The 72,089-nt window shown below is 41.6% G+C and overlaps 1 protein-coding gene across 1 annotated transcript; it reads left to right on the top strand.

The window, feature by feature from the left end:
- The first annotated feature begins 26,312 nt into the window (after positions 1–26,312).
- TMEM65 (transmembrane protein 65) lies at positions 26,313–57,897 on the top strand. The gene is made up of 7 exons (XM_075085764.1): positions 26,313–26,854; positions 49,492–49,536; positions 51,630–51,697; positions 52,680–52,734; positions 53,962–54,004; positions 54,957–55,062; positions 56,614–57,897. Exons 1-7 carry the CDS (start codon positions 26,503–26,505, stop codon positions 56,707–56,709), a joined length of 765 nt encoding a protein of 254 aa, XP_074941865.1. The 5' UTR covers positions 26,313–26,502; the 3' UTR covers positions 56,710–57,897.
- Positions 57,898–72,089: the final 14,192 nt, after the last annotated feature.

The raw sequence follows: 72,089 nt of genomic DNA, 5'->3' as shown, positions 1-72,089 counted from the left end.
AAGAAGCGTGACTTTCTGGACCAAGGACCTTTACTGTAATTGTAAGATACTCCACTTTACTAGAGAGCTGAACTGCTGGCAGCAATTTTCATTTGTAGGCTTGAGCTGATCTTTCAGATATCCTGGGCACAGGTCACTGGTTTCCTCAAATGCCGGGACAGGGGTCTTGACCCTCATTACATTTTGTAATGGAAACTGGCATAGGGAGCAGAGGACAGGGCTGCGAAGAGATGGGGTAATATTATATAGGTATTTGTCAAAAGTTTTAAAGCCAGACACGTCGTATTGCTGTAATCTGGCTGAGATGGCATAGATATGTGAATAACTGAAGCCAAGTCATCATCCTCCAGGACAGAATGAGCCTCCCGTGTCACTGGAGGCCATAACAATAATGCTGAGGTAGCTACGTGAGAAGTTACTACTCGTGAGGAATCTAAGAGTTGTAAATTAAGAATCTGATAAATTCCGGATGTGCGTTTTCAACAGGAGATTCAAAGGCTCAAAATGTTTCCCATTGCCATGGCCTTTTTTGGGGGACAGCGTTGAGGGCTTCAGTCTACATTTCAGTTACTACCTGTGCACACTAAGCCACGATGGGGACTGTACGCCACAGCACAGAAGTGCGCGACCCGAGTGTTACTAACGCTTGCATTGGAATCATCAGACCAGGTCACCCAGGGGCTACATTCACTTACGGACCAGAGAGAGAATGGATCCCCTGCAGAAGGTTCAGTTTTCTGTCATTGCTCAGGGTGGGCTGAAACACTAAAGCTGTCCAAAAACTCAGTCTATACAATCACTTTCCTTGCAGTGGAGCTAAAGAACGGGGAAGGATTTTTGGGAAAGAAGGCTGATACAAACAAAATAGAGCATACCACAAAGAGGGGAAAGGGTTTTTCTTTCCATGCATTTTCATTATGGCTAAGACTTCTGCTAACCTGATTTCTGTATGCATACTCTGAGCAACTAGCTCAGAAAGGGTACAGAGTGATAGATTTCTTCTGCTTATTTGAAAATACTGCAGCCTCACAAGAAGTTTCAAACATTCCTGCAAAGCATGGTGTTACACATGAGGTTGAGGAAGAAGGCATAACCCCCTCATCCCCATTACTTCATGTAAGAAAAGTAAAAAGCAAAAAGCATTGCAGCCTTCAAACCAAAACATATCCATATACCAATTGATTTTTTGAGGAAAAAATGTCTAGTGGTGATCACATTTTCTGCATTATCTTTGAGGGCAGGAAAGAAAGAGGATGACATAATATGCAGTAAAGGATTATTCAGTTAGGTATTACAGAAAGCTTTCCAAATCCAATGGCAGCACAGCACAGAGATGACCTTCCTAGTGAGTTGTGGAAATTCTGCCATTGATGGGTTTTATAACAGCAGGGTAGAGAAATAGCTGAAAGGAATATTCTTGATGCTTTTTACCCTAGTATGGCAAGAGTATGGACAGTCATTATTAATTTCAAACAATTTAGCACACTGATATTTCTGAAACTAGCAGATGGTGGTGAATGGAATAAAAATTACTATGAATACTTATTGTAATAACTTGCATCAGTGTATTGACTGAACATTCATCGTTAATATCTACATAGAATATGATGGAGTGTTTCTAACATTTGTATTATGCCACTATGATGTGTTCTGTCCTGTCCTATCCTATCCTATCCTATCCTGCTACACAGCATAGTTTCATGGTACATTGAACTGGAAAAGGCAACCTGCTGGGAAAAAAATCAGGAAGGAAAAAATGTTACTCGTGTACTGGCTGGGCAGTTCCTCAGTCCCTCTCAGTGTTCCCACACAAGCCGTGTGCCAGGACAGCTTTTGAAGAAACGTTCCTGGAGTTGCAGCCTCAGTTTTCCCCAGATAAATAAACTCTGCAGATACTGACTATGGAAAATATATTTGTCTGGCATGACAGTTCTTACAAAAGGATCTTTAGTTGCACTGCCAGCAAAAAAATATGCCATGTTCTCCTTTCTGAGAGCCAAATTCTTGATCCCTACCCAGAGTATGATTAAACAGGATTCCCTCTGTGCTGCCCAGTGCTGTGAGAAACCTTTTCAAAGTTGCGATGGATGATTCCAGGAGCAGCTCTGGCTCTCGAATGCCCCCTCTGACTATTCCCAGGTTTCTCACCAGGGTGTCTGTAGCGCTGCTATATGAGTCATGCTCACTCTGGTCAATCATCTCTGGAATCCTTCCAAACAGATGATGTGGAGTGCTTGCGCTGGCTTTAGCAGGATTTGGATCAGGCCATCTGGGTGCACTTTCTTGATCGGTTTGAACTGATGGACTTTTGCGCTGCTGGTGAAATGGGTAGCCCCTCCTTTTATCTCGTGCAACATGGCTCAGTGGCCTCCCTTTATCCCAGCGCGGAGCTCACGTGGCTGTACAATGAACCAGACTATGGACTGAGCATCTGTTTTTTCACCTAGATTAGTTCTCTGATTTGGATTATCACTTAAACACATGACTGCAGCTGCTGGCCTGAGGAAGAGGATGGGATCGTGCACAGGAAGAAAAGGTAAGGACAGATCCACCTCATCAAGCAGTCATGGACATCCTTTGAAAAGTTGATTACACTGCTTTTCATCATCAATGTCCCAAAAACCTGTAGTTCATATACGGTAAAGATTGTTACTATCAATTCTCACAGCTCCAATAACCTCCCCATTATCTTTTTTTTTTTCCTTCCTGGCAACACATACATAGTGTGAGTTGAAAAAAAAACATAAAATAGTCATAAAAGGAAGAAGACTATGTGGATTTTGTATAGTTTAGTTATTTATAATAAACAAAATAATCTGCATCAGCAGCTGAAACAGTAAAAGCTAAAGCATTTCAACAAAAAAAAAAAAACAGAAGGAATATTTCTTGGAGTCAGAATTCGACTTTTTTACAAAAGCAAAATATTGAAATAAAAAAAACCAACCCTGAAGAACCCCTCTAATACCTTTTGGTTAGGCTCTTCATGGGAAAAAAATTTTAAAAGGTGTTGTGTGGTCTGACTGGCTCATAGTCTTACCCACACATGCTTTGGTGATTGTGGGAGGAGAGGAAGAAAGCATGGGAAAAGCTTGGCTGCATTAGACCTCACAGTAATGCATCTATCAAGGACTGAGTGACCCATCCCATTATTATTCTCCCTCTTTGCTGCCTATTTTTGTAGCACTTTGTTTGCTTTTTTCCCCCTCCAGAATCCAGTTTAAAAATAGAAACTGTCATGACCGTCTTCTTGTGTTGGAAGATAACATCTGTAAGAATTATAACTGTGCCACTGAAAAATGATTCACAGGTATGTGTGTGTGCAAATTGCATATTCCAAAGCCAAATTAATCTCTAGAAAGTACAAAATGATTGTAGCCATTGCCCAAAATCTGTTCTACAGGGACCACCTATAGCGTTGGTATTGTTTCATCCTTGTTCAGCATTCTTTGAGCCATTCTGAATCACCCTTTATTGTTCCCGCCATGTTGCTACATGCTACATTCCATTTCTGTCAAGATTATTCTCTCAGCAAGTGGCATAATATGCTAAGTTTTTATCTTTTCGTGTTTCACATTTTGTGTATTGGAATAACATTCAGATTTCATATAATGGAATAACATTTGGCCATAGGCTAAATTACCAGTTGTTGTCATACTGTTGAGCTCAGTGGAATTAAAGAAACTGATTTAAACTAGCTGAGGCCATGAAAAATGGGGAAAGTTTCTACAGAATTGGCATTATTTCTGTTTAATGACACAAAGTCAAGCAGAGGTGTCTAAATCTAAATGCTTTTCTTCACCTCTCAAGAGAAAATAATAAGAACAACTGCCATTTAGCTTGGTTTCTTCCACTGTAATAGCAAGCATTTAATTTAATTAATAACAGTCATTTGTGTCAAATTCCTGCCCTAGCAATACTGTGGCACGCACCGCACGCTCTGCAAACAATGCCTGTTCAGTTCACTTCAGATGGAAGTGACCAGTGGGTGATTTCACCTTAGTGGGAGTTTAGCCACTGACTGAACTGAGGGGTAGATTTACAGCTCTTGTATTTGAAATGAAGTCTGAGAGGACTTTATGCCTCTGATCACAGTGACTTAAACATTATAGTGGCAGGTGCCAAGTATTACTTAAGTGAGACATAAATATTTGCCTAAGAGAAGCTGATTTTCTTACCTGTGGTAGTTCTGAGCCTTCAGTGCTCATGCTGTCTGATGGAACATCACAGCTTTCAATAGATTCCTTGGCTTTCTGATAAATCTCCTACTACAAGCCCTCCTCTTGCATTCTTCAGTCTGTAGTCCATCACTGACCTCCATCCTGGTCATCACTCCAGTCACTATCAAATCTTAGCAGCTTTTTTCAAAAGAAAGGATCAAAAATATATTATTCCTGTATAAGATAATCAGATTTGAAAGTGTTTTCTTTTGTAGCTTCCGTATTGTTCTTTGCTCTCCTTTCTCAATTACACTTAATAGAACTATATGTTTTAAATATATATTGCATATGGTGCATCTTTTTGTAAAACCAAAGATGCATGTTGCAAGCTATCTGACAGTTGTAACAGTCAGTGGAGTAGGGAAATTCAGCTCCTATAAACCTGGCCTGGATAAAAGTGTTAACCAATAACATGTAGAGAATGTTCCTGGGTTGGACTAGGGGGATTAAACATGAGCTGATTATGCTAATTTTCTTAATCTCTTAATGTCTTTGGATTACTTAACTGAAGTTGAAAGAAAAAATCCCAGTGATTTATGTGGAGAGATATTTCACCCTGCATTTCCCAGAAAGGTGTCTGCTTTGTATGGTAAGTATGGCAAGAAGCTTCACCGGGTAAGTATGGATTTGTTCTCTTTTCAGCCAAACGCTGCATGCGAGAATTCAGAATACAACAGTAAATGCTGGGTTGCACAGAGCTGGTTTTGCCTCTATCCAACTACTACTACAAAGTTTAATACACTGTTACTTTCTAGCACCAAATACCTGGCAGCTTTTCACTAATATGTTACCGAACCAGTGTCATTTGCTCTCCTGGCCTCTGCACAGTTTCTCATTCAGGCTGTTTCCAAACTCATCTAGCTTTCACATTACTTAAGCAATTAGCCATACAAAACCTCTTGTTCTCACTTCTCTGTCCCTGAAAAGTCATATTCCAGCAGGTGAGTCCATTAAGGTCCAGTTCTGGGACACATTATCACCTCTGCTGCCATGCACATGGAGAGGTGGTTGGAACAAGGACCATTTTGCTGTTTCCTAAATGTCCTCCACTCCCATGTGTGCTTAGACATCACTAGAGATTATAAATAACATAATCAAATAAGCTGAACTGTAACCAGGAAGAGAAAGAGAAAGAGAAAACCTCCTTCCTTAGCTGTTAACTGCTTTTTACCATCCTCTTTAATCTTCAATTACGTGAAGCAGGAAGATTAGGTTAAGCAAGCAGTTACAGCATGAGGTGGGAGCCCACAGATTTTTAGGATACATTTCTTTCACAATGGGTTATTGGAAGTGATTGCTGGGCCTCTCCTAATAATTTTAAGAAGACTCACTCCCGTAGCTGAGTGAAAGGTATAAAATCTTGGTCCCTTGAAGTAATGAGAATTTTGCAACTGAACTCACTGTGGCAGAATTTTGTGTTAATGTCTTGTTCCATTCCTACCACGCATTTTGTCTGCTGGAGCCAGCTCCAGGCTGGCATATACTTTGTGGCAAGGTGGTTCTCCTCCGGGAGGATGAGAGAGTTGATACTTCCTGGTGTGGTGTGGCTTCCATGTCACTTGACGGACGTGAGCCTTCGGAGCCCTCCTCCCCTTCTCCAGTCCAGCATAACAGATCTGAATAATGCCTCTCATCCATCGTCTTCGTTAACTCATCAGGTGTTCCAAAAACTGTGATGGCTGTCGATTATTGACATGAGAGGAAACCAAACTCCTACTGAGGCTTTACTTGCTTTTAAAACACAACAAAGGCAGAGGAATGTGCACAGTGGCTCCCAAGCGGCTGGACTCTGAGGCTGCAAGCCGATGCCAACGGATGCAGGTATAGGCACGGTGCTCTGCAGCTGCACAGACTGTTTGTGCTTTGCAGGCTGAGGATACAAAACCATCTGAGAGGTGTGTATTTACCTGTCTACACTCAGCTGTTAGATGGCTTTTGAAGGGTGGAGTGACCTGTCTGTGCTGGTCAGCTTTAGATATGCCCCACACAAGGTCCTGGATCTTTTTAGTCCTTGCCCGGCCCCTTTGTCTACTACTGTAGGCTTTGACTGGGGTCCAAAAGACATCAGGCTGTAATCCTGCCTTCTCCTGGTTCTCCACTGCCCACCCCGGGGTCAGGCCAGAAGTAAATGTATGCAACAGCCTCAGCCTCCTGAGATGACTGAACGGAGTAGGTGGGTCCTTCTCCATTGTAACACATGGCTAACTTTAACTCACTGTGGATAAAACTATTGCAGAGTATCACCTGTAGGCTCCACCTGTACCACAGATATCATCCTGTCTAATGTAACATACTCAATTTCCTCTGTTGCTTTACCAGAAATAAGTAGAAAATCGCTTTAAATAGAAAGAATAAATTTGCATAAAATTTTCAGATTGCTTTTAAACCATTTGGGCTGCTAATAGGATACCAGTGACTTGGACACTGGAGCTTCATGGCAGATAATAGAAGAAGAGATTTTGAGTGAACTTATGTAGTATGGGATATTTCTGCCAGTAAACAATCAGGAGCACATTCCACCAATTTAGAATCTGTAAAACTGAATGTCCACAGCCAAGAAAAATCTTTTTTCCCCACAGGGGTATCTTAAAACCAAAGACGAAATACGGTAAAACTAACAGCCTCATTTTCACATACAACCAAAATTCCTCTTCTGGGTTTGAATTTAGCTGAGGTGCTAATGAAACCTTCTGTAACACCAAAAACTAAGTCTGAACAACTGCATTTTAATGGGATCTTTCTGATTCTGATGAGAGTCCACAAAAGAATTTGGCAGTGACAGTTGAACATTAGAATATATTCCAGGGCAAGGAAATTTAGAGAACAGCAGGTTTGAATCCACCACACAGTACAAAAATAAGTTTTTGAGTTTCATAATAATTAATTAAATCTGCCCACTGTGCACAGTAAAGTGATTATCTCAAAATTAAGAGTGTTTGAAGACAGTTAATGGTAAAGATGCCACGAACCTTCACAGGAAAAATATTGCCAGTAGGTTTCACTCCCCCTCACCATCTTCCCTCCTCCAGAACTAGCAAAAATAACATGAAATGTCAAGCACAATGTCAAAATAAATCAAGGGTGATTTGCTGTTCCTAAAATATTTGGAGCCACATAAAACATGAATTCCTATATTACTGCCCGCACATGTGTCTGGCTGGCCATGCATGCAAGCCAGAAGATATTTCTAAACCCAGCTGTTTCTCTTGATGCTGCAGGCCAGAAGTCTGAGTGGAGCGGGTCATCTGAGATAGGCCCTGGTGCGCTGGTGGAGTTTATTCTTTAAGATTCAATACTGAGACATGAAAAGACACAGAAGAATTGGGATAGTTAGTGAATGCAGGAAGAAGAGAAAAAGGAAGCTAATGGGGCATCCTGCAGGGCTGTGAAACTGAGAGTGAGAAATTTTATATTCATGAAGATGATGATGAAAAGGAAGTGCTCCAACAAAGGAATAAACAAATGACACCCAGTTTAGAAAGTGTGGGTGGCAGGAAGAACAGTGACACCATTAGTCACAGATAAAAGAAGTGAGGGGACAGGTATGTTAAGAAAGATGCTGAGTTCAATCACTGCTGCGCTGCATCTATGCAGTTGCGTAAAACCAGTCAGCAGAAGAATCTTATTGTATGTCAAGGAGAGAAAATTGTCTTCATTTGTGGAATTCAGAGGCTTTCAAAAAAAGTTTCCCTATTGTTTACACAGGCACAATAGAGTTATATGGCAGGAACAGATGAAATTTGTATAAGGTCAAAGAAAAGCGAGTATTGGTAAAAATGTTACATTGTATTAGTGTATTTTTGCTGCTGGATGACACTGAATGAAACAGCTCAGCCAAAAAGAGCTAAATGTTTATGTGGATGAGGATTTGGATATCAATATGAATATGGAAAATAGACACGAACCTTTACGTTTCAGGAGACGAGGAAACCATTAATGGTGCATGTTTAGGAAGACATTTATCCTTTTCATGTTGTTGCCTAATATCTTTCTTACTGATGACAATCAGACACTGGACAAGATAATCAGCCAGTATAGCCTAACTTGGTATGATGGACCCAGAAACAAGTTTTTTATTTCATTTAACGGATTTTTCATTTAAATGACTTTTTTCAAGTTTATTGAGTAATGAAAACTTTCAAGTTTTCTATTTTGATTGATTGCATGAAGAGCTAGGTGTTTTAGTGGTCAAATGTAGCTTTAATTTGAAATTAAAGAGAAACACAGAAACCAGCCAGTTTGGAAATGAAATTTTACAGAGACTTCATTGTATCTGAGCTTGTCATTCTTTAGCTGTAGTGAAATGGCAACAACAGCATGCAGAAGCATTTGCTCCCTGTAAAATAATGTAAATTTCTCCAACATCTGTGGAGGAAATGATCTTCAGAGCTTTGTGGTCTACAAATCACCATCACATGACTGTACAAAAATAACCCAGTGGAAAATCTCTATTAAGACTGAAAAGCACATATTCCTCTCTGAAATCTCCCTCATTTTTATCACAGGCATAACAAATGTAAGATAAAGAAGAGGGTTTGTTTGGTTTTTTTTTTAAGTAAATGGAGAAAAGACGAGGGGGATTTACAAACTTTCTTTCAGCAAAAGGCCTGGCTGGAGTGTTACTGTATGGCATGCTGTACCCGTTTATTTGTGTAGACTGTAAATAAGTGTTTTCTTTGGAGAGGGTTGACAGTTTTTAACATTGAGATTCCCCCCTACTGAAGAACACTTAAAGAAGCTGCTCCTCCTTTGCCTGTGTCTGTCACAAGGTTATATGGGATTGATTTCATACACTCCACAATGGAAACCATAACAAGCCTAAAAATGAATGAAACTCTTTTAACGCATTCCTGTGTGTCACCCTTTCTCCCAAAGCTCTGCTTTTTCTTGCTAGGCTCTGCCTGTGAGAGCTACCCTTAATCACCCCTGTCAGAAGCTGTGCTTTAACCTTGCCACAGTTTTGAGGAAAGCCCTACTGAGTTTAGTTGGATGGCTGCCTGGAGACAGGCTTTAGATCTAAATTTGCTACAGGATTCTGAGTAACCAGCTGAGAGGGGGTATTTCAGCAAAGAGGTAGAGTTCACATTGCTAACGAGACCATATTTAGTGTGCACAGAGAACTTCTGCACGCTGGAGCAAATCTGGCCCTCTCTGAGGTTGGTAGAGAAGACTTTATGTTACTTGATCATTAGTATGTATTTTAATAGGTAAATAAATAAATAAATAAAAGATGTGCATAGTGCATCAATATTAACTACTAATCTAAATCGCTGATATTGAAACATAGTTTCAAGCACACTTAAATAAATGGGAATATTTTTAAGTCTACCCAAAACATGGTACAGTATGTTTCTTCTTAACATCTCTGTTTGTTGCTACGGAGAGGTAGTGGCCTCTAGCGGACTTTATATAGGACAAAGCTGAGGCTTCAAGGTAGATGTAATTGCTCCTATCAGTTTTAAAAACCTACTGCACACAGGGAAGACACCTTCTCAGTCTTAAACTCTGTTGTGGCTATTGTGGAGACAAAGCCTTATGTGGCCTGGATTTTTTTACTGAATTTTTAAAAAGCCATTTTTAGAAGGCTTTAAAGCCAAATTCAGGCTGCTTGGAACATGAAGTACAACAGGACTTCAATGGATTTAAAAGCAGGATTAGCTGAAATACTTTTGAACCTAGCTTGAATTTTTCATATTATGGTAGTTTTTCCAAGTGAGGTACATCTCACTGTTCTTCCCATCCTGTGTGGGAGTCCCCGGTGTTTGGTCATGTAACGGGACAAGTGACTGCACACCCATGGCAGGGCTGTCCATCTGCCCACCAGGCCCGAGCCTGGGCTGTACGCCCATGTGTCAGATCACCCAACAAGGTAAGCCTGCATCATAAATCGTGATGCAAATCTCCAGCTCAGGGCTTTGGCTTCTGGAAGGTCTCCCTGGCATCAGGAACGGCTGGGTAACAACCCACAGCTGCAGATCAGAGCAGCTTGCCTGCCCCTGCACAGAAGCTGCAGCTGATAAAGAGATCTAAGGCGCAGCTGGCACACAAATCACAGCACCTAGCTTGTGAGAGAGGAGAGCGCTGATGTGGCTGTACAGCAGCACCTGACCTAAAGTGCCACCGCAGAGGATGATGAAGAGGGAATCAAATGATTAAGTCTCACATGCAGTGCGTGACACTGGGCGGGCCTTACATCAGTGACTCGCTATTAGTGTTTTCACTGCTTGTAAAATACAGTGGAAGCACCTCCTTATAGTGAGAATTAACTCACTGATATTTATCTACCTCTTTAAAAGTATAAAGTGCTATATAAATGTGTTATCAGAACAGCAAGAGGAAAATTTACCTGTGAATCCTTGGTTGCTGTATATTTTTGTCACTAGCATTTCATAATGGTTTCAGTATCAAGGTCATTGATAGGATAGTCAGTGCCAGACTTCTCTGGCACAAAGCTCTGCGAGTCAGGGCCTTACTCCCTCACAACATTTGCAGCAGCTGCAGCAATAAAAAATAGTGCTCGTAATTTAATCCTTACAGATGACTATGTATTACATCCTGATCAATATGTATAGTCTCACATACTTCTACCCACAGAATTTTACCTATGTGATATCAATTCTATACTTGTATGTAATGGGATCCTTATAGAATATCTTCCTATACCCTGAGCCAAGTTTCTTTCTTTAATTTTATGATTATAAAGGAATCCTACACAAGCTGTAATTGTTCTTTGGTTGTTAAATCTGCTATTGAGCAATTCCCTTCCTGATGATTTGCTGAGAATGGTATGGAAAAAAGAGAAGTTTCAGCCAGATCTTTCAAAACAAGAGGGAACACGCCCAGAGGTAAAGTGCATATGCAAGTAGACTTCAAAACAAGTTCTGTGACATATTTTATAGGTAATTTCATATTTTATATGAGAATATGCAAACTTCTACGTGATCCTGGCTGAGTGTGTTACAGTTGCATAGAGCTGTCTTAGGAGCTTATGAAGATTTTATTTTTTTCTCAATTAGATCCTTGGCCCTTAAATTTTCTTTTTCAACAGGATGCTTTTATTGCACAATAGCAGAGTAATAGGCCTTTTAAAGGGTGTAGACTTCGTTTCCCTGAATTGTACGGGTGCTCTACATTGTCAAAGTGGTTTAAAGGGCCTTATCATAATAGAAAACCTAAACCTTTGAGCTTGTTTTTGCCAAACATGAGCAATATGTGTGGTAGAAGGTTAATTTCAGTTAAGTCTTAGATCTGTATTTGGGATTGAATGCACTCAGAAATCCATTAACATGGAAAGTTTAATTATCTAGATAGTTTGGAAATTTGGCGTAGTTTGTTCAAAAGACTTCTAGAAACCTTAATTTACTCATTTGATTGTAAACACTATTTACAAACAGAGTTGTAAAGTGAAAATTGGCACATGAGCTGCCACTTTACTCTCTAAATACCCCTGACCTTCAAATTAGAGTACCCATAACCCTAACCTCCTGGTGTCTCAGTTGCTATCTGATCTTCAGATGCGTAGAGGATCCCCCTAATGTCATTTGAAGCTGGTGAGGCTGGTAACACTAAGCAAACCTGAAAGTTGTGTGCAAGCAGTTTCAAGGTCTCTCTACCATACAGTAAAACCCTGGTCTGGGCAAACCCTAACAGTTCTATTATGATTCTCATGACACAGTAGAGTAGGGGTTTGAGAGCTCAAGTCTAAAGTTTACACAACAGTCTCTATTTTTAGATTTTTATGTAAATTTCTAGTCATTGTGATTATGGTAAAAGGCTTGAAAATATTAACAGAATGTACTTTATAAGCCCCGAACTCCCAAAGAATAATAAAAAAAGAACATAACCTAAAAGCTGTTTTGTAAAGAAGCAGCAGCACAACTTTCTAAGAAAATCTCTGATTTAGGTGCAGACTGTAGGCTCATTTTGAAGTGTCCAGTATCTTCCATATATGGAACCTAAGCAAGAGCTGTAGGTAAGTGGGAAATGGCTGGCAGAGACTGGGTCAGAATACTACAGAAGTATTTTGATGCTCTTTCTCTGAAGCTGTTCCCAGTTTATAGATGCATTAACAATTTGCTTTTCTTGTGTTCTAGCCCTAAGGTCTCTTTGGCCAGCCATGCTTTGGTAATGGAATGACCCAGCCATGGAAGCAAGAACTGCAACTTTCTCTGCTGTGGAAAACCAAAGGCAATTTCTACCACTGTGAATCTGCTACTCTCCTGTTCTGAAACTCTTCATGTGCATTTTGTGGTGTCTGATGTACACTGCCAACTTACTGAAAAAAGGTCCTTGTTTATTACTAGACTTTAGATGGCTTATTCTGAAAAATTTCATCTCATGTCCTGATTTTATGGGTTATGTGCCACATGTTAAACAACAAAGTCTCAAATCTCAAGTTATTGGTATCTGTGCCTTGAAGTACTTTTTTAAGAGAAAAATGTAAGCTTATAGAATTGCAGAAATGAAGAGGCAATATGCACAATGAACACAAGTGAACACAGTGCATTTTTTGTCATACATATTGAAGAGTTGCTTCATTCTCCTTAAATAATCACAAAATTTGCTTTCATATGGGAGAGGCAGAAATCTGGAAAAATTGTGTTGCAATGACTGGTACTACCACTGCTATCTTACTGATCATTTATTTTGCTTATAGCAACACCAAGAGCAAAACTTCTGCTTATGATTGCACTTGTATTTCTCAGTGGCGCTGCAAGCTCCAGTTCGGAGGCTGCTTCTCTGGAGGCCACCATATACCTAATATGTCTACAGATGAATGTTTGCATTGGGTCATCAGCATCGCATCTGCATTACCACCTATTTTTGTCAAGTGCAATGTGCTTTCAAACCCTCTGTAGGAATAATTTTGTAAACCATTTAAAAATCCCATTTGTTAGTGGCAATACAGCAGAAAAGAACAATGCTTGGTTTCAACAAATAGCTCCTATGGTGCCTCATGACTAGCAACTTCTAGAAAAGTAGTTGTTTCTCCCTCAGTTACAGTTCATACACAAAGACCTATTAATTTTTTTTCTGGCCAAGATATGTAGTTTTCAGAAGAAATATTTGTTGTTCTTCAGATAATAATTTGTGCTGACAAGACAATTTTATATTCTGGATTAATTTGAGAGTGAAGAGTATAAAAGAACATGATAAATATGGACGAAGTTAGTCTGGATTGTGGGATTTACCTTCTGCCATGTGCCCAGTACAGGATGCAGGATCCCCTGTTCTGCACAAATCAGTAGACCAGCTGAAATCCCATGCACTGAGCCTGTGCCCTCTTGTCCTCTGTGTTTATTCCCTGCTGGATAGCAAGCACTCTGCTGAGCAGGTTTCAAATCCTACCCAGGGACTGCAGTAGAAAAAGCAGAGTTACGTAAAAGTAAAGTAGAATCTGAGGAAAAGGTAGTGTACCCATGCTTTAAAGGTGGTTTTGAGTAAGTATCATCCGCTAAGGCTTACGCATCTGGAAGTTAGGCATTCAAGTCATAGACCCTCCCAGTTCCCTTCTTACAGTTCTTGCTGATAACCAGGCACGAGGAGAGGGTGGTAAAGCTCATCATCAGACAGGCCTCTAAGGTAAGACAAGTGATTTGCCCTCTGGAGGTGTCTGTGCCCCTTCCTGTCTATATTAGGAGCCCAGACACTTCACAGAGACACCTACGCTGTGGATGTCACCATTGATATCTAAAAAGTTAGATGTCTAAATCTGATCTGGTCACTCTAGTCTCTGTAGTCCATGGAAATCTGAAGTCCAGGCAGTAAAGCCATGGGGGGGAACTACAGGTCAGCCAGGCTAAGGAGACTGACAGAAAGTCTACAAGGGTAACACAGAGTCAAAATTGTAAAAGTTTATGTTGCTGACCCAGATCATGTAGGCTTCAGGGAGCAAGAGGCGAACTTCCAAGAGGCAACACAAAGCTGAAATGCAAGAAACAGATGACCCAGCTGCCTGGCAGAGATCACTGAGGTCTGGGCAATACAGAAGCACAGTAATAAAACAAAATCGATAGCTTCTTGGATTACAGAGTTGTAAAGAAATCAGGCAGGACAGACTCCAGCTGTCCTTGCTATGGGCAAGCAGTCTTAAATGCTGAAGAGCATTGTTGGGGGCAAAGGGGTTTTTAACATAAGATCTTTATCTCTTGTAGATGCGCAAGCATATAAAAAGTCAGTGGAATAAACCAAACAAAAATAGAAATATAAACTTGTGCTTCTTTTTCCTGTTAAAGCAACACTATAAACTGAATGGTTATAGAATATTATGTTGGGTGATAGAAGTGTCATAGCTCTGCTGAGCCTATTTACTGTCAGGCACCGAAGAGTTTGGCTCAAGCCCTCTGCTTGTTTACGAAATACAAGAATCTATGTAACACATAAATTCCTATAAAGGTGATTTATTCCCTCCCCATCTGTTATTTCTTTTCACAGAAAAAAATTCCTGAAAAGAATTCCTGTATGGCATTAGAGTACCTGAGGAAAACAGGTCAATAGTCAACAAACATGGTTTCAGATGTTGCAGCGCCCTTTATGCTCACATGCATATTCTGTATATTTATTCAACCCATATTTGAAAAGAAATTAATTCAAAGAGTCTTTGCTGTAGACTGAGAGCTAGAGAGAAAAATGAGTACAATAATGGCCTATTGCATTGGTAATGAATAGACTCAAGGCTGATCTGCCATTTTGTTATTTTTAAAAATCAAAGCAGTGAACAATTCAGCCACCCTCAACAGTGGCAGTCCTTTGTCTGAGAGCTTGTGGGTCATGTTATTCAGCACTGCATTCTTCCACAGGTTCTCAAGGTGCTGAAAATTTCAAAAGAAATATAAGCAGTTTAAAAGCGAGGTAAATCCTTGGGTTTCACCAGTGAGGTACAGACGACTGGCAGCAAGCATTCTCCTTTATTATTCAGGACTATTTGCTTGTGTATCGCTCTAACATCTTAGGATGCAAGAGAGACAAGAAGCGTTGATTTTGACATTGTTCCTGCAGCCTGTTGTCTCTCTAGTTCACAAATCTCATCTTTGACAGTGATCGATATCTGACCTTTGTGTGAATATAAGAAACACCACGATAAGTAGGTATGGAACAACCTGCTCTCCAGATGAAGTGCCTTGTGACTGAAGTTTGGCTTCAGTCCTGACTTATACTGTTTGTTCTCCTTTCCAACTTTTTCATATTTAATTTTGATAACCATTCTGCTAAGTGTCTTACCTTGGTCTGACCCTCTTTTAGCTCAGACCATTTTCTTAAAGAGCTTGCAGAGGACAGATTTCATACCCTGCATATTGTTTTATAGCAGCACTCTCAGCTGCAGCACAGGGAGAAAATAAAGGGTGAGGGTGGATCCCGAGAGAACACAGGGAACAAAGCCAAGATACACTGACTAACACCTCATACCTTGCCACAGCAAATATTGCCAGTTTCCTGACCCTGCCTGATTAGGAGGAGAATTCCATCTATCAGCTGCTGGTCCAGGTCTCCTGGATAAGGCTAGTGTGTCAAAAGTTTGGGAAGGAAACCAGGTTCTTTCATTTATTTAGAAAATACATAAATAATTATTACAATTATCACCTAAAATATGAAAACATAACAGATACTAACTTTTGAATAATAAATGCTAATATAAAATAAGTGCAATAGTCATACCTTTCCTCTAACAGCTGGATATCAGCTTCATTGGGTCATTTTGAATTTAGTGCCAAGGCAAGGCTTCACACCTTGCTCCTGGTAATACTGCTTCATCTACAGACCTGGTACAGCGAGGGCGCTTGCAAGGACTGCCAACCCTGAACCTGAAGCAGCAGTGAAGTAGCGCATCAGCCTCTGCCTCGGTACCCATCCACCTACATCTGGCAATTAAGATTGTTTCTTTTTTGATACAAAATAGTGCTGTTCAGGAGTGACCTCAGGCTGTGATACTGCTCCAGCCATTACAAAGCAGTGACTTTTGATCATTACTGATTTATTCTGCACTTGTCTCTCACTTTCTGGAGATGAAGGAGTTTCTTTTTACAAACAATCTCTAGTTGCCTCCTCTCATAGCTCAGTTTGATAGCAGATTGAATACAATACTAAAAACGGTCAGCTGGAGTTGCTCATCATTGTTTTACCTGCACAGCAGACAGTCATGCAGGCACAACACGAATATTCAAATTCTTTCCCGTGAGTGGCCAGTTCACTAAAAAAGTTCTCTACCTTGTAACTCTTATTCTTAGGAAGCCAATTTATTTTCTTATTGCTAAGGGAAACAGGAATCAAGACTTTAAAATTTTTTTCTTTATTCATCCATATAGAAATTAAGTGGTTAATTAAAAACAAAACCACCATAACATAAGAGCGTGTTAAAAACACCCTTTGGTGTGATGGTGGATTTAGCACTTGACACTTGCACACTTGGGAGATGGCTGTACCTCTGTAGAGTATTAATGCAGTTATTAACTGCCTGTAGCTTTTTCTTTCCAGTGATGAACGGAATATTAGTGTAAACTAACATCAGGATCTTACGCACCATCTTTTTCTGCTCCTTTTTCCTTTTCACCTTTCTGTTATCATGCATCTCTCTATTTTAAATAGATTTATATATCCCCTATAAACAATTAAATAAACGGAGCACCTTGTATGCAACAGAACTTTTGAAGATCTCACTGGAACAGTGCAAGTATTCTGAAATTTAAATAGATAGTGATTAAAAATTCATTGCCACTCTTCTCATTAATTAATCCAGCCGTTAAATCTGCACAACAGCTATTCATCAGGAAGGTTCTAGATGTGGATTCTAATCTTTTCTGATCATTGGTTTGTCATCCTGCTGAGAAACGAGGCTGTTCGCTGGCTTAGAAGACTCTCAAGCTTCCAGATGATGATACAAATACTCTTACAATAAGACGTTGCATTTTTTTGGCAGTTCACGTCTGTTTATTTCCTTCTTGAAAACTATCTATATGAGAGAATGATAGAATGGCATCCTAATTTGTATTCACAGAACTTAATATATGGTGTGAATGGAATTTTTAAAATTAGTTGAGGCTATGAAATTTTACAATTACAGAGAGGGCCTGTCACATTATCATGGTATATAATCACATTTGCTTTTGTATAACAAGGCAGCTCCAAATAGCAACCTATTTATCAATAAATGAGTAAATGGAGATTGAAGATCTTGTACTGAGGACCTCAATGCAAGGTATTTAACCTGTGAGCTATGGGAAGATGGAGTCACAACATGCTTTCCTGACAAACCATAAGGAATGGGGGAGAAGGCTTTTCAAGTACTTACCCACCCCCATGAGAAGAAAATTAATTATCACATCCGCTATGATTTCAGTGGTGAAAAGTGGTAAACAGGAATACAGGAAAGGCAAGGAATTAAAGGAAAGTAGAAAGGAAAATGCAGCAGCAATTTTTTCTAAAGGTTTACTGGAGAAAAAGATGTTGTATTACAGTGTTGCACTTCTTCAAGGAGCTAAGGAGGTGTACCAGTTTCTACAAGAATCTATCTGTGCTAGACATTGAGTAGAATAACTTTTACTTTAGTCCTGGACATTATTTCATTTTAGTCTTTCTTTTTCTCCCCATTTTCTGCAGCTGCTGCTCTGACACTCAAACAGCAACTTCACAAAGCGAAGCAAGGGAAAGCCACTGTTCCTCTAAGGAAAACACACCACAGTATGGGATTTTGTGGCATGGCTCAAAGGAACCTGCATGTCTTTATTCCTGTTGAGAAGAACAGTTAGTACTATTAGCCTGAAAGGGAGTTTATCTAAAGAGGGACTGACTGCTGCTGAAATCCTGGGGAAGGCATTTGGATACCACACGGCAGTGGACTTGTGCATAAGGTACGAACATCAGACCTATGTGTAGACTCTCCAGAGGCCTAAATCTAAAGCATACTTATGTTGAAGAGAAGGGAGGTAGGACTGATGTCATGGTTGTGGCTGGGATAGAGTTAATTTTCTTCATAGTAGCTAGCATGGGGCTGTGTTTTGGATTTGTGCTGAAAACAGTGTTGATAATGTAGAGATGTTTTAGTTGTTGCTAAGTAGTGTTTACATTAGTCAAGGATGTTTCCAGCTTCCCATGCTCTGGCGGGTGCACAGGAGGGGAGGGGGCACAGCCAGGACAGCTGATCCAAACTGGCCAAAGGGATATTCCATATCATATGATGTCATGCCCAGTATATTAACTGTCGAGTTGGCCGGGGGGGGGCAGCGATCGCAGCTCGGGGACTGGCAGTGTCAGTCAGCAAGTGGTAAGTGGTTGCATCACTTGTTTTTTTTTCCGCAGGGTTTTGCCCCTCCCTCTCTCAATATTTTCCTTTTCATTTATCATTATTATTATTACTATTCTTTTTATTATTATTAAACTGTTCTTATCTCAACCCACGAATTTTTTTACTTTTGCTCTTCTGATTCTCTCCCCCATCCCACTGGGGTGGGGGCAGTGAGCGAGCGGCTGGGTGGGGCGTAGCTGCTGACTGGGGCTAAACCATGACAACTGAGCAAATGATTTGCATGCTAGAGTGGAAGACAGGTTGCTTAGGGATGAGCTTAGTTCTTGTTGGAGATAGGAGAAAGGGTTGAATTTTGGAGCTGGAGGGCTTCAGCAGGGTTGGGAAGAATGACTTAAAGAGGAAAAAGAGGGGTCCAGCAAGGAGTAACAATGGACTGGGGAACGCCTCCAAAGAGCAGCCATAGGCCCATTTGAAGTAATAGAATGGGGATGGCCAGGCTGAGTATTTTAACAGGATAACATGGGTGAAAGACTTATAAAGCAGAAAGTGAGAATGTAAGAGCAAAAAAGCAACTGATGAAGAGGAAAAGTAAGGAAGACAGAGAAATCTGCAATGTAAAAAACTGTCTGAAAACCTCTGGTGAGAGGTAACAGAATCATAGAATCATAGAATGGTTTGGGTTGGAAGGGACTTTAAAGATCATCTAGTTCCAACCCCCCCACCACGGGCAGGGACAACATCCACTAGATCAGGTTGCTCAAAGCCCCATCAAGCCTGGCCTTGAATGTTTTCAGGGGCGGGGGCATACACAGCTTCTTTGGGAAACCTGTTCCAGTGCCTCACCAGCCTCCCAGTGAAGCATTTCTTTAATCTAAATCTATGCTCTTTCAGTTTAAAGCCATTACCCTTGTCCTACCACTACATGCCCTTGTAAAAGGTCTCTCTCCAGCTTTCTTGTAGGCCCCCTCAGGTACTGAAAGGCTGCAATAAGGTCTCCCCACAGCCTTCTCTTCTCCAGGATGAACAACCCCAAATCCCTCAGCCTGTCCTCACAGGAGAGGTGCTCCAGCCCTCAGATCATCTTCATAGCCCTCCTCTGGACTCGCTCCAACAGGTCCATGTCCTTCTTATGTTATGGGCCCCACAAAGCTGTTGTTCACCACCCCTTTCACTGAGTGTGAAACAGGCTGAACAACAGCTTGGGCTGCCCTTTCAGTGGTATTTAACTCTTCTCTTTCGTCACTAATTAGCTTTGCTCAATAGAGGTAAACGGGATCAAAGGGCAACACAGTTAATGCTGACAGAAATATTTTATATAGCATAAGGGAACAGCTGCTTCAGTCACAGCAACAAATTATCAAGATGGGGTCACCACAGGTCATCTCATCCATTTTACACCGGGAAGTGGTGAATGTCTCCAAGGTCCTAATGTAGCTGCTTTGTAATGCTCTGAGAGCTTTATCTTTTTACCATGCTTCAAAGGAAAGGTAATGGTACAATGTCCTCTGCATGATACGCTACCCCAGTGCCTAGGGGCCAGATGTGGGTGCTGGGCAAAGGTGCTTTGCAGCACCTGTATGTTCACCTGACTTCAATGCTGTGCAGGAGCTGCTCAGTCCTCACAGCAGGTCTGCTGCTCCAGTTCATGCTCAGCATTTTTATATACCCCAAAAGGAATGGTACAAACCTGAATATATGCAGGTGCCCCGATGATAGCCTCAGCTTTACACTGATGCAGGAGACCCTCTGTACAGTGGAAAATCCCAAAGACAATTTTAGACCACCCGGTCCTTTTCCTGAGAAACATATAATAGAAAACAGCTAAGTGGACCCAATAAATGTAAGCTCTATACACTGCTTTTCTTTGACATTCCCTCCACTCTTTTGGAATATTTCTCTTTTTCATACCTTTCCCCTGATACATTTTAATCCAGTTCACCAGCTGGAACAGTTCAGCCCTCTCACCTTATCCAATTTATTAACAAAATAATTTTTTGAACTCAAAGGATGTACTGATCTTTTCTCTTTTTCAGGTGGTACACAAATACTGGAGGACAAGGGACAAAGTTTTCCATCGTGTTTAGTGTGGAAAACTCCAGGACTCATTTGAAGAAATGCTATGCATCCATAAATTATAAGTGTGGGAGGAATTATAGTAAACAACTACTTTCGGCTCTTCTAAGTTAAAAGAAGAGCTAAGAGCTTGTCTAAGATAAGGCTTCACTTAATTATTATATGAAACAGGTCCCATCTTTTAGAAAATTAACCTTTAGAAAGTTGTTAGAGTTGTTAATTATTTTCAATGCTAAAATTTTGTAGAGTAGTCTGATTCTGCCTACTTTCAGCTTCAAGACTTGCCAGTCATCGATATACATTGATGGGTGTGACTGTTATGTATAATTTTATTGTGTGCTGAAAAGGTTGTTTTATAAAGCGAGTTACTTAGAGATCATGTTTATGTTAAACCCACAAACTTTCAGGTAATAAAGTGAATAAGTTGATCTTTGGAGTCTCTTACAAAGAAGCATTTTTCCCAACCTTTAGTAATTCTCCCAATAGTTTTTTGAGCTATGTGTTTTTTCTTAGACTGAGGACACTGTAGCTGAATACAATATTTTAAAAGTGTTAACCCTGACAGACAGAAAAAGTGTGACTTCTCATCTTGTATTTGATAACCCCATGTTTATATATCCAAAAAACATACTATCCCTTTCGGGCATAGTGTTCCAGAGGAAGCTTACTTCAGTAACTGTCTGCCATGATCCTCAGCTTTGTTTAAGCCACATGATGTGCCTGTTTGCCTCCTGAATGTTAAAAATGCAGAATAATTTACATGAACAAGATGAGGACCAGAAAAGGCCTTGACTCTGTGTAAGCCCTGCTCAGCAATAACTAAAACGTCCCTGTGTTACCAACACTGTTTTCAGCACAAAGCCGAAACACAGCCCCGTACCAGCTACTGTGAAGAACTTTAACTCTATCCTGGCCAAAGCCAGTACAGAGTCCTAAGCCTAAAATTGTCTTGAAATCATTTATAAGCACTTATCAATGTAATAATGCATATGATTGTACAAAGCTGTACAAGGAGGGAAACAGTGGTGGTCTGTTTGCACTTGATGTCCAACGACTTCCCATGATTATGGTAACTTCTTTTATTGTGAAATGACAAGTCCTTAGTCATTTTTGCACTGTTTCAATAAGTAATGATATTTTAAGGTCCCAATCTTATCTTACATTCATATTTTAGACTGTAGATAGGATTTCCAATTTTAGCAAGTGGTCAATATATTTCAGGGTGCCCTTTTTATCATGTTGCTTTCTCTGTGGATACCTCCATCTGCCAGCACACAAACAATTGTAGGATCAGACCCTTGCTGGGCTAGCAGGACCAGAAGCACCACGTCTTTTTCAGAAATGTCAGGCAAAAGAAAAGTAGCTTGTCCACGCCTCTCTGGAGCTGTTTGCTCCAAGTTTGCTAGAAATGTTGACCTGCCTAAATATAGTACTTAATGGGCAAAACACAAACTGTGCATAGTTGCAATTCATGGTATCAAACATTTGCCAACCTTTAAATTTTGGTCTCACCTTAGCTAACAATACTTACCTTCACACTGGGCAGAGAAATCATGCTACTCCCTTAATAGAAACTACCTTCATGAGTAATATTCCCTTACTGCACCACATAAAAATGTAATTATTAAATGTGCACCCAGTATCTATATAGGCTGAGGGCTGCCTAATATTTCCTGCCGATCTCCACAAAAAGACTTGTCCTTCAGCTCTGCAGTCCTTAGAAGGTCTTGCAGCAATTCTGTTAAATGTGGTTGGCACTTTTCTGCTGATTTCTACGTAAGTATTTTTCTTGCTTTTAGGGCTGAGCATCGCCAAATTTCCCATGTAGTATTTTAAACAATTTCCTCCTACTTCTATCAGCTGGTGTATTAACCAGCTTTATTAGTTTATTCACTCATAAAATAAATCTTGTTAGGAGAAAATTAACCTATCTGCAAGAAAACAAGAAAATAAAGGGAAACTTCTGCATTTTTCAAAACTCTGTGAGAAATATGCATTTCAGCAGGTTCACAAGCTCTGCTGGAGTGTCAGGGACTAATGAAAGTTACTCTACACCGCCTGGTGAATTGAGTTAAATAGACAGTCTGATTAATTAAAGTGTCAGTTTAGCCAGTGGCTTCAAATTCACTTTTTCACAAAATAAAAGCTCCAACAAAGAATTATGGAAAAAAAAACCTTAACAGGTTATCTAGTTCATTTCCTGTCGTTGCAGAATAGTCCATCTGAAGACATTTTTTACTCCAATTTGTTCAAGGCAGTTTTAAAGGCTTGTAAAGGCGTAAGCCACAGATGCTGCCCACAGGAGAATTTAGTCTAAACCCTGATCTCTACCTTGACATACAAGTAATGACTTTATTTTTGTAACAGTATTGTAACATTTCTAGTTAAATAATGCCTTTGCACCTCTCAATACGGTTGGTATTCCTATACAACAAATACCTAAAGGCTATGTTAGAAACTTGCCATTTGTTGTCATTGATTTCATATTCATTTCATCAGAGATCCACACTGGCACAGGGTCCCATCTATAAGGAAATCCTTTAGAGACTGGCCTGATAGACTGCCAGCCCCTCCAGACAAAGAAACTCTGTCGTCCAGTGTCTGAAAACACCCGCAGTCAGAGAATCATAGAATCATTAAGGTTGGATAGGACCTCTAGGATCATCAAGTGCAACCATCAACCCAGCACTACCATGTCTCCTAAACCATGCCCTGAAGTGCCATGTCTACACATTTTTTGAACACAATGTTCAAAACTCAATGTTTGGAGTACTTTCAAAACACCCCAGTAATAATTGAAATGCAATCACCTTTTGGAGTAGATGTACAACGTGGCTGGCACGGGCTGTGTTGGTGGGAAAACAGGAGGTCTGCTTTCTTGCCAGGTACCAGTGTTCCTTCTTTGCTCTGTCTTTGTAATCTGGTGCAATCAAGCTGTGTGAATATAAAATAAAATATAATATAAGCAATCATAAATATGTCAAATTGAAATACTAACTGTTTGGCATCTGGAAAGCCTGTTTTTCCTTATTTTTTAGATGGCATTTTTTCAGGTGTTTGGCAATCCCATCTCATGTCCTGCATTTCTGCGTGGAAGCATCCATTTTTATTGAAAAAATTATCTGTTTAAGGAAATTTTAACAGTATCTTTGAGCACTTTTATGAACGCAGTTGCTACAGTTCTCTGGCAGTGGAAACTATTACTGACTGCCATGTTGCCCCTGAAGAGTAGCAGAAGATACCATTTTTTCAATAAAACTCCTGGGAGGACAAGTAGAGTTCTGAGCATCATCAAAGGCTTAGTGGCTCTGGATCAGGAGCAAGCACTGGAAGAAAGAGAACTATATAGAACTGTGAAAAATCTCATCTCAGAGGCAGGATCAATTAGCTGCACAACAAAAATGAATTTAAGTGGAAATAGTAGCCAACACCCATCTATATCCACGATTTCTCTAACAGGGTGAAAATTATAACGTCACATATCCAGGCCTTTGTGACTTATATTCTATATTACTGTGCTCACTTTCTTATCCCTCTCTGCAGTACACATACTACATGTAAATATCCATAATATTGAATGCATACTCTAGTTAAGACACCTCTATTTTGAGATCTTTGTCTTTAAACCATGCATTAACTCTGCAGCAGTGGAACTGGGGAGAAAATGCTGCTTTTTCATGTAAAGTTTTAACCTCTCCTTGCAGGGAAGGCTGCAGGGAGAAATTAAATATTTCTGCTTTCCTCACTCTTTTGGAGGGAAGAGAAGCCCCTGCCAAAGAAACCACCTGGATGGACACCCCTACTCCAGAAATCTGCTACTTTCGGTATTAACAGAGCTAGACGTATAGGAATAAATTTTGAGTGCCTCCAGAAGTTGCTTACCTTAGTATTAAATGAGCTAGGCGTATAATAAGTAAGTCCCTTGATATTGTGATTATTTAGGTTCTTTGCAGTCTAATCACAAAATCTAATACTTTTTGAATGCAGTGTTTTGCCAAAACAGAAGCTGGATTAACCCCTAGGATGGGTTGTGTACTGGGGCAGCGTTCAGACTGAGGGGCAGAACACTTCAAATCTGGTTTTAAAACATACTCTTTTCCTTCAAGGTGTAAACTGTGTTCTGAATGCGTATTTTTAAAGAAATAACCATTCTGGGTGGCTCAAACAAAATGCTTGTCAATTAATTAAAAACAAATACAAGCGCTATATGCAGCTAAAGCGTACTGAACCAAAACCAGGGTGTTGCAACACTGCAATACTTGACCGTAATGGCCTGGAAAATGGGAAAGACAAGCAAAACCTGGTTTCCGTTACTCTGGTAGGATGCTGGAGTCTGGTGCAGACTGGGGACGCCTTTTGTTGCCGTGAAGAATTCCTGTGGGCTTACAGGTACCTTAATAACAGATATAATACCTGGAGTTTGGGCAGGAGCTTCGCCAAGCACCAGGATTGGGAGAGCAGGTGGTTAATCCCTGCTGCCTCCCTCATCTGTCTCCCACAGCATCCTAGAGAAGCTGGTGGCTCATGGCTTGGACAGGTGTACTCTTTTCTGGGTAAAAAACCGGCTGGATGGCCGAGCCCAGAGAGTTGTGGTGAATGGAGCTAAATCCAGTTGGCAGCTGGTCATGAGCGGTGTTCCCCAGAGCTCAGTTTTGGGGCCAGTCTTATGTAATATCTTTATCGGTGATCTGGATGATGGAATTGAGTGCACCTTCAGTAAGTTTGGAGATGACAACAAATTGGGTGGGAGTGTTGATCTGCTCAAGAGTAGGAAGGTTCTGCAGAGGGACCTGGACAGGCTGGATCGATGGGCCGAGGCCAACTGTAGGAGGTTTAACAAGGCCAAGTGTCGGGTCTGGCATTTGGGTCATGACAATTCCATGCAATGCTACAGGCTTGGGGAAGAGTGGCTGGAGAGCTGCCTGGCAGAGAAGGCCCTGGGGGTGTTGGCTGACACCTGGCTGAACATGAGCCGGCAGTGTGCCCAGGTGGCCAAGAAGGCCAACAGCATCCTGGCTTGTGTCAGCAATGGTGTGGTCAGCAGGAGCAGGGCAGTGATCGTGCCCCTGTACTCGGCACTGGTGAGGCCCCACCTTGAATTCTGTGTTTGGTTTTGGGCCACTCAGTACATGAAAGACATTGAGGTGCTGGAGTGTGTCCCCAGAAGGCAACGAAGCTGGTGAAGGGTCTGGAGAGCAGGTCTTATGAGGAGTGGCTGAGGGTAGTTTAGTCTGGGGGAGTCTCAGGGGAGACCTTATCGCTCTCTACAATTACCTGAAAGAAGGCTGTAGTGAGGTGGGGGTTGGTCTCTTCTCCCAAGACACTAGTGATACCATGAAATGGCCTCAGGCTGTGTCAGGGGAAGTTTAGATTGGCTATTAGGAAAAATGTCTTTACTGAGTGTTCAGGCACTGGAACAGGCTGCCCAGAGAGGTGGTGGAGTCACCATCCCTGGAAGTGTTCAAAAAAACGTGTAGACGTGGCACTTCAGGGCATGGTTTAGGAGACATGGTGGTGTTGGGTTGACGGTGGGACTCCATCATCCTAAAGGTCCTATCCAACCTTAATGATTCTATGATTCTGTGACCTATGCCCCTCACCCCGGCCGCGCCCTTCCGACCGGGTTCCCCCTCAGAGGCCAGAGACGTTAGCCCCGGACATGAGGCGGGCGCCAGCGTAGGCTCCACCGCCCCTTCAGGGCGCCCATTCGGGGGCGACGGAGGCCGCTCCGGCGTCCCGCCACCGCCCTGCGCCGCGCCTGCGCGGAGCCGCCCCTGCCGGCCGCCCTCCGCTCCGCTCCGCCCCGCCCTGCCGCCGGCGCGGGGCCATGGGCGGCGGGGGCTGAGGAGGCGGCCCCGGGCAGTGACTGGGTGCAGATTCCCCGGCCCGGTGAAAGAGTCGCGGGAGCTCGGCCCCGGGCACTCCGCGGCGGGCGTTTCTGGCGGCCCGAGCGCCGCGCCTTTCCCTTGCCACATGTCGGCGTGGCTCGGCCGGGCGGCGCTGCTGCTGCTGGGGCGGCCGGGGGGCCCCGCCGTTGCCGTTGTTGCCGCCGCGCCCTCCTCCTGCCTGGGCTCGCTGCGCGGCCCGCCCCGCTGCTGCTGCCGCCGCCGCCTGGGCAGCCTGCGGGGCGGCGCCGAGGGGCTGCTCCTCCCGCGGGGGTCGCCGCCGCCCGGGCGGGCGCTGGGCACCCACCCTAAGAAAGAACCGATGGAGGCGTTGAACACGGCGCAGGGGGCCCGCGATTTCATCTACAGCCTGCACTCCACCGAGCGGAGCTGCCTGCTGCGGGAGCTGCACCGCTTCGAGTCCATCGCCATCGCCCAAGGTGAGCGGCGGGTCCCTCCGAGCCCAGCCCGAGGGCCGCCGCCTCCCTCTATCCCCGCCCGGGGCCGCGCTGAGGGCGGGCGGGCGGGCGTGGGGCGGCCCTGCTGCGGCGGCGGGGCGGGGGGCCGGTGCGGGGCCGGAGCCCCCGAAGTTTGACGCTGGGTGCGGAGGGTTCTCCCGCCTTCGCCCAAGCGACTCCTTCGGGCGGCCGAGCGAGTAGGAAACTCCGGCAGGACAAGGCACGGAGAGGGGGGTGCCGGCGCGTTTGAGTGCGGCCAGGTACAAACGAGGCGCACAACCTGAAATGTAGTTTCCAGAAGCATCCGCAGCACCTTCAGAACTTAAACCGACCCGGCGCGCCGAACCCGGGGCGCGTTTGTCACCTCACGAAGAGTTTGGGAGAGGCGCGGGTGGCCATTTTTTGGAATGGGAGTAGGAAAGTCTCTCAAAACCCTCTCCGCACCACTGCAGCAGTAAATTGATTTCAGGCTTAAGAGACGCTGGGCTGCTGCCACTCCCGGAGCTCATTCATGAATTACACTTCCCTGCACGCAGAGCTGCCTGCTGCGGGCATTGCTTCTCGGAAGTGGTGGTTCTGATGTGTGTGTATGTGCTGGGAGGTCCGCAGATTTGTCTCTGAGTATGCGATGTGCTGTGGTGGCGTGCAACAGCAATTGAAGTAATCACGGTGATGTTTTTTTTTTAATGTCTGATCCAACTGTTCATACCAACTTGACGCTTTTGCTTGAACAAATCAAAACCCCGACAAAACTAAATCCTCTTTATTCCAACCTCGGTACTTCTGCTTCTGATCCTTAGCTGTAATTTACGATCCCTACCGCAATGAAGATGGTAGCGGGTACTTAAGAGATCACTGTGCATTTGATCTAGGCCTCTTTGTGACTTTGATAGTAGCGTGCCCTTGGAAAGGGCATTTCTGTGCCTTGTGGCTCTTCTGTACGTGTCTGGAAGAAATCTTGTGGTGGGCAGAGAACAGGTCCAGGGGTCAGCCACAGAAACCCTGCTTTTGTGAAGAGAAAGAACCCTTTCAGGTGCCCTTTGGTTTTGTTTAGAGCACACTTGCATATAAACACTAGTGTTTATAGTCAGAGCCAGAGTAGTTCACTTAAACAGTTTATTTTAGGAGCAGTGCTGCTGTTTTGCAGAGCATGAATTGGTTGTATTTGTTTTCCAACATAGTGACAAGTATGCTTTGAACTGTAAGTTGACACTAACTTTTGAATACTAACAACTAACACTCTTCCTAAATAAATCCTTCTCCACTTCTGAAGTGTTCTTGCCCGATGTTTCTGTGTGAGTTTCTATCTGGGCAGCTATTGCTCAGGTGAAGCTGCGTTGCTGACAATCCTCCTGTGTACCTGGAGGATCGTGCGGTGGATATCACAATGAGACCTTAAAATGCATTTCGGTGTAGTGTCTCAAGGTTTATACAGAGATAGTTCAACAGATGGTCCTATTTAATATCTTGTTGCTCAGTTTTTGTTAGCTGTAGTATGAAAGTCTGTTTATATAAATACTTTGCCTTTCTGATGGGTCAGTATTTAGAAGGCAGAGTAACAAAAGCATTCGTTTGAATTTAGAGACTTTACTATGGGACCTTATTAGTAAACTGCAAATTTATTCTGCTAGTGTAAATGGCAGCTGACTTGTGCCTGAAACTGTGAGCATTAATCACACTGGAGAGACCATTTCGACAAAACCTCAGTTGTGGGCTTCATAGCCTCACAGGTAAGGGCAGCACAAAGTGGTGTAATGCCATCAGACCTCGGTCCTTGGAGTTGCATTCTTGATCTGCCCATCTAGGAGCTTGATAAAACTTTTTTGAAAAGAACCTTTTCCTTTAGCTAGCTCCACTCATTTTTTAAATTTTTTTTTTACCAGACTGCAGCATGATAACAGCTGTCAGCTTTTAACTCTGAGAAAAGGTATTTCTTCATGTGTTAAGGAAAAAAAATTATAACCAAGAAGGTCTTCTATTAAGTGTGTGGAATAAAAATTGGAGGAAAAAAAATTGTAAAACCACAGTGTGTACTTGATGTACATTCGCTGGTATTCTAGAGAACTAAAATTTTGTGAGCAACAAAGGTAATGTGGCACAAAAATCATTCAATGCTGGTGAAATAGGTGCTCTGCTCTCATTAGATGCACCCACTGTAGCACTGGATCCTCTTCGGTGTGCAAGCTGCTCTGGGCTGAGGAAGGGAACTGCAATGCCAGAAGTCCCTGGGGGTGATGGATTGCCCATAGCTGTTTTCTGTAGAGGGTTGTTGATGGAATTCAGACTTTACATGAAGAAAGGCAGTGAACATAGAGCCAGGGTCTTGAGGAGTGTCAGATGTGTATCATCGCTCTCAACACCAAGGAGTGCCAGAACACAAAGTGCATAAAAGGGCCCCACGGGAAAGAAAATGTTGGTTTCTGGGCTAGATGTTGATATTCTGTACTTCACATGCTTTATTATGGTTAGATAATATTTTGTATGTTTGCTCTTCCCTGCTGTTGAACTGGTGACTGTATAGTAAGGGTCTAACTAGGTACGCAGGTTGTGATTGTGTGTAGCAGATGAGGGGTGAGAGGTATTTGTGCCCTGCTTTCCAAGAACTTTCTCCAATCTACTAGTGTCACTTTCGATTTTTACAGCTAGTGAGTTCAACCAAGATAAAGTGGTTTTGGAGGTGGTTGTGTTTCTTCTCAATCTTCTTATTCAGTGGCAGCATGCTGTAGCTCCCAGTAGTTGATTCTTTAGATGAGATTGCTAGTTTTACTCTTGTGTTGATTTCCAATGACAGTGATCCAAATGCAGCCTTCAAATTCACTGTCTGCCTGCTGAGTAAATTCCTGTGTCCTGTTTTGACTCTGGAGAATCACTCTCTCCTCAATCATTAAATGCCTGTGTCGTTTTGCCACTGTGCTTAAGCCTGTTTCGTGCCTGTGATCTTTTCATACTTCTATATGGAAAGGGAGGTCCTAGTCTGACCCTTCTTAACACAGTCCTTATTGGGTTAAGTTTTGACCTTCTTCCTTCACTACCTCTTCTGTGCCCTAACAGACCCCATATCAGCTAGGGGAAGCTGTCAGCAATATGGGGAGACCTGGGCACATGAAGAACCAAATGGGGCCTGTTCCTCAGCCCATTCCCAGGCCTACCACCAGAAGGACGCAGTTCCATCAACTAATTGCCCTAGCGTGAAATATGACAGGACACACTATCTGTGGCCTCCGCTAATGGCAGAGGCTACAGGGAAACCCATCCTTTGCTGCGGCTGCTACGCTGAAGGACGGTCCTCAGGTAGGTGAGTCGTAGCTGTTGACCTGTAAGTTAGGTGAGTCTCTGAAGCGTTTTTGAAACTTAACACATCTTTTTGCACTGTAGTCACAAATCCATAGGTGGGGAGAGGTTTGTGATGGGGTAGCTTGGAATGTGTTCCTGCCATCAGCTTGTCACCTGTCCTACCTGGATGTTTATGTCTGGACACTTACAGCTTCCAGGTGCTGAGCACCAGCAGTCGGTTTAAATAGTGTATCTTCCAGAAAGCTGTTGAAACGTGATGTTACTAAGAAACACTGAGATTCTTCTGCTTTAGTGCTTTAGTCAGAAGGCAGAGCTCTATCGGTGAGCTAGTGGAAAAAGGATGGCTGTGAAGCTGCTGTGCTTGCTACCTGGGAGCCTAAGTTAAAATAATAGATGGGTCTTGCACAGGAGAAGCTGGGGGGAAGGCAATGAAACTGAATCTTGACAGAATTGTTCTCAGAAGATATTTTGAGAACTGTCCTGTTTTAGACTAAAACCGTTATCTTGCTAACTGTTAAAATTCAGTCAAAACATCACTAAGCTGCTCTTTTTGAAGAAAGCTGTGATGCCTTCCCGCCTGGGTTTAGTTTTCCTACTTTTTTCCTTCTTTAAGTCCTTCCCCCCCCCGCCCCTTTCCAGTCTTGGAAAGGTGAATAAGGCCTCACATTTTCCCAAGAAAGAGGTTTGAAACAGAGTTTTTAAATTTCGACTTCTGTTTCTTGCAAGCGTGTCAGCCACACCAGATGGAGGTGATGCATGTGGACTTGAATACAAATATTGTATTTTTTTTTCTCATAGTTACAGAAACACTGAAGTAAGAAGTAGACCAATTCATTTTAAGTATAATAGTTCTGCTTTCTTGTTTGTGGAAGTGGTGCCCCATAATCTAGGCTTAGTTTTGTTGGCAACAGTAAAATCCTCTTTCATGTTGTTAATTTCTTGCATGGGGAAGATGAAAGTATAAAAATCTTACAGTGTGGAGAATGATTTAATGCCTCTGCCCTTCTGTAGCAATTTGCTATTATAAAAATACAGTATTAGAAAGGAGATGTAACTTCTTTCTTAAGGGGCTTATAGTCAGGTTTTCTACCTTTAGTTTCCAGTGTATGATATGAAGTGATTCGTGAAGGCATTTATAAGAGGCGCAGCAAGCCCAGTAACAAGGAGGAAAAAGACTAAAGGGTTTGACTAGATGATCCCCGAGGTTCCTTCCAACCTGTGATTCTGTGACTTGCTTAGATAAGAAATATTAAGCTGAGCATGTTTGCTGCATCTTTATTTCTTCTAAGGGTACTGTTCTTATCTATGCTGGGTTAAAATGTTCTTGAGCCCAGATGTAACATTTTTCCATTAATAATACTAACACAATGGGTGTCTAGGGCCTCTAAGAAATCTCAGGTCTTGGTAGTGAAAGAATCCACTATTTTCCCATCTTTGTGTACATATACATAAGATGTACTATATATATAAAAATATATTTTTATATATATGTACATTGAACACAATTCCTTGAAAGCACCAACTTGCGTTTTATATTTTAAATGGAAGGCTTTTGTGATGTTATCACTAAATAAGAGGCCTTCTGAACTGTAACTGCTGGTTTTGCTGCCTGTCGAGGTTGTGTATTAACTGGAAAACATGCAAAACCCCAGTAGCAATGCAGTCTTGACAGCTAGCTTTGTTGGTTTGATTTGTGGGTGTTGGGGAATGCAGTCTCTAGCTAGATTCTCTTTGAAGGCACTGGTATGCCATGCCATACATGGTTTATTAAATAATCTGACCGAACTGGTGCATTCTGATAGAAAAGTGTTCATAATTTCAAGTTACTGCATCTTGTCTTTGTTTTTTAAAAAAAAGTTGGTGCTGCAGGTAAGGGGCACCACCTCCATGCGTTCAATAGGGGTGACAGCTGGGGCAAGATCTTTTTAAGGGAATTTGCAAGCTTTTAGCCATTGTTGGGTGAAATCTTACTTCAGTGTCAGAAGAAACATCTCTGGTTTGTGATTTGGTGTTAAATTTATGAACTCTTCAGTTTACTGGAATAGCTTAGGGAGTGTTAGAGCCTAGATATCCCTACTTCTACAACTTTAAAAAGAAAAGTTAAGTCACAGAACTGCAAAAGTCATCAAAGACAAACAGATTTCACTGAGGATTTTAGACACCCTAAACATGATCTCCTATGAAAAAGATTCCTTTTGTTGAATGAGTCAGATGCTTCTTACTAATGCAAACAAACCAGTTCATCTGCTATGGTGGCTTAGATACCACTCAAGTTTTAGTACCTCTTTTTGGTAGAACTTAATCTTTGTTAACACAACAAAGCATGATTCGATCCTTCTGGAATTACTGGTCTTGTTTAAAGAGTGATTTCACAGTGGAAGTGTGAGGTTTCTTGGGAGGACACCCAGCCCGCTGAGCGGGGAGGAGGAACTGGTGTGCTTTGGCAGGTACGACTGCATCTGGTGGGGATGGTTCTTTCTCCCTCTCTCCTCAACAGGCCCAGCGTACACAGGTGAACTCTGCTGTGTGTGGAGAAGGATCATCTGCCTCTCCCTTGCTGTGACCTAAGTCAAGAAATTGTTTAACTGTGGTGTTTGGTTGCTCTCTAGGAAGAGGTCTTCTGGCAGACTGCTGGCAAGTGTCTAATTCGCCAGTTTGAAGTGCCCCGTCAAGCCCCATAAAATGACAAAACTCTTACCAGCCTGGCTGTGTGCGGTCCCTTTGTGTTCTTAGGCCATCACAGCATACTCCAGCACTACTGCTAATCTCGCTGCTGAGTCAAAAATACTAAGTGATGAAAGCAATATCATGTTTCAGATGGAAATATGTACTACTTCTCTCTTTGCTTCTGAAACTTCTTCCCAAAATCACTGAGCCCTCTCACGAAGGAAGAGTGCAGAAGGAAGAGTGCTATACAGACTCTACTGATAATTTTCTTTAAAGCCTACAGATGGAACTGTTCTGGTTTCAAACGGGCGTCACCTATGTAATGCCAAGTATTTTATTACCTGAGATAAAGTAAACTATTATAATAAAGCTTTGAACCCTAAGTGTTAGTTAAACTTAATAGTAAATCCTGCCAGGGGGAGGGAAGAGGAGCAAGGAATAGGGGTTATATATTTTTCTAGTCGCTCCGACACTATTTTTCTTGAGCCTTGGAGAAGAGAGGGAGAAATCATAAGCTGCATTCAGTCCCTTAGCTGTCATGTGCTTCTGTATCTGGAATAATTGGTGCATAAACCCTCTGCGTCTTTCCCAGGCCTTGCTGTTGAAGAGCAGGGCTCTGCTTTCTGCCCTCTTCAGGGAGCTGTGACGGAGCCCGGCTGGGGCAAGCTGGGTCCTCACTGTGCTGACAGCTCACAGTGGTTAGGTAGATGTCGCCAGGGATGAGGCTGGTTGATCGAGTGAATCCTGCAGCTGTTCTTGAGTAACAGTTAGACGGGGGAGTTCCACCCCCTTTTTGTCCTTAGATTGGATTCTCGCTTATGAAATGTAGTTAAATTTTTTTAGATTCTCTTATCCTGCATCCTGTCTTAAGAATATGGATGCCTGTTACACCGACAAAATGCATGGAAAGGTCTGGGTGCTGCATGAGAGTGCCTTAGTTAAGAGAATGATACTTCTGAAATCCTATTGAGAGATATGCCCCATTCCCTGAGAAACCTTCCAAAAGTCAAAGTGTAGTTAAAAAAACCCACAAACCCACAAAAATAAACCCAAACAACAAAAAACCAAACAAAAATCCCCCACAAAACTCAACCCTCTGTGCCCCCCCAAACCCCCACCCCTACCCCAAGCAAATCATCAGACTCCAAAGCAAAAAATGCATGAACAAAACCTTGCCTCCAAAATGTACTCTTGGGCAGTAGGAAATCTCTATTTTCATTGTTCATTCTGGCACTTGCTGTGTTGCATTAGTCAATCAGTCATTGCATGTCTTCATTGCAATGAAGCTTCTTGTTTAAGCTTTATTTCAACAGGATGTGTATGATTTATTCGGACTACCTTTTTTTTAAGTTACAATAAAACTGCAGATTTGGGTAGCTTGGGGAAGTTGAATTTTTCATCATGTTGTCATCTCAATACATGCGTAGTATCTTATGGAAATGTTAACTATATAGAAAAATTTTCATAACATTTTAACTTTGAATAAATTTGGTAATACTCTTTCTGCTTTAAACTCCATTTGTGAGGCTTACTATATTCGTGCTAATATAGATGGTATTTGGGACAGGGCTGTGCATATATTACTGAAGTATTAGAAGTTTTGTTCTTGTGGTTCAGTTTTCTTCCATATTCTGAAATTTTACTTGCTCATATAACTTAAAGTGGGTTCTAGTCCGAGTTCTCTGCTTAAATGCAGAAACTTTGCGATATGTTTTTGCAGAGGAGAGCCTGCGAACATTCAGGTGGAATTGGTGCAAGACCTAGAGAAATCCAGTCATCTTAGTGTTTATAAAGGCTCTTTCCTTGCTGGTGGATACTCCAGTGTTGAGTGGAAGATCTAAAATAATGACCTATTGATGTCTTGTTTTTGAAAACTCGTAGCATCCAGATATCCTAAACCACTGGTACCACTTGAGAAGCCAGCGAAGGAGGTATTATCACCAGAGACGACCAGTACTTTTGGTACAGTAAAAAAAAGGCAACAACAAAAACCCAAACAAACAAAAAAGTGTGTGTGCTGATATGTGGCGTTGTGTAAGACCAGCAGGCTGCTGGTTTGACAGACTTTCTGCTTGCTTGTTGTGATGCAGTTGGCATGTGTTGCTGCAAGAAATAAAAGTACACAGTTTTCGTTTATTTATATTAATATAAAGCCTTCAGTCTCAATAATTTAAGTGACACCTGTAATATTTTGTAGACTTACTCTTAGTGTGACTGAAGAAGTGAAGTGTTTTGAGTCCTGATCTTGCAGAAACTCTCCTGAACTATACCGTAGTTACTAGATAATACTTGACCAGAGATTTCGGACTGTGAAACAGCTTCATTTACTTGAAGCTCATTGTTATCTGCCTTATGCCTTTACCTAGGAAAGTGCTGTGCATTAAATTACACGGTCCAAACATAATGCAGAAATAATATTACGGTTAAAAAATATCATTTAGTTAGCTGCCTTTGCCCTTCCCTGCAGTTAATGTTTTAGAAAAGGTAAACTAGAAGATTGCTCCAATTGAAATTTGTTCTCCATCTTTTGCATGTGTTTAAGCATGTGATGTGTGCAAAACAGTTGTGCATGAACATTTTTTTAAATAATGAGTTTAAAAAATATATCTAAACCTTGAGCTATGGTTCTTCAACTGTATGTGTCTTGTGTAAAATAATACATTTTAAAGCTGTCAGGAGGTGGATTTTCCTTTTAGCTGTCTTGTCTGGTACGAGGGGTGTTTTTGATTTAGGTCTTTTTAGGAAAGATCAGTTGAAATGCAGCTTCTACTTACAATGCATCTTAAACTTTTCAGAGTGATAGATTACAAACACTTAGATCTCTATGTAATAGGCATGAATGAAATGGATTGTGTTTATTCTGTGAACACAGAGGTACTGTTTCAGTGTGTAATCGAAATTAAAAGAAAATGAAGTCTACCATTTGCCCTAAGAAAGAAATTATTTAAAGCTTACTCATTCAACTGAAAACTCTTAGCTTTAGTCAGCCGTATTTGTTATTTAATCTATCCAAATAGGGAACTACAGAGGCAGCTGGTGTCTCCAGCAGAAAATATTTTCTAAAATAAAAAGTAAATGGAAAAATGAGATAAGTATGTCATGCAAACGGAGTACTTAAGGAAGCTGTCTTGGATCAATCTGGTGCTGTTGGTTTTTTTTTCTTTTGCTGGTAGTGTCTCCAGCCTTTCCCAGTCTGACTTGCATGTGTGAGCTGCCTTGTGCCCCCTCCCCTCTTTCTTTCTCCTTAAATTAGCATCGTGTTATTTAAAAAAACTGAAAGCACATGTTCTTGTTTCTGTTTTGCTGCTGTATGTGAGAACTTCCTTTAACATCAAACCTGCCCCTTGGAATTTTTGGCATGTGACTTACCTATGCCTGAAACAAAACCCTTGATTCTTCTGAATCATGGAGACCTTTTTAAGGCAAAGCCCACACAATACTGTTTTTAACCCAGCAGGGTGCATGTTTCACTCAAAACTACAGGATATGAGATCAGCTGGTTTTTGCAGTGTTCATTTACTTTGGATTCTTAGATATTTCTATGTTAATTATTAGTAAAATATTCACCCTAGTAGCCATAATACATACTGATACTTGGAATACTTTTTTTGCTGCATCATTTGCTGGTTTCTATTTGTATGTGATGCGCTCATCGCTTTTGTTGCATTTTGGGGTATTCTTTGGGATTTTTTTTAAATTCAGTTTTGATAAACTGACATGGCAAATTCCAACAGGTCATTTTTTTAACTTACTCTAGATAATAAAAAAAGCAAATAGGAGCATATTTGAAGGCTGTGGTATTATGCGTTTGGATTTGGGGCATATTCTGTGGCAACTCTCCTATTGCATTAAAGCAGACACAAGGAGCAAGTGGCTTGTTTTATTCTCTCCCAGTGCTTGTAGCCAGGGATAAAACCTTTCCTCAACATGCTTGCTAAATACTTTATAGCTTTCAGGGTGTCAGATAGGAGCATAGGCATTTCCAGAATTAAAACTTGCCTTAGGGTTTGGCAGTGCTACTAGTGAAAGGCTCCTGCATGACCTCAAGGCAAGGACGAAGCCCTGAATAAATCTTTTTGATTTCAAAAAGAATGGGAAGATTTGAGACAAAGAGACTTCTACAGTGAGGTCAACCTGAGCTGAGGAGCCAGAGACATGGGTCTCAGCGGTGGCCCAGGCTTTGGTTCCCAAAGCTCGCTTCTCAGAGCTGGTCTGGGACCCGTGGGCTGGACACCAGCAGTTCTTTCAGAACTTCTTGGGAGCCTTCAGGCAGGATTAGGAGGAGACATGGAACACAGTACGTAATTCTTGTCCATGCCTTGGACAGAGGTCGGTCTGCTTTGCGGTGTGTGGTGTATGTAAAGTTGTATTGCCACAAAGGTCTGATATTTTCTTCCGGTCCAAATGCTTACTGTGAACAAATAGGTGATTGTTGCATTTTGACCTGCTGTGTTTTTCATTTAGACATCATCGGTTTCTGATTACTGTATGCTAAAATAACTTTTTTGGTCATGGCTTTCAGTTATTTGCTTTTGATAGCTTTTGGCTCTGTGCAGTGATCCATCCCTTACTGCTGGCCAGTTCAGTATAACTCATCTTACCCTAAGAGTGAGAATCATCAGTCTCCATTAGGTTATTATCCCACCTTTCATGGCAATACAAACGGGTAGAAATTGTGGTTTACTTGCTTTATTGGGTTTCATGGAAGACTGGAGAGAACTGTGCACGGAACAAACACATTGCTTCAGCCAGTTGCTCTTTTTAAATAACCTCAGCTTGTGTTTTCAGGTTGCAAATAGTCTTTCAATCCAGCTGTTTCTTTGTTTCATTAAGTCCTGGCAATGGGCTGATTTTTACAAAGCACAAGAAAAGATGTGATGTTAGAAATGTAAAATTAACTGTTTTGTTTAAGATAAACTCACCAGCTGAATCCACAGCCATCTTGCCTAATAAAGATTTTTGCCAGAGAGAAGAGATGGAAAAGCAGCTTGAAATCACTCTCCCCATCAATTTTCCTATTACTTACTTCACAAAATACCATAAAATAAATGAAGCAAAGTAAATAGGTATCTGCAAAGGTGGCAGTGGTGTTATAGTCAGGCTGGTGACCTTTTCCTCTTGAAAATGTCAGACAGACTTCTTGTGATTCTGTGTCCCTCTCCCTGAACAGGAGGAACATAACAAAGGTGTGTTTGTGGTTGCAATAGAGCACAAATGGCCAGTGTCAAAGATGACTTGTTCTGATGGGAAGTATGTGTGACTTGTTTACTCATTTATTGGATCTGGCTTATCATGAAGAGAAAAAAGTCTTTGGATGTGTAATGTTTTTACTATTGGTTTACTTCTCTGGGCTGGATGTGAGGAACCTGTTGTGTAAGCCTTGCTTCCAGGTGCTGCTTATTTCAGGTTTTGCAGCTGGAGACTAATACGGCTGAGTTTTACTGTGACTTATGTCTGACCTTGTGTAAAAGCTCAGTTAAAAAAAAAAAGAAAAAAAAACCACAAAAAACTCTAATTATTCTTTCCCAGCCACAGGAGAAAAACATTCAGATGGCTTCCCCACTGTGGGAGAAAAGCATGCACAGATGAGCTGCGAATGAGCTGATGTGTAGTAGATATAACTTGTCTGTATGGTGCAGATTTACTGTTGGCTTCATCCAGGTTGTACAAAGGGAGGGTCCCATTCTCATCACTCTGCCCCAAACGCCTCTGGGTGTTCAAGTCCTGTTTCTGCTCTCCATGCTAGCACTGCCGTTCTTCTCTGGGGCTGGCTGTACACTTGGCTGAGCACAAGTTAAAGGAGGGAATTTAGGAGCAGGAAGGAAAGTATCACATCACCCCTTGCAGCAGCAACATGACTTTTGATCACTTCAAAGTACAGTTTTGTATTTGACCCAAGGTTCTGCTTTTCCTGGTTTCTCATGGGAGGTGCCATGAGGGTTTCTGTGCCTCAGGTGGGAGTTTATTCTGGGATCCCTCTGTGTCAATAACAGCACATTTGTTGACTGCACTAGTAGCAATGCTGTTTCAATCTCCCAGGTTACTTTTTTAGTATTGACAAGTACTTGCAATTATATTTGGTGGCATTTTTGACCTCAGAAATTGTCTTGCGACTAAGTAGGGAGCTGTCTCTCATCTCCCTTCCTCTGGCTTTCTATCTGGGATTATTCCTCCTGGCATCAGTGGCTGCCCCACTCAGCACTTTGCTTCAGCACTGCAAAAGGCATCCTCAGCCTGAATCCATCCCCTTCTTCGCTGCTGAAGAAGAGGCTGTGGAAGCATTGCCTGGATTTTGGAGAAGCAGCTGAGAACGACAGAGAGAAGGATGCTGGAGGTGCACTGAGATCAGCCCCCATCACACAGCATGAAAAAAACTGTAGGGGTGCAAATTTAATTAAGGTCTCCAGTAAATACTGGCGTTACAGGTATGTCATTGATGCAGGTAATACACTAGTGCCACAGCATGCTTTCCACTACCAAGGGGAAAATCATTAAATAGATTAGATTCCATATTTCCTCCCATGTAGAAAACAAAACAGGCTTATGTGTGCAGAAAACCTTGGATTCAGCTGTGGGTTTGTGCTTGTAATTTAATAATTCTCAAGCTGATCATAGCAGAACTGGAGGTAGAACATGTAATTTCGGTGCTCGCAGGAGTCTGCTGTGCACTCGCAGTTGAAACTATGACAAAAGAACAGGCCAAAAAAACAGCAGTGGAAAAGGGAGAGTTGAAGAATGAAGACTCTGCTAAGTGGTAGAAGCTGGTCTTTTATAAACTTGCATTGGGTAGTTTAATGGGAAGATTAAGCAACATTGGGATTAAATAAATGGATCAGATGTGTGGTACTTCATAGAGCAGAGGTCCTGAAGCAGCTTTAGAGGGATTGTGTGCACACAGCTGTGACTTGGTGACGTGAGCTGAAGTTTGCATTAGCTCTGCAGTTGGAAGCTGTAGAGATGCACTTGCAACTGAACTAGTTAGTCCTCCCAAGGGAAGGCTCGTGCTTACCACAGGCTGCTGAAACACTGACCAGGAGAAGAATTCTCCTTTCATGTTTTGCAGAATGAAGACAATTGCTTGAAAGAGTTAAAAGTGAACTTAGAACTGTTCACTTATAGGAAGAGTAGACCCCAGTAGCCTCTGTTGTCCTCTGCTTCTCCCTGTTTATTTGACTTTATTTACAAAATCAAGAATCTTAGTAATTTCAGAGAATTTTCATAATCAGAGTGATATTTTAGTAGAACTTAAAATTCACTGGCAGAATAAATTACTAAATAATGTAGCTGCATAGCAACCAAACATATTCCATATTCTTATAAAAGCCAAAAGAAAACATTTTGAGATAAAATATACTTCACATGGAGCTTTATCTATTTTTACATTATATCAGACAACATTCATGCCTTCAGCCGTTTGCCAAAGATAGCTGACGTTGCAGCTTGGCTTTCACTGTGCAGAGTCAGATATTGATGTCTGGCAAGTTTCACAAATGCAGCCAGAGGTTTATCTAAGTTACGAGGGGAAGGGAGGAAGGAAGGTAGCCATGTAGTACCTAGAATCTACTAGATTACTAGACCAGTAGTGTAATGTAGTAGAATCGCCTGCAGTACCTCTAGGAGTAGGTTAAGAGTTAAGAATAGCTTCATTGCTACTGCGTTCTGTATTCATTAGGCATTTATATAGAGCAGTGTAAACTATCTGAGTGGCTGGGACATAAATTGTCAGTGGTTTCTTACAGTGTTCTTTTTTTCTGACAGGTATGCATAGTTTCTTAAGGACTCAGGGAAGCTCATACTTTTGTCTTTATTGCCCCAATGCAGTGAAAAATTAGGAGGAGTGTAATTACACTTAATGTGAGTCTGTAATGAAATGTTTGAATATCATTCAGTTTCTGTCCACTCTGTCTCGCTCATTCTGGGTAGCTGTCTTAATTCTGAGACAGATGAAAAGCAATAAACTTTATATGCATTTAAAATTATTTCCAAGAGAAGCTTATTTCTGTAGTCTTACTTGCTTCCAAGGTTATCCTCAGGCAGGGAATTAAACTTGCTGGTTAAGAAAGGGCTGATACTTAGTGGTATGTGTTTTAATAGCAGTTTGCATTCAGATTTCTGTAAAGATCATAGAGTTCTCTTAAAGGAGAAAAAAATCCCACCAAACCCATCAAATTTATCAGTTGCCCTTCTGGTGTTGCTGCACTGTCATAACTGCCTGCGTGTGGTGGTGGCTGTTGGCAGCGTGGTTGCTGTCTAGGTACAGGTGCTCCTGGTACCAGTGGATGTGGGAAGTTCTGCTGTTGCCATCCTTGGATTTGCTCTTACAGTAAGCATTGTTGTGCATTTCTCTTCATACTAACCAAGTCACTTTTCCTCATTTCGAGACCCTATTGCAAAAGGCAAAAGCTCACACTCTGTGCCTGAGAACAACAGCATAAACAGCAAGTGTGCTGGAAAAAGCCAGCAAGTAAAATGTGGACCTGGTCCACTGCTGCTGCTCCGAATGCTGCTGTTCCCCAGGTGCTGCAAAGGCTCTCATCAGTCAGCTTTGTCCTCCAAGGGGGTGTGCTGCTGGCTTCGAGCACAGGATCATGCTCCTGGGCTTGAAAGCCAACACTGCTCCCTCTTCTTTATAAATTACCATTTTTATTCCTTTTTTACCCCCTTCTTTCCTGGGGAAACAAGTGTGGTTTTGGGCAGGTGGGAGATGAGCGTAAGGGAGAGGAGGGATGGGAATAAATAAAATAATCTCTTAACTTCTCAGATTTCTTTTTAAGAAGAGGGCCTGGCGGGAACATTGTTAAATAAATATTACAATTTTTTATATACCTCCCTAGATATTAGTGCTCAGGAAATATGTAGGCATCAGTGATGCCTAATGCTTTTCGGTTTAAAGGTGGTGAAAAGCCACTACTAGATCAGGTATCTTTGCTTGTGTGCATAGCTCTGATAACTCTTGTTAACAAATCTTGTGTGGTGTCCCACAGAATTGCTTTGCTTCTCCTCTTACATGAATGTGCTACGGAAGACAGCCAAAAACCTAATCTCACACCTTGATAATGCATAGATACTGTGATCTTATTTGTTTCCAGTTCAACACTGTTGCTGAGCTGCTGCTCTGCTCAGCTGCAAACCAGTTAAATGATGGATAGGTACTTACCTTGAACCACAGAATCATTAAGGTTGGAAAAGACCTCTAGGATCATCAAGTCCAACCAGAGAGGCCCAAGAAAAATCAGTGCTGACAGAGAAGTGCCAACACCTCATCTTACTGAAACGGTTAGAGGAGTATATTTGAATGAGATTAATTCCACTCTGTTGTTAGTCTGAAGTATTTACCTGTTTTTTTTCCAAGCTAGTGGGGAGGGTGTTAATAATCCTAGGGAAAGATTCATTCATCCAAAGATAGGTGGTGTCCCTCCTCTGCCTCCCAGGAACTCACTGGAATGGAGAGGGCGAGGAGGGAAAGAAGAGACAACCTCTATTTGGGATGATGGGTATTACTTTTGGGTTTTTTTTGAGGCAGAGAATTTTGACTGTGGATGGCTCACTGCAGTCAGGGAATTGCTACAGCCAGCTTATTTCTTGGCAGCACTCAAATACCTTCTTGGGATTTTTTTTTGGTGTGTGTTTGTGGTTTGTTTTTTTTGTGAATAATACGTAACCATTCACTTCTGGAATGCACAGATCAGAATACTGTGTTACTGTTCCCATTTGCTCCCCTATCAATGTTATCATGTCTCTGGCATTTTTATACAAACACTTCATCTGTTTTTCTAACATTTTCCATTGCTCTCGGAAGAAGACAGCTCAAACTCTGTATCTCTATCTTTACCCTGCATCTCTATTACAAAGTGCAGATCCTTTCTGCATTTGTTATTTTAGCTGATTAACCCTCTTGAATCTTGAGGCAAGCATCTTATTTGTAATTTTTTTCAGCTGCAGTTTGAGACCTTGTTAAGCAAACCACTGCAAATCCTATTTTGGTGTGAACCTGCTTGAGTAGACATGAAAGGCTGACCTTTACATTTATAAGGCACTGATAGAGAATTGGATTAGATCAGGAAAAATAAACCCACCTCTTAATGATGAAGACAGTAATTTGGATTTCTGGATACCTGATTGGTTGCATTTTAGGCTTTCTTCTAGATTCCTGGTCAAGTTTTTCACCTTAAGTCTCTGTGTTTTGTTGAACATCTTTAAAAGCATATGAATGGTGTATTATGTTTTTGGAAGGGATAATAGGATAAGTGCATTGCACACAATATTTGATTATGAACATCCAGTAAGCACAGCAGACAAAGTTGAAATTAAGTTCTATGATATTTAGACCTATACTGTCCTGCATCTGGTGAGAAATAATGTACATTCCTGTTGCTAAGTGCCTTTGTTCTAGGGAGTAACTGCGGAGCTCTAGGTGAGGTGGTGCAGAGTAGTTGTATTCCCAATCATAGGGTTTTCTTTTTCCTTTGGAGCAGGCTTGCTGCATCCATTGCATGTGGCACTTAGCCCTGGATTTGCCCTAGAGCCCATATGTTCAGGCTACCCACCTGCTAGCATGGGATCCCAGGGGTGAATGATCCCTGAAATCACTCCTGACTTTCGTTCTGAAGGGAATTGGTTGGCTGATGCCAGGAGAGAACTGCAGAGCGACCGGCAGTCCTGCGAGGCTTGGTCAGCACTTGGTCCTTAGATAAAACAGTTTCAAATAAAGATGATAATCTCTTCTGCTTCTTCAAGATTTTTCAGGGGAGGAGATGGAACATAATCACCATGTTGTTTTCTATATCATTGTGGAGAGTATAAAAAAAGGTCTTTAATGCCCATAGTGTCCTGTTTGTGTTTATGCAGAATATTTGTTTGGACATGGTTATCTTTTCAGGAGTAGTAGAGAAATTATTCTGTCATGTCCTCTGCCTATTCATCTCATACTAGTGCTTCACTTAGCTTTCTTTTCTTGTGTGCATGTGACTGAACGGGCTAACAGCCAAGGTTATATTTAGCACTGCACGAGTCAGCATCCTTTCATGCCTTAATTGCCGTAGTAACAGGAAACCAGTTGTGAGTTATAACAAATGATGCAGAATTTTTTCTTTGCTGTCAACTCATGGATTGTTTTTTCCCATCTGGAAGATTAAGGAAATCCAGTGGAAGATCAATAGACACATTTCAGCTTTGTGTTTTGCTGTATGTACTGAGGTTTTTGCAGTTTTTGTTAAAACCTCTAGAAAAACGGAGGAGGAACAAAAGGAGATGAGATGTGCCTTATTATGCTATTCTGTGAATGAACTCGTACATGACAGTCAGAATTTACTCTTAAGGTTCTACCACTAGATCCTGAACAAAGCAATAACACACATCTCATTTCTAGGCTCAAATCCTGAATTTTGGTGATAAAGATCCTCTTAAAAACTCACCTGTAAAGGAGTACCTTTTTTTAATAGACACAGTTGCTTTGATTTCTTGTTCTGTGCAAGGGAAGCCCTTGCTGTTTCCATGATGTATATCTGAATGATTTGCTTGAAGTGGCCCTGCCAGACTTCTTGGAGGAAACAGATTGATGCATTTGAGAGAAAACCCACTGTAACTTTGAGACACTAACCTTCAGAGCTTACAATGAGGTTATAACGGATCTAATTATTAATATTTTTCATATTCTTCCTTAGCTTCTTGATATTTATTGCTAAATCATTTAATTAAAAATTAAAATTAAAAAAAAATAAATCTGTAAATCACTGCTCATATTCTTGTCTTAGATTTAACTAAGCTGTAGCATTTATCTTGCTAGGATAGCCCTTCCCATAGTTTGTGTTATCACTGTTATGTGTTTCCTGCCTCTGGGTGACGGTAACAGATTTAGCTATACAATTTCATGTCAGTGTTAGCTGCAATTTGAATAAAACATATTATTATGTGCCTTTAGGCTTGCAAGTTCCCTTGTATGGCAGTTCTTAAAAAATTTGATAATCCAAAAAACTGGTGATGACAACTTTCCGGTTTTTGGCTGTGGGTTTTAGGTTGTGTGTTGTTTTTTTCTTTTTTTTTTTTTACCAACTATCTGAATAAACGCACCCTGATTACCTGTTAGTCAGTTGAGGGTTTTGTTAGCTAAGAATAATAATCTTAAAACTAAATTGCAAGTACTGTCTTGGTTTAAATTGGCTACAATTGGCAGAGTTAATTTAACTTGCTGGATTTGGGCTAAGTTGTAGATAATGGTACTATTTATATTGACAGTTTTATATCCCCCAGTGGGTTCTGTCTATGAAAAAAAAAAAAAGTAACTCTTTAGTTAGCAAAAAAGTGATACTGTAAATTCAGAACAAAGATCAAGAACAGATTTAAGAGGCAATTGATATTTTTTTTTCTGCTCCCCAGACTTTGCTAATTCAGGGCTCGTGACCTGTATTGCACTTGAACCTTGGTTTATAGCTTCATTTATGATAATGAATGTCAGTTAGAAAATAGCAGGATTCCTTACTCTGCCATTTCATTTTACTCCTCCTGCGATTACATGAATTCTGGTGTCTTATTCAGCACTGTGGCACAGGACGAGCTGGTGAATGGCTGTCGTGAAATGCAATACTGGAGTACCTTCCCCAGACGCTTAAACTCTGAACTGTGAATTCTGATTGAATTCAGTTCTTGAAACGGGGTTTGGCAATTTGGATTTTTGTTCTCCCTCCAGTAAAACAAGCGAAGGGCATGTTTCCTTTGCTGTACTCTGAAGACTTTTTTTTCTTGCCTTTTTTTGCTGAGCTTTGAAAATTCAAACAGAACAGCTTCCTATGAATAAATGCCCTATTCTGAAATACACTTTGCTATCCAGAGTTTTAAAAAATTGCTTTGAATAATTTTTTTGGCTCTCCAAGAAATGTGTTCCCTTGGTGCCTTCATGTCTTGCAGAGTTTTAAAGTATGTCATGGTTTAAAGAGGAGGTGGTATTGGAAGTGATTCTGTAAAAAGGTTACTTCCTTTCAGGCCACAGTGGTTATTTCTTTCTGATTTAATTATTTTTGTTTTCCTCCCAATGTCCCAGCTTTAAACTAAGCCTTGGCCTCTGCAAGTAGAGCTGAGTTGGTCCAGCCCCCTTCCCTGCAGCAGGCAGTGCTCTGTACCTGGCAGTGGTGGAGCATACTTCAGCTGTCGGTGAAGTCCTCTTTGTACTTAAAGGCTTGTTTTGATGATCCACAGAGGACAGCATTTGCTGTAAGCCTGATCCTACAGGTACTGTGTGACAAGGCCCTGAGCAACCTGGTCTGATTTGGCCCTGCTTTTTGAGCAGGGTGGGACTAGATACCCTCTCCAGGCTGGAGATGTGTTTCCTGGCTCAGGCAGAGAGGGTGTCAGGATTGGAGTTTCCCTCTCGGGTGTGGGTGGGGTAGATCTGCACTTAGTTATCTCACCATCTTCTGCCAGACTTCTCCTATCCCTGTTTCATTAATACATGTAACCCCAGGTTTTTTTTCCCAGATTAGTTTTTGTCTCGGTGAGGGAAGATGTATGTCAGGCACACTTCCTGATGAGTTTAGCAAGGCTCTTTTATAAAAAGGAGGGTTCTTACAGATGCAGCAGGAAGATGCTGATACCTACACAAGGGTTCCCTGTGGCTGGACAAGAACAGTCTTGTCTCCAGAGAATGGGGCCACCATACTGTCCTTAGGAAACTCTCTTATAATGCTTGACTGCCCTAGTGTTATTGAAGCACCCTAGGTGCCCTGCTTCATAAAACAGATGTTTAGCAGGAATCCATGTTGTGGTTTAACCCTGGCCAGCAACAAAGCCCCACAGCTGCTCACTCACTCACTCCCTGCCCCCGGTGGGATGGGGGAGAGAGGATTGGAAGGGCCAAAGTGAGAAAACTCATGGGTTGAGATAAAGACAGTTTAATAAGTAAAGCAAAAGCTGTGCACACAAGCAAAGCTAAACAAGGAATTCATTCACTCTTTCCCATGGGCAGGCAGGTGTTCAGCCATCTCCAGGAAAGCAGGGCTCCATCATGCATAACGGTTACTTGGGAAGACAAAACACCATCACTCTGAAAGTCCCCCCTCCCCTTCCTCCTTCTTCCCCCAGCTTTATATGCTGAGTATGATGTACTGTGGTGTGGAATATCCCTTGGATCAGCTGGGGTCAGCTGTCCCAGCCGTGTCCTCTCCCAACTCCTTGTGCACCCCCAGCCGACTCGCTGGTGGGGTGGGGTGAGAGGCAGAAAAGACCTTGACTCTGTGTAGGCCCTGCTCAGCAGTAATGAAAACATCCCTGTGTTACCAGCATGGTTTCCAGCACAAATCCGAAACACAGCCCATGCTAGCTGCTATGAAGAAAATCAACTCTATCCCACAGCACGGTCCCACACCACCAAAACAGGTTATGTCAGTGATAAGTAATTTCTGCTTGTTTTGCTTTGTTTTGTTCCCTTGTGTTTCTGTCTACCTTGCACTAACTCATCTCTGCTCTATGCCTAAAGCAGTTCCTGAGCCTGCCTCCTTTTAAAACCAAGATAGTCCTTGATCTGTGCTCTAAAGGAGGAGGCTTATGTTCTTTTTCAGTTAATGTGACTTGAAACTTCCATTATTCATAGATGTAAAAGGGTGTTTTCTTTTTCTCCTACTAAACGCTTGTCCTCAATTCCTCCTTTTGGTAATAAGCTTCTAAAATCAATTATGCACTGGTTTTTAGCTTTTTAATAGCTCTGTAGCCACACTGAATAGAGTGTAATTATGTAAACTTCCATGTACCATCAAACTCAAACATCAGTTGTAGTTAAATCCACAAGAATGATGTTGCAGAGCTTTGTAGTATTGTGTGACAAACCGAATAGTCTTCTGTCTTCTGTGTTGGTACCCAAAATACTTCACTTGGGAATTATTTAAATTAACTGGATATCATAATCAGGGCAAACTATGAAAAGGTGTCTTCCTCAGATGTAAATAGAATGATTCCTGGAATTTGCTGTCTCTGGGGAAAGCTGCTGAAAGGGCAGAACTGGCATATCGGACAGCCCTCTCTTTTTCCATGCTTCTGTAAAAGCTTTGCTTAACCTGTGAGGGTGGAGGGGAGACCACATGCAGGTAAATGCACGAGAAGTTTGTTTTGGGAAAATGGGTCCCAGTCTGGGTCCTGTCCTTCCTGAACACAAGCTGAATATTTTGGTCTGACGTTTTCTGGCTGTTGGGCACCAGTGATGCCTGCGGCTTTGGAAGACTGCCTTTTGCAGGGCTCCCCTCTGTTTACCATGGGATGTTCTTTTTTCTCCTCTTCCAGCCTGAGGTTTGAATCTGTGAGTTCCTTGGCATTTTTGGGGTGGGGGATCTTTATTTCTATAGTATTTGGGCTGTACTTCTTCCGCTTGCATGATGGGTACAACTGGTGTTTGTAGAGCTTCAGTAGTTTGCTTTTTGGGCAGAGAGAAGAAGCAGCTCTTCAGTAACTGCTAAAGCTTGAAAGTTGTTACAGTTTAAGACCTCTGATTAATGAAATTAATTTGGAAGTCAGTGTCGTGGTTGGCTGAATGTTGGTTTTATGGTCTAACCATTTTTTTTTTCAAGTTAATTTAAGTGAATATTTTCGTTTCTCCTTTACAATAGCTTTGAATGTAGGAGTGACTTGGATGCAGTGATACTGACTGTTGTGTGCACAGTTCAGACATATGCTCAAATGATTCACAGCCTGTGTTTGCAGCTTTGTCTTTTCAGGTGCTTGGCTGCCCCAATAAAATTTGAATTCTTCAGGTAGTGCTATAGGCGTAGGCTCCCTCATGTTTTACCATTTTTGACCTTTGCCTATAAAAGTTACCTAATTAAAAGTATGGAAGCAACTTGTCAAAAGCTCAGGGGTCATAATACTGGAAGATATTGGGGCAACTTTTTTTCTGCTTCAGAAAGGGATCTTATGCTCAATATCCATATTTAAAAAATAAAAAAACCCAACAACCCTAAACAAGTAGCTTGTTTTCTTTCCCTTGCCCCTGTGAAATGGATAGCTGTTGCTGCTCCGTTCTGTGCAGCATGTCTAATAGGCTGCATTAGCTTCCTGTAGAGTATTCTGTTAGGTTCAGGAGTGACATCCTTGTCCTCCCACGCTCATAGTGGTTTGATGCCAGGATACCTGAAACATGCACCAAATGACCAAACTTGATCTGCTGTTACTGAAATCAGTGGTCTCTAATGTTGTTGTAGTATTTTTCTGTTATTCTCACACTAGTTTTTAAGAGATGCCTTCTGTCAGAACAGGAATAGTAGGGGTTTGTTTGCAGACTCTCTCTGGAGGAAGGAAGGTTTTCTGACACATGCTTTGAGGACCTCTAAAAACAAATAAAATACAGTTCTTCTTAGATGTCCTGTTCTAATGTTAGTGTTTTTCTAATTTTCAATAATAAAGATGGCTATTGGGCTGCTTCTAATATATGCTGTTAGTTTGCACAATCACTACGCTAGTTTAATCTTGTAATATTCTAAGACTTTGTGGCTTTTAATACCATGTTATCTTCTGTGAAAATAATAAAAGTGTAGATGTGAAGCTTTTTCCTTCACATTTTAAAGCTGTTAAATAACATAACTGCTTTTTTTGCCTGCTCATAATTTGGTAAACGCTATAATTTAATAAACTGAATTTGTGATGAACTAGCTAACTTTCTCATTTCATTTTGACTTCTCTAGAGAAGTTGGAGGTTGCACCACCATCTCCAGGACAACTGAAACATGGTAAAAGAAGAATGTTTGTTGAATGTGGTTCAGTACTTGTGCAGTCTGTCTTTGAATTGCTTCATCTTCCTCCTCCAAGTGCTGGTCTGTCCTCATCCCTGTCATACGGAGTAACAGAAAACCAAAGCAAGCACCGACAGTCACCCTGCCTTCTTTATTTCATAACACCTCAGCTGGAGAATGTGCACCATTTAGTGAAAGTAGGACAGAAAGCCCAAATGAGACCGTGCTGTTCAAAGCCAGCAGCAAACACTGGTTTTGTAAGCCAAGCGGTGTTGATGCTGCAGTACCTTGTGGGGGTTTTGTGTTTAAGGTTAAAACTGTTGATTTGCTTCTTGTCACACTTTAAACGGATTGAAAGGTGGGATAAAATTACAGAGAGGTTGGAAATAGATTTGGTATTCTTTATAATACCATGGTCATTCAAATTCTGATTTAGTTTCCAAATCAGTGTATTTTTTTCTTTTTTTTTTTTACCTCTGTCAGTGAGCAAATGTATTTAGTTGAACATTTTCCTATTCTAGGTATCTACACTTATTTTTCTTTGGGTTTTTTTGCTTAGTCCCTGGGGTTCTGTTTACTCTATGGATTCCAAAATTCTGTCAACTTCGGTAAGAATTTTGAGCTCCCTTTGTAGTGCCAGAGTTTGGTGCACACACTTTGAAAATACTAGGCACCTCAGTGTGCTTTTTTGTTATTTTTGGTTTTGGGGGTTTTGTCCTGTGGTAGTCTGGGGTGGGGGTGGTTTCATATATTCTGTGCTTTAGTCTTTTACCTGTGCATTTAAGAAGGTGTGTGTGTTCTTACTAAGTAGTTAACGGAAGTCCAAACATGTTCTAGTACCTGAGCATGAAAGATCTCGAGTGTGGCTTTGTTTTTTATATGATCACAGATTCATGCTGTCTGCGAGAGGTAGACCCAAAAGGGATTCATACCAGTTTCTTTTCACATGACTGAGGTTCATGCAGTCTTCTTTCTTCCCTCTTCATATGTTTGCATCTCTAGGTTTATAAAATATAGGGATTATTGGTCCCATCTGAAGTGGGGGAAAACCCCTGAATGGCTGATGCGTTTTGAGTGTTAAAAAAATGAAAAGCTCTAACTTTTTAAGCTGTATTTTCAGTCGTGTAGTCTGTCCTTGGTGCTGTATTTAATCTTAAGGTGCCTTGAAACTCAGCTGGAGGCAAAGCTGTGCAAATTCAATCCCACCTCTGTGTGAAGCTCACAAGCTAAAACTTGAGAGAGAAAATGGAACAGGACAAAAAGGAATGATACAGTACCACTGTGCTTGTTAGAAATTACTCAGAACAGCAGGTTTCAAGCTCCTACAATAGAAAATATTTTCAGATAGTGTTTACTTGGCGATTCAGGAGTGAAAAGAAAAAAATGCATGAAACAAAAGGTGGAACTTAATTTCTTAAATGATGTATTGAGGAGCAGCTTAAAGTCTTAACTTGCTCTCAGCATAGTGCCCAAACAAAATCAAGACAGAGACGTTTAGGTTGAATAGTGAGATAATTAATACTGTATGATACACATTTGCAGATTTAACTGAAGGAGTTTTGATAAGAATTGCATAGCTCCAGGCAATACTCTTAAAATATGAATTTTTAGGAATGCGTGAAGATGGAGCTCTTGCACAGGAATAGAAAGGGACTTGCAGAGGAAGGGGCCTTATTTTGAGCAAGAGAAGAATGCAGGGAGTCTGATGCAGTTCGGCAATCTTCAGCGATACTGCAACATTGGTTGGAATAAGTGTAAATAGTATCAAAGTTTGTGTAGTTTTAAATATTTCTCTTATGTAGTAGTAGGTGTAAGTGGCTTCCAACCAAAACTGTATGGGTATTTGCGAAGAGTAAGTTGGTTTAACTGGTTCTTTACAAGCCATTAGTAACACCTGTGTGTAGCAAAGGGTTTCTACCAAACCTGCCAGAAATAAAAATGTCATTAATAGAAGTACTAGGAAGGGGTTCTTGTGTATGTTGCATTTGTTTCCCTTAAAGGCATTACTAGACTGACATTTTGGTAATTCATGTGAACCAGTGAACTCTCCTATAAATATTTATTTTCTCTTTGTTACTTATTTCTTTTAGTGTTCTTCCACAATGCATTACCTTTTGTAGGGTTTGGATTTTTGGATAACGCAATTATGATTGCTGCGGTAAGTTCATTATTTAATTCCTTGATCAAGTCAGTAAGATTCCTATTGTTCAAGTACTAAATGAGTAAATGAGAGCTTCAGGGAGACTCTGTTCCCTCTGTATCAACTCACTAATTTCTATATTAATTTTTCTTTTTAAAGAAAATGTCCATGCTCTGTTCAGACTTTGCAGGAGTGTTGTTCCTTCTGAAGGGCAGTATTGTAACTAATTTTACCAAATTGAGAAGAGGCTTGCTTTTTTTCCTCTCCTAATTTCTGCTGTAAGACACATTTATGATCTTGTAGTCAATACTACTTTTTTTTGTACTGACTGATAATGTGATTATAATATGTTGATGAATAGGTCTTCAGGTTTCTACTAATGTGTTCCTTTGAGCAGTGCAGGCAATGTTAGGCTGATGCTGATTGTAGTGATGTAGCCTGGCTTTTCTGAGTAACACTGAGGTATTTTCCTGTTCATTTGGAAGATGAAATGGGCTAGTGGAACAGGAAGATGGGTAAAGGCCAAAGATACTGTTCCTTGTGTAGAATTGTCATTGACAGTGTGATGCACGTAACGCATGCCCATTGTCTCCCATCTTCGGACTGCTGTTTCGTTATGCAGTTCACTGTTGTTTGTTTCTTCAACTGAAAAGGTAAGGAGCTACTAGTATTTGTAGAAGTTTGCATTCAGAGCTGTGCATTCAGCTAAGAATTTCAGTGGGGTTAAGTGGTATGCACAGATAGGGATTACGGTTTTGTCCATTAGGTGGCCATTATGTAACAACATGAAATATTAAAAGAATATCAGAAGTAGGCTTTTGTCCTAGGGGGAAACACATATGCTAGAAGGGTAGGAGCTGCATGAATCCAGTAGAAGTAATGACCATTTATCCTTTCAATCTTAACATAAGCAGTAAGCAATATTTTTGCCAGTTGAATCACTATAATCTATTTTAACTCCAAATGCCTCAAATAATGAGAGAACTTTTTTTTTTTTCAGGGAACCCAAATAGAGTTGTCAATTGGAGTTGTCCTAGGAATTTCAACTATGGCAGGCAAGTAATAAAAATACAGTATGTGTAGACTAATATGCCCCATGCCATATAATTTAGTCTGAAAGTGGGCCACAGGGCTGGAAATGGCTCTTCCTTGGTCTTGCAGCTGCCTTTCTTAATAACGAAATATCTTATGGTTGAAGCAAGGACACATTCCATTTACAGAAATGGAATTTCAGTTCAAATAGCTTTTAAAAAGCTTGTCAGTTTTAATCTAAAAGTTCAAATCCTGGGTCACTTAAAGTATTTGCATTTCTGTAATGGAACTGCTCTAAATTTGCTAGGGTCTGATATTTATGTATGTGTATATATGTATTTGTAAGTTCCTGTTTGCTTGCAGTGCCAAGTGAAGATCAGTATTGATGTCCTTTTACTGCGTTGGCCAGTGTTCTTGGTGGCTTCTGTGCCTCCATGTGATACCACGGGAAGGCCAAGCAGCCACCCTGCTCCTGCACTGGCCCAAAACTGATAAGCTCTGCTCAACAGCTTTGGTGTCTCTGCAGTGTCAGAGGGGGGGGAAAAAAACCCAAAACCTGCTCATGGATCCACCAACAGGATGTGCAGCATTGCTTGAAAGCACGCAGATAGCTTAAATAAAAGTGTACATAGCAGAACAGTTAATCATTTGGAAATTTGCAGCCCTCTGTTGCGATGCAAGACAGTCACAAGCAAGTTCCTCTCAGTAAGATCTGCACTGAAATAATGTATTTTAAGTGTGTAACTTTATTCAGTCATATGTACAGTATTTATTTGTGAACAGACACAGTTGATGGATTTGTTGAAATGTTTATCAAAGCTACATACATAACAGCTCCTTCTATTTCCAGTGCTCCTCTGCCTGTTCGTGCACTGGAAGGCCTTGCTTGGTGTCCAGGGTTAGCTGTATGAAGCTGGAAACCGTGTGTGGCTGTTTTTAACTCTGATCTGAAAAGTTGTTATGTTGATTTCCAGGTGTCAGTGTTGTCTTTTTTTATTTGTCAGGTTTTCTTCATATAAGTTGAGAAAAATAGTTGCACTTCCTATTGTTGTTAGTCTGCTGCTGTTATTACAAAGTAGTAAGGTCAGAACAAAAACTCTAAAATAAAAGATACTTACTTCTAGTCTCTTATGCTGTATATACCGAGAAAAGTGAGGGTCATTGTGGGGGAAGGAGGGATGCGGGTTGGTTTTATGTGTAATTGAAATAATACTTTGTCGTCTTTTCCCCTTTTCTCTTCCGCCCTCCAGCTGCAGCTTTGGGAAACCTTGTTTCAGATTTAGCTGGACTGGGGTATGTCTGAACTTGTATTAAGAATTTTTTTCCCTCTCTTGCAAACACTATTGGTGCTACTGAACTACAACATATAAACTGTTGAAATGGCTTTATTTTTTTTTACTGGCTCTTGAGTTTTGCTTCAGGAAACTACATGACTCTAGAAATATATTCTGTCCTTGCTAGGAAAAATTTGGAATATTAGGTGGTTCTTGTTGAGGTTAAAACTGCAGTGCCGTAGTTCTGAAACACAACTGCTATCCTGCTATTACAATAATATATATTTTAAGTTCTAAAACTGGGATCAGTGTTTAATCTGATTCAGTGTAGCCTGTAGGTAATGCTTGCTTTTAAGGAAGTATGAGAACTTTTTCTACAAAAAGTGCATTCAGGAAAATGCAAAAATAAATTTGTGATAAAATATTTTGTTGTGATAGAATATACCTTATATACCTCCTCAGATTGTTTTGCCTAGATCTGCAGGCATTTTATTCTCTTCAGATGAAACAATTATATATCTGAAATGTCTTCAGATCTAGGCATACATGTTTCTGATATAAACAGATGCAGCTGACTTTATTTTTCAAAGGAAATTTCTGAGTAATTGCTGAAAGTAAAGCTGTCGGTTGTGCCTCTCCCATTTTCCCTCCAACCTTTTTTTTTCTGCAAATAACAAGGCTTATTATGAACTTGTGTGTCTGTAACCTTTCGTCCAGTAAAGGTTACTTAAAAGCTCTGTAAAAATACAATAGCAGTCACACATTAAATCAGTGAGAAAATTAAGTAACTTTGCAAAATGTGACCATCAGAAGTCTGAAGGCTTTCCTGGATTTACCCTCTCGATGGCTTTATCAGTATGCTGAAGGAAAAGCTATTCATTCTAAGTTTAGTGCTTCAAATATTTAAGAATCCTCACTAGAAGATACTGTCAGATCCAAAATCGTTTGTTCTTGTTTTCTTGTTTTTCCAGTCTTGCAGGCTATGTAGAAGCTTTAGCTTCACGACTGGGTCTGTCAATCCCTGATCTGACACCCAAACAGGCTGATATGTGGCAAACGCGTCTCAGTGCACACTTGGTGAGTGTCCTGTGGGTGGGCACTGTTTGCGTGGAGCTTTTGCGTTTAAAATGTGATAAAATCTTTTTGTTACTTTTGCCATTAATTATTTAATGACTACCAATGTTTTGCACGTTTCCTGGAAGGTTTAGTTGTGAGCCTGTGTCAGGGAGCATCATGAGACTGGATTGTTTCGGGCTTGGGTGTTTTTTTGTGTGCAGCCAGCCATGAGTGACTAGTAATATGGATAGCCTTTGCAATGACTTCAGGTACGCTATGGAGATACCTGGGTTGAGCGCTGGCTACTGTGATAAGATAGAGCTTATTTCAAAGTTATGAACCCTTGGTAGTTTACTCCTAGACATTCTTTGTCAACTGCTTGCTATTCATATACCATGTATTCACTTATAATATTCTAGAATTAGCTTGGATATGAAATTAGCCTTCCCCTGGGTAAACTTAGAGCATTTGAATAATATTCTCTGCCTGGGTTTACAGTTAAGGGAGACTCATCTTACAGATTGGTTTTTCAGGATAATGACTTAATTAACATTTAATCATTTGAAGCAGCCCTACTTCAGCAATGAGACTGTTAGTTTATTTTGGTTAAAGAAACAGATTATAAGAAACTGAATAAAGAAACAGATACATCTTTCGCTTTGCCAGAATGAACCTTCGTGGGGAAAAATATCTTTGCAGATTTAAGGGAAGAGAAATAACGCTTGCTGAGGAAAAATTAGCAGGGAGAAAAGTGCTTTTAGTAGTGATAGATCAGAGCACTGAGCAGGGAAGAATTGGCATGTGGTCAGTGAGTTGCCCTCTAGTCTGTCCAACATAGGAGTTCTCTCGGTGGAAGCTGAGTCTGTGGCGAAAGCCTGCCATTGCACTGCAGTTCATTCACAGCACTTTTCTGTGAAAAGACTTCTGAGCATCTTAGCCTGTATGCCAGCATTTTTACTTTTTTACCTGCTATCTCAAGTTTCTCTACACTGTCCACCTACTGCTGGTGATGTAGTTTGGATGTTGCCTTTCTTATTTCTTTCCTCTCCTGTTGACTTTTACGTCTAGGTCAATTGTGAAATGTTTTCCAGTCTTTTTTTTTTGTCTTCAGCTTGTGCCTTTGTAAATTGTCATGTTTCCAAGGAATTCCTTGCTCCTGACCTTGATGATAATTTGCATTACCAGATGCAAGCAGATACATTTATAATGGCACCTAAAATGTGGTTTGGTTCTCTTCTCCCCCACCCTCCATCCCCCCCTTCCCTGTCTTCCTGGCCATCCTACTAATCCTTTGAATCTGTCTCCTCCCTTACCACCTCTGCAGCTCTTCATGGGTCATTCCCCTCCTTTTTATTCAGAATTGTCTTTTATCACAGCACACGCTGTTTCTAACACTGTCGTATCTGTCTCTCTCATAGATCGTGTTTCTAGTCTGCATGCTAAGAAAAATGTGGCTCCCAAACAAAAGCTAGAATAAAGAGTCTGTTTCCCTGGTTGTGTTCGTACTACATAGCAGATGAGTAATTACTGGTCAGTGAGAAACTTAATTGTTTTTTCCCCCCCTTTCTCTAGGGTAAAGCTATTGGAGTGACCGTTGGCTGCATTTTAGGAATGTTTCCTTTGTTGTTCTTTGGCGATGAGGAAGAAAAACTGGAAGAAAAGAATTAACCTTTTTACAAGACATATACAAATGTAAACTACTGTACCTCAATTATTCAGTTACGCTGTCAATATTTAGGAATTAACAGACAGTAAAAAAATATATATAGACTTGGGAACAAAACCTTCAGCATGTCGTTTCATGGAAACACTAATTTATTGTGGCTTTGTTGTGTTCAGTACTTCTTTTTATAATATATCATCTAAATTTTTATTTAATTTTAAATTTTTGAAGTGTTTTCACTTATGGCAACTGATATTTACCACTTCCCCTTTGACCTTGTTCTCTAATGGATTGTTACTTCAGTAATCCACCATGGATGATGGTATCACACCTGAGTTGCATATTGGTTGCTTAACAGTTGTAACTGCATGACAGAAATTTCACTGCTGTTCATCAGGTCCTTCAGTGCAAGTTATTACAGAGGTCAGTGATGAGTAATTTGAAGTCCCTCACTTTGCAAGATGACTGGTTGCCCCCTTACCAGCCATCATTTTGCACTGCCTTTAGATTAGGTACTTCCGTGATCTACGACAGTCTAGTTTGCATTTTGTCACAATTCTAAGTGTCTCTGAATTGTCTTTTGAGATGATCACTTTAACGCTTTGACAAGGTAAGTGTTTCCAGTGTAGGCTCTTTACCAAGTCCATTTTTTTAGTGGTGTGTTAACACCTTCCTTACTTCCGTATCACACCTTTCCTTTGTAAACAATTTTTTGAGAATTGAGTTGCGATATCCTTAAATTTGTCTTCCTGTGTTCTGAGCGTGGTATTAAAGAAGTCAGACCAACTGTTTCGAAACCACAAACAACTTTTTATTGTCCTGCTCAAAATAAAGTGTGAATAGTTGATAGGGTGGACAAGGCCAGGGAACACTTCAGGATATGAATGAGTGCTGGCATTGCAAGTTTGTAATTGGTGGTTCAGTTGAAACAATGAAGTGTACCATCAGTCTGGATTAGAGAATCTGATTTGCAGATTATGGCTTTGTATTTAAGATTAAGCCTTTGCCTTTTTTTTTCTGTGAGACAATTAGTAAAAAAAACCCAAACGAGAAAAAGACAACTTGAGGCCTTTTTGCTTTTTTGCCTTCTATTTTTGTCATCTGTCTTGGTATATTACAAATCTGAAAGTGCAGTCACATGTAACTGTGCTTTTCTTTTGATACGGACATGAATAAATTGATAACAACTTGAATATTCATAATATTTCAGGATCTGACTTGCCAATAACATAATGCTAAACTGATAACTGTTGATTAGAGGAGAGGGTTTCCTACCTGTTTGAATACCACTTGGAAAAGATACTAAAAAGAGAGGCACAGCCAGGGCGCTTTGAGAGTTTTATTGCTGGAATTGTTAGCACTTCTGAAACATAGACTTTTTTTTAAAAAAAAATAAGTCCCCCAATGACTTTTATTTGCTATAGGAAAAGTCTTATTGTAATGTGTATGTTTTACAGACCTCATTGCTTATCTCTTGGTCATGAATCTGACCTCTCTGTTCTCATTTCTAGAAGCCCTTTAATGGCAGTGCTGAAACTTTGACATCACCCTTTAATGAAGGTGGCAGTGTTGTATCTGGTTTTTTTGAAAAGTAGACTTTGAAAACTTGCAGTGAGTAGTCCTAGTGGCATGTACTGTGCTTTGTGCGTTAAACCGTGAGAATCTGGACCAAACTGTAAAACTGAAAGAGATCTCAGCCAGGCATAGAACACAAATGCAGAGGAATTTTGGCTTGCATTTTCAAAGTTGGAAGCTTTTTTAAGACAAAAAAAAAAAAGGACGAACAACAAAAAAGCCCCTCCAACTACCAAAAAAAAAAAAAAATCCTGCTAGAAAATTATGCGCTCTTTCCCCAACAGATTGCTACTGGTTTACAGTAGTTCAGTGATTGGGTTTTTTTTTCTGTCATCCACACACTTGTCTTGCCTTTAACTTTTCTTCCTCTGAATGTGCTTTTGTTTCTGGTATGTTTCCATACAAAGCTGTAAGTATTTCCCACATGTTGGTTGTTTTTTTTTTTAAATGAAGTACACATCAAAACAATTTTGCATAGGTTTTTTGTAGCTGTTTTTGCAAATTCCAACGCTGCTTCCCATTATGATACTGGCGTCTTCACTGGATTAGCAGTAGCCAAACCTGTGTTCTTTGCCATCATACCAACTGGAACACTGTTTTCATCACTTCTTTTTTAGAGCTCATGAGAACAGTCGGAAGGCTGTGTCAGCTGTCATAGTAGTGTTCATTTTATAATGGCAATAGGAAAGACCGTATGCTACTGTTAAACAGGTTGTGCATGTAAATTGAGTACATTTTGTTGCTCTATGTCAAACTATTGTACTGCAAACAATGCTTTTATGGAGAACCGATGAACTAAAATACTTAAAGGATATTAATCATGTGTGGTCTTGTTAAACTATTTAGCTGACCACAAAAATGTGGGGGGCAAGTGACATGTATTAAGAAATCTTGGGTGTTTCATTCTGTTGTCTGATACCGTAATCAAGAAGGTGACTTCCGGGGTTTCAATATTTGACAAAAGTGAACAAATAACTCATGATTTGAGAGGAATAGTGGCTCTGTTGGAGGCTGAGAGAAGGTGCGTGTTGGGGCCAGGCTGCAACCCTGAGTACACGGGGTAGCTTGCTTTGCCTGCAGGATCCACTCCTGTGTGGGTGTGGTACTGCTTTGGGTGGAAGGGGAGATCTGTGCCTGATTTGTACCGTCCCCTCACAAGGAGGGTGGGTTTTTCTGGGTTATGTGGATGAAAGTAATCCCTGATGCTCTGATCACGCTTTTTAAGACACTTAACTGAGAAGACAGAGCACTAGCAAAACACTCCTTTTTTTTCTCCCTCATCAATAAAAGGAAAAACAAACACTACAGATGTATTCAGACACTTCAGTATTGCTCCATTTTTTTTTTTAATTCTATCAGTTTGTCCTGTGTTAACAGGAATTTTTTGTGTTAAAGGGCTGGTAGACTTGAAGTTGCGTTTATTTTAAAATGCTGTCTTTTATTGTAACTTAAAATATAAATGTATTTTTGACTGTATGTTATCTCTAAGGTCAAAGACCATGCATCTGATAGTATGGTTACCCAAATCTTCTCACCAATATTTTCTCATTCATGTACTTTTACATAAATTATTTGAACTCAGACAACATATTTTGTATTGTCTTTAATTAAATTGTCAAACTTTCTGTAAACTTTTGTACTACAGCAAAGCTGTTCTGTGTTTCTTTATTAGACCAGGTGCTGGAGGGGAAATGTTAACAATATCCTGTGGGTATTCAGCCTCAGTTGTACAAAACAGGAGTTTATTATCTCAGTTATAAGCAGGTGGTCATTTGTCACTGTCTTAGGAGATACCACCATGGAGTGGTACTTCTGTCTCTTCGTGCTTGGAAGAGGGTGATTTAAACAATTAAAATGTTTGCATGGTAAATTGGTGGCATTTCTGATTAATAGTAGTCAGAAGTCCACTTGCTCTTGAACTTCAGGAATTAACTGAGTTTTTGTAAGCAAACTAAGCCTTCTTGAACTTTCCTGGACTTTGGAACTCTTCACTTTTTATCACTCCTTCGTTAGTTCCTTTGTGGATGACTGTGCATAAAGAAGTGCTTTGAGTAAAAACATCTGTACCGGAAGGGTGGTCTCATCTCTATTTTACAACCTGTATAGGTTGGCTGTTGTTTTACTGTCTTCTGATTGCATCGTGTAGTAGAACTCTTCATTAATGTTGTTCAGAGAGTCTATCACACTTCTAGCCAACATGTTTCCCTCTTCTCTGTCTGGTGTTTTACATGGTCTAGTGACAAGCTGACAGAGTGGCAGTGTATAAACTAAAGACCTTAATAAAGTATTGAGAAATTATCATCCTGTGCTGAGTCTTATGCCTCTGGAATTTTTTAACCTAAAATATTAAGAAAATAACTAGCGCTACCCCATGCTGCAGTTAATGCTCGTAACAAATTCAAGCTTCTCTTTTAAAGTATTTGTTTCATGTTTGTTAAGGCTTTCACCCTTGTCTTAGTGTTCAGGACCCTTGGCATCCAGAGTGTTGCTTCAAAAGAGTACTGGGGTGGGGTGGAGGGTTTTGGGCAAACTTGGAATTTAAAAGCCAGCCAAGAAAAATGCAGAGGATTTTTTTTTTTTGTCTTGTTTTGGAAGACTGCCTCCCACAGTAAAAACAACCCCCACCTTCTAGAGAGACCTGTGAGCTTTCCCCCACCCTTCTCCCCCAGGAGATTGTAGCCACTAGGGTATGAGCAGGGCAGCTGTTGAGTCCATAGGTGTCTGAGCAACTGGCTTTAATGATGCAGCTATGAATGCTAGTCCACAGGCTCATGAGTTCTGTGTATGTGTAAAAGACTAAGTTGCTGTGAAATACCAAAATTATTTGAGACTCTCAATGTGATGCATTTTGTCTCCATTTTGTGTTCTGTTCTTGATACTGTACTTGTCAGATTGTCTTATTTATAGATCTTCTGAGGATGAAAATGGCCTTAGGCTTTTGCCTAGAGGGTTTAAGCCATTGCAAACCTGCAAATATTGACATTATCTATCAGTAAATAGACTGTTTTGCAATGGATTATGAAGCGTACTGAATGGGGCCATTCACTCGTTAGAAGAGATGTATCCGAAGAGTAAGATTTCCTGCATTGGACTAAAAGCTGCTGTTCCTGTTGGGAAGAGGTTGCTGCTGAGCAGGATGGTAGTGCAGTAACAATCTCTGCATAGCACTGCTGCTTGGTTTTGGCAGGGTGATCTGTTTGCAGCATGGTGATGCTCTCTGTTTTTGCTGAAAATGGCTTATCTGTTACTTCAAGATAGGAATGGGGAGGAGAATGGGATCCTGCCAGGTCATTCTCCCTGCATGGGGATGCATAGAGGATTGATTAAAAGAGAAGAAACTATGATTTGCATTCATGCTACTTCCCTGCTGTTCTCTGTGCCTCAGCGTGCTTTTAACATGCTGGGGGACTGGAAGAAAGAGCTGATGAGGCTTCCCTCCCTGAGTGGCTTTTCTGCACATCTCAGCTATTGAGCTGCCAATAATCTCTACACAGAAATAACTGCCAAAGGAAAAATGATAGTAAAATACTCCCTTTTGAGCATAGGTGTCCTTGAAGAGGAGAATGATTACAGGTGATTTGCCGTTGCAATATAACTGCCTCATTACTGAAGGCCACAACAAAAGCCAGTTAGATCTTCAAAAGTAAACAGCCCCTTTTTGTGAAGTTTCAGATAGGCTTTGATGCAGATCTGCAGGTGACTTTTTCTCTGTATGGTTTCCCCTGAGCAGTTACTTGCCCTGTTTTGTGTAGGAACACTGAAAGGTGGTGCTTTCCTCTGAGAGCACCAAAGCATCTAAGAGACAGCAGGACTGGGAGAGAGGCTGCGACCGAAGATATTGCATGTGGGAAAACATCCCAAGAAGTGGTCATGCTGTGAGAGGCAGTCTCCATTTATAGTCCTACTCAGTTGCCTTGAAAAGGCAGGCAGCCAGTGGGACAGTTCCTATGGGAAAAGAAATTATTTTGTTGGATTTTGTTAGTTTATGCCGAGGGTTATTGAACTGTCAAACTGAGGAACAGGGCAGTCCCTCATCCAAATATTAAAAAAACAGAGGAGGTTACCTATGTTGGAAACATCAGCATCTCTCAGGATAACCCTCTCTGTATATCTACAGTAACTAATGGCCTGGCTCTATGTTTTAGCAGATTACAAAGTCCTGGGGAAAGCCAAACCACAGTTGCATGTGGTGGTTCTGTGGGTCATTCAGATGACACGTGAATGGGTGCTTGTGAACTCGGTCACTTCCAGATATCCTGTAGGCTTCAAGGATCAGTTTTCATATGTGTTAGGGGGGTTCCTGAAATGGGATTTCTCTGCCTGAATGTAGACTTCCCATGTTGCAGCTGGGCAACTTCATCTGGGTTACATACCCTGTGACGCCTTTGAATATAGTAGAAACAGCACTGGAGAATCTGATGTATTGTAGGTGTCTGGTTCAGAATGGGTTGGTCGTGCTCTGTAGGCACCAAAAATACAATGTTTTTGCTAATCCTTATTGTCTTCTATTATTCTCCAAGCCATGGTGTTTGGAGCGTATTAGAGTTTCAGCTCTGTCCTTTGCCCAGAGTTTGCACATTTTTTGATCGACCTGGCCTGAGCCTTGTTGCTTTTCATCAGTGAAATTGTTAATTGTGCAAGTTAGCTTGTACCTGAAATGGAAAAGCTTATTTCAACATGAAATAACTAGCCCTTTGGATGGAAAATGTTTACTTTTATCAAGCAAACCTACTTTAACTGCAAGTGGAGCGGCTTGGTAGTGACGAGGGGTGACAGGGAAACAAATTACTCCTTTACACACTTTGCAGTGGGGACGAGCTCCTCCTTCCTGGAAGGCTCTTCTCTGTGACACTCTGTGGGTAGCAAATTACAAGTTTTTTGTTTTCATTTCAGCTGCTGTGACAAACAATGCAGATGTTTTGTGTTGCACAGCAGCAGGGCTCTCTTTGTAAATTACTTTGCTTGAAAAATGCAATCTCTTAAACAGATTGGCCAGCAAAAAGGAACTTAATAGAATAACTAATGTGCTGTTAAATGCTGTCAGCTTGATATTGCTGAAAGTTGAGATAATGTAAGGTAGGCTAAGAAAAGGCCAATGATGTGCTGTAGCAAACAGTGTTACTGGTGAATTAAGAGAATTGTGGCCTCCAAAAAAAATGATGATTTTTGTCACTATTTTGCAGCTGCACCCCCTCAATGCCTGGTTTGCCTGTGTCTCTTTGAGTCACTTGTGGTTCTGATGCCACCATGGGGGCATATAATAAAATACTGAAGAATATATTGCAAAAGAAGAGAACACAGAAAAGAAAATAAACCCTTCTTTCAAAGAAAAATGAAAAATTATTAATTTCATTAAAATATCTGGAAAAACAAAAAAAAACAGCAGCAGTGTTTTGGTCTAAACCAAAGATTCTGGCAGTTCCTCTGACGGTTACAAAGCTAGAACGTTTCTGAGTTCTCTGTGATGAAGACCACTTTGGTAGAGGTTGTGTATTGACTTGATTCTGATCTAAACTGAGTCATAGTAAAGAGAAATTATGCATTTTGCATGTTTTATTTCTTAATCCTTTTATTTTCTAGCTTAGTAAAGTAGGATGCTCCCCATATGTGCAGTTAGCCTGTGAAAGAGCAAGAGTTGGTGTTTCTCTTCTGTGTTTGTCATTGTAAATAATAATATATAATACTCAGCATATTTTAAAACTATTATCATATAGTTCCTAGCTGGATAAATGCTGTTAACATGGTCACATGTATCAAATATTCTCTTTTCTCACTCTGAATCTAAAATAGGAAAAGCTGTTAGGATGCACTTTCTTTCCCCCATTAATAGTGGAATAGTTTAGGTTGGAAGGGTCATGTAGTCCAACCCCATCCCCCAACCCCCTGCAGTGAGCAGGGACATATTCAACTAGATCAGGTTGCTCAGAGCCCTGTCCAGCCTGACCTTCAATGTTTCCAGGGATGGGGCCTCCACAACCTCTCTGGGCAACCTGTGCCAGTGTTTCACCACCCTCATCGTAAAAAATTTCTTCTTGCATCTAGTCTGAATCTACCCTGTTTTAGTTTAAAACCATTACCCCTTGTCCTGTCTCAACAGGCCCTGCTAAAAAGTCTGTCCCCATCTTTCTTGTAGCCCCACTTTAAGTACTGAAAGGCTGCAGTAAGGGCTCCCTGGAGACTTCTCTTTTCCAGGCTGAACAACCCCAGCTCTCCCAGCCTGTCCTTGTAGGAGAGGTGTTCCTTTCCTCTGATCATTTTTGTTGCCCTCCTCTGGACCTGCTTCAACGTTTCCATGTCTCTCCAGTGCTGAGGGCTCCAGAGCTGGACGTGGCCCTGCAGGTGGGGTCTCACCAGAGCAGAGTAGAGGGGCAGAATCACCTCCCTCGCCCTGCTGGCCGTGCTGCTTTTAATGCAGCCCAGGATACAGTTGACCTTCTGGGCTGTGAGCGCACATTGTTGGCTCAAGTCCCGTTTCTCATCCACCGCTACCCCCCAAGTCCTCCTCCACAGGGCTGCTCTCAATCCCTTCATCCCCCAGCCTGTATTGATAGCAGGGGTCGCCCTGACCCTGGTGCAGGGCCCTGCACTTGGCCTTGTTGAACGTCATGAGGTTGACATGGGTCCACTTCTCGAGCTTGTCCAGGTCCCTCTGGATGGCATCCTGTCCCTCAGGCATTTCAACTGCACCGCTCAGCTTGGTGTCACCTGCAAACTTGCTGAGGGTGCACTCGATCCCACTGTCCATGTCATTGATGAAGATATTAAACAGTACTGGTCCCATTACGGGCCCCTGAGGGACACCACATGTCGGTGGTCTCCATCTGGACATTGAGCTGTTGACCACTACCTGCTTGATGCGGCCATCCAATCAACCCCTCATCCATCAAACAGTCCACCCATCAAATCCATAGCTCTAATTTAAGGAGAGAGATGTTGGGGGGACCATGCCAGTGATCTTACAGAAATCCAGAGAGACAATATCCATAGCTCTTCCCTTGTCCACTGATGTAGTCACTCCATTAGAGAAGGTCACTATGTTGGTCAGGCAGGACTTGCCCTTGGTGTAGCCATGCTGGCTGTCTCAGATCACCTCCCTGTGCTTCCATGTGTCTCGGCATAGCTTCTAGGAGGATCTGTTCCATGATTTTCCCGAGCACGGAGGTGAGGCTGACAGGTTAGTATTCCCAGGGTTCTCCTTTCTACCCTTTTTAAAAATGGATGCAACGTTGTTTCCCTTTTTCCAGTGCCCAGGGACCTCACCTGACTGCCGTGACTTTTCAAATACCATGGAGAGTGGCTTGGCAACTACATCAGCCAGTTCCCTCAGGACTCTGGGATGCATCTTGTCAGGTCCCATAGGCTTGTGTATGTTCAGGTTTCTCAGGTGGTCACAAACCTGATCTTCTCTTAGGGAGGGAGGGACTTTGCTCCCCCAGTCCCTGCCTGTGCTCCATCCAGCTGAGAGGTGTGGGAAGAGAGGTTGCCTGTGCTAACTGAGGCAAAGAAGTTGTTGAGTAACTGAGCCTTCTCCTTGTCTGTTGTTTCCACTTTGCCAGTCTTGCTCACTGGGGGGAGTATGCTTTCTTTGTCCTTCCTTTTCTGGCTGACATACCTGTAGAGGTCCTTCTCACTATTTTTAGCATCCCTTGCCAAGTTCAGCTCCAGCTGTGCCTTGTCCCTCCTGACCCCATCTCTACACAACCAGGCAGCTTCCCTATACTCTTCCCAGGATACCTGTCCCTGCTTCCACTGCCTGTGCAGTTCCTTCTTGTCCTTTAGTTTGACCAGCAGGTCTTGACTCAGCCATGCCAGCCTCTTGCCTTCCTTGCCTGATTTCTTACACCTGGAGATTAAGGGCTCTTGCACCCTATGGAAAGCATCCTCAAAGATCTACCAGTTCTGTCCTGCTCCCTTGTCCTTGAGGGCAGTTTCCCAGGGGGTCCTATTGTCTAATTCCTTGAACAGCTGGAATTTTGCTTTCCTAAAATTCAGGGTGCTCACTTTACTCTTTGCTTGACCCATGTTCCCCAGGACTGCAGACTCCAACAGTGCAGGATCACTGCAGCCCAGGCTGCCTCCAGTCTTGACGACACCGGTTAACTCACTTGTGTTGTTGACCGTCAGGCCCAATATCACAGAATCACAGGTTGGAAGGGACCTCAGGGATCATCTAGTCCAACCTTTCTAGGAAGAGCACAGTCTAGACAAGATGGCCCAGCACCCTGTCCAGCCGAATCTTTAAAGTGTCCAATGTGGCCGAGTCAACCGCTTCCCTGGGGAGATTATTCCAATGGTTGACTCTTCTCACTGTGAAAAATTTCCCTCTGGTGTCCAATCAGAATCTCCCCAAGAGCAATTTGTGTGCATTCCCCCTTGTCCTCTCCGTGTGACTCCGTGTAAAAAGGGAGTCTCCATCTTCTTTGTAGCTACCCCTTAAGTACTGGTACACGGTGATGAGATCCCCTCTGAGCCTCCTTTTCTCAAGGCTGAACAAACCCAGCTCTCCCAGCCTATCCTCATATGGCAGCTTCCCAGTCCTTTGATCATCTTGGTGGCCCTTCTCTAGACCCCTTCCAGCCTGTCACATCCTTTTTGTAGATCGGGGACCAGAACTGTACACAGGACTCCAGGTGTGGCCTGACAAGCACTGAGTAGAGCGGGATAATGACTTCTTTATCTCTGCTGTTGATGCCCTTTTTGATGCAAGCCAGCATCCTGTTGGCCTTCTTGGCTTCAGCAGCACACTGTTCGCTCATGTTGAGCTTCCTGTCCACCAGGACCCCCAGGTCCCTTTCCAGCCAGGTGGCTCCCATTCTGTGCTGCACTCCCGGATTATGTTTTCCCAGGTGCATGACCTTCCAATTCTCCTTGTTGAACTTCATAAGGTTCTTGCTGGCCCACTCTTCCAGCCTATCCAGATCTCCCTGCAGAGCAGCTCTCCCTTCTGGAGTGTCTACTTCCCCACTCAACTTGGTGTCATCAGCAAATTTCATCAGGCTACACTTGATCCTGTTATCCAGATCACTTATAAAGATGTTGAATAACATTGGGCTCAATATCGATCCCTGGGGGACTCCACTAGTGACAGGTTGCCAGTTTGAGAAAGAGCTGTTCACCACCACCCTTTGGGTGCGGCCTGTCAGCCAGTTCCCCACCCACTGCACAGACCACTTGTCTATCGCCTTCTGGTCAGGCTGTCTATTCTCTGGCCTAAGAAGTTTTCCTCAATGCATTCCAGAAGTCTGCTTGATTGCCTACAGCTCGCCGTGCTACTTTTCCAGCAGAGGTTGGGGTGGTTGAAGTCCCTCAGCAGGACAAGAGCCTGTGAGTGCAAAGCCTCCTGTAACTGGAGTAAGAAGGTTTTGTCAGTAGGCTCCCCTTGATCGGGTGGCCTGTAGTAGACACCAACCACACGTTCCCTTTGTTGCCTTGGTCTCTAATTCTTACCCATAAGCTTTCACCCTGCTTGTGGCTATTTTTCAGAGACAGCTCTTCACACTCTATCCATTTCTTGATGTAGAAGGCAACACCTCCACCCCTCCTTCCTCGCCTGTCCCTTCTGAACAGCCTGTAGCCATCGATAGCTGCTCTCCAGTCATGGGATTCATCCCACCAAGTTTCAGTAATGGCAATTAGGTCATAGCTTTCTAGCAGCACGATGGCTTCCAACTCTCCTGTTTGTTGCCCATGCTGCGTGCATTGGTGTAGAGGCACTTCAGGTGGGCTGTCAATCATGTCACCTTCTTAGAGGAACACCCCTTAATTCCTTTGAGGTATTTCACTGGTGTTTCCCTGTTGGCTCCAACTACCTCAGGAGCCCCTGGCTCATCTCCATAAGACTTCAAGTGTGCTCCAGTGTAGCCAGCATGTCTCAGAGCATCAGGCTGAGGGCCCTAACTAGCATCTTGTCTCTCTAACCTTGGCATGTCATCCTACAGCTTATCATGGGCAAGCCTGGTATTATCCTCCTCCCCCTTCAAGTCTAGTTTAAAGCCCTGTCAATGAGCCCTGCTAGCTTGTGAGCAAAGATCCTCTTCCCACTTGGAGAAAGGTGAATCCCATCTGCACCAGCAGGCTTGGTGCCCTGTAGGCCATCCCATTATCAAAATACCCGAAGTTGTAGTGGTGACTCCAGCCACGGAGCCATGTATTAATAGACTGGGCCCATCTGTTTCTTCCAATGTTGCTGCCTGCAACTGAAAATAGAGAGGAAAAAGCAGCCTGTGCTCCAGATTGCCTTATCAACCGTCTCAAGGCCCTGAATTCAGTCTCTTTTGATTGCTCTTGGACTACATGTTGTGGCTTCATTGCCACCCACATAGAGGAGCATTAATGGGTAATTATTGGTAGTCTGTGTTTCACTGTGTTTAGGTGGTGGTAATTACTAGTGCACTTTATTTATTATTTGGCTATTTCCTTTAAGAGACTTTTCCAGCCATGTTAGCTACTTGTTCACTGTATGGTTACCATACTGGTTTCATAGGATTTTTTTGCTTTTTGCTCTTTGAACTGAGCATGCAGCCCTCTGTTGCTTTCTGTTATGGCATTGATCTTGTATGTGCTTGTATGTGCTGGTGAGGTGGCCCAGAATGTTGTGGAAGAGACTTTTTCATATAATCCACTATAAAAATAATCTGGCTTGTATCATCAATGCATTCATGCAAATCAGGATATAAATGTTCTGATGATAGCCCTTTAAATATAAGTCTCCAAGTTATGCTATGACTCATACATACTTGTGATCTGGTCTAGTCGAGTCATAAATCTCTGTTTCAGCTCCTGTAGTTTTTTTAGGAAGGATTTAGGACATCATCTGATCCAGGTCTGTGAGTGAATGCATTGGGACTCTGACGCCCATGTGCAGTCCATAAGCCTGGGCGTGGCAGCGCAGGAGCTGTGGTGTCCACGTTGCACCAGTGCCACTGCATGCCCAGAGTTTTGCCAAATGTACAGCTCCATTGAGCTCAGGTGAAGTCAAAAGTAATTCCTGTGGCGAGTCCCTCGTTGCGCAGCACCCATGCTGAGCACCTGTGAAAGCAGAGACCAGAGGGCAAATGCAGAGACTCAGAGCCCGGAAGGCTCCTGTTGCCAGGAAGCATCTGTTTAAGAATGAAAGTCTTCTGCAAGAGAAATGACAGCTCAATGTCTTCTGAAATACCAGGGTTTGTGTCCTCTGATCTTGCCTATGCCTGGAACCATCTTTGACTCAGTATGGTTTTTGCACATTTTATCTCACATCCTCATCTAATCTTATTCTGGGTAAAGTTTGCTAGTAAATTCCTTGTGATATACTGGTGATTGGGTGATTGCTCTTATTTCCTCCAGGTTGTAAGAAAATGCAGAGGGAGCAGTGGTTGCACAGAGGATTAGAGTGAAAGGAGGGAGAGTTTCTGCATTTTCTCAACATGCTTTTTCTCTTTGTATGAATGCTGTAGAGATGTGTAAATGTTTGAAAAAAATAAAAAACACCCTTAGCTGTTGTTGCTGCTGTCCATGAATGACTATTCTGGCTACACTTGGCAGTATCGTGTCTGTGATGTGGCAAGCATGGTGATGCCGTAGTTGTTCTGCAAACTGTGGTCTATAGCTTTGATATATTCTGCTTTCGGTAGTGGGTTTTTTTCACCTAAACCTTAATTTTTAACAGTTCTTTACTTTGCTGTTTTAAATTAGTACTCTGCAGTGTGTCATACCAATTCCTGCCCATGTTTGGTGTGTATGCACACTGAAAAATATTCATATATCGAAAAGATATCCCTTCTTTTAACCACTCTTAGTCACTGTTGAAACATACTGCTCTTTTCTGTACGTTGGTTCTGCCAGCCCATTAATCGACATAATGCTGTCTTCTCTGCAAGTAAATAAGCTCTGTTTTCCTGTGCTTATAAGCACAGGATAGAGTATTTCAGGGATTTCCCCAAGATAACGATAACAAATAGGAAAATTTTACTGCCATTAGTTTTCCTTCCTCCTGATATTATTGTCTGTGTAGTCAGAAACTGTCTCAGCCTTCATTACTGCACAAAGAAAATGTTCTTAATTTTCTCTCACCTCTGAACTTCCAACCCTACTGACTCTTAACACTAGTTTTTCTAGTTCTTTCTTCATGTGCGGTTAGATTTTATTTTTTAATAAAGATGTTTGAATTTCCTCCTAACCTCTTTGAATCCTTTTTAAAATATTGTTTCTAACAGGACTGTCAGCAGTAGTTGAGGAAAAAGTGTATTTATTTATTTATTAACATTAATATTTTACTTTATCTTGTAAATGCTAATTGCATCAAACCATCATTATTCTTGGCATTACTGACCACCCCTGTGAAGAACACCATCAATGTTTTTTGCTGTTTTTCTCTGCAGTCTGTCTCTCTCCTTTTCTAGTGGGTGGGTGGGGGGGGTAGGTTTTGCATAATTTTCAAGAACTACTAGATGTTCAACCCACAGGAGGAAACTCTCTGGTTTTGTTGGTCTTAGTAGTAGTGAATCAATTTATAGAAACCGACAGTTTTGTCACTTAATTACGTTGCTGGAGGAACCTACGGCACATCAGCTTGTCATTCTGTATGGATGGTAGGATTTGTCTCACTTAACTGTGGCTGTCTAGAAGTTATACATACCTCTGAGCCTCTCAAGAGAGTCAGACAGACATCTCCAGGGGATGCTGTGTCTCTCTGCTTCCAAAGAGGAAGCTTAGCTGACTTAATTATGCCCCAGACTTTGTATTTACCTCACCTCCATTCTCAAGTCTAATGTTGGCACCTTATGGCTTTTGAACTGCATGCAAAATCTGATGCTCATGGTACATCATGGAGTGGGCTGTGGAGTGGGTTTGAAGGTTTGCTGCCCAGTCATCTGAATCCTGGGGGAAGAAGAGCCAGCAAAGGCTGTTGTACATCTGACCCAGCCCAGTGAAGCCTGCATTTGCAGATCTGTTTAATAACTCCTAGGGCTGTCCCACGTTCATTTCCCTGACTGCTGTGACTTGTGGCTATATGATTTTGATACATGGCTTGTAAGGTCTGGAAGATGAGTGGCTTCTGCAATTGGTGTAAGCAAAGAGAAGAATAATAGTGGTGGGTGAGACAATTTATTTTAACATGACTGTGCATCAAACTTGGAGCAAACTCAAAGCTATAATAAAGTCTTTCACCTTCAGGACTAGACACCACTAAATCGAAAATAAAGGCATTATTTCTGCTTATGGTGTGAGTCTGCCAATCCCGCATTTCTGTTGGCAAGCAACAAAAAGCTGCTGTCTTCACTGGAAGCAGAGGGAGGCTGTTACCTTCTTGGCCTGAAAGAAATATCCATACAGGAGATTTGCCTCAATATCTTAAATCTAGTGTCTTTTGGAAAGGCAGCTCAGATTCTTTGCTAAGCTGCTTTTACAATCTCTAGTTCCTTGTATGGCTTGGGAAATTGAGCCAGAACAGATACACTGGTATCAGGTCTTTGAGGCAGTTTGAAACAGATTTAGCAGGGCTGTATGCAGAACACACTAGTAAATGGGAAATGTGCTAAAACTTCTGTGAAATTCATTGGACAGACAGCAGGGCCTTGGTCCAGTGGCTGCCGGTCTGGTTCTGCACCGTACAGTGTGCATAAGTTTTATTAGCATAGGGTGGAATTCATAAAGGGCATGCAATCAGTGTCTGGGGTAGTGGGGATGCCCCTTTTCCTGGAGCATAAGCCCTTTGGTTAAATGTGAGACTAAGATGTGGCTGCCACAGGATGAGAACCTTTGTGCACACAAGACATGTCTACCTGGGGCAAGCCTGTGCTGTGTTGAGATCTTTGCTCAGGCGACATGA

The sequence above is a fragment of the Phalacrocorax aristotelis genome, chromosome 2 (genome assembly GCF_949628215.1).
Source record: "Phalacrocorax aristotelis chromosome 2, bGulAri2.1, whole genome shotgun sequence".
Classification (NCBI taxonomy): domain Eukaryota; kingdom Metazoa; phylum Chordata; class Aves; order Suliformes; family Phalacrocoracidae; genus Phalacrocorax; species Phalacrocorax aristotelis.
This window is presented reverse-complemented; position numbering and strand designations above follow the sequence as displayed.

Coding starts and splice junctions, on each gene's coding strand:
- TMEM65 (XM_075085764.1), top strand. CDS start 26,503: ATGTCGGCGTGGCTCGGCCGGGCGGCGCTGCTGCTGCTGGGGCGGCCG. Junction 26,855..49,491: donor GTCCATCGCCATCGCCCAAG/GTGAGCGGCGGG, acceptor TGACTTCTCTAG/AGAAGTTGGAGGTTGCACCA. Junction 49,537..51,629: donor TCCAGGACAACTGAAACATG/GTAAAAGAAGAA, acceptor TATTTCTTTTAG/TGTTCTTCCACAATGCATTA.